Raw genomic sequence first — 72,089 nt, 5'->3', positions numbered from 1 at the left:
GTAAAATATTATTGTTATTTGAATTTGTTTTCACTTTGCACTTGATGAAAGAAATTATGGAAATCACTAATGTTCTTTACCAAGTATTGCAACAACAATGTCAAGATATTCTTAATGCAATGCATATTGTTTCTACATCGAAGTTACTTCTTCAACAATTACGAGGTGATGGATGATGCAATTTTCTTGCAAATATTGTTCTTTACCAAGTCCCTAATATGATTGCACAATATGTTTTTGAAAAAGGTCGATCTCATCAACTAAGTGTGACAATTGAGTATCATTATCGAATAGATGTATTATTGGCAATAATTGACTCTTAGATATAAGAGTTGAATAGTAGATGAGCAAACAATAGAGCTTTTGACTTTGAGTTGTGTTTTGGATTCTAAGGACAATTTCAAATCATTTAACATTGAAAAAATTAGCAAGTTAGCAAAGAAGTTTTATCCTCTTAACTTTCCTTTTAATGAGCTAAATATTTTGAAATTTCAGTTGCAGCATTATCAGCATGATATACCAAATCATTTGAAAGGCGTTGGTACACTTTCTGAATTGTGCAACAAGTTGCAAGAAACAGGAAAATCCAGAACTTATCACATGATTGTAGATTAATACATCTTATTTTGACTCTACCAATGTCTACAGCAATAGATGAAAGAGCCTTTTCAGCAATGAAAATTTTTAAGACAAGACTCCGAAATAAGATGTCTGATGAATTTCTTGCAGACAATTTGGTCATCTATATAAAAAAAATTAGTAGCTATTTTTGACACAAATTTAATAATAAATGATTTCGAAAATAGAAAAAAAATGACGAATAGTCTTTTCATGATACAAAATTGTAAGTGGTAGCTTTTATATATTATTAACTTACTTTGATTGAGATTATATATTTAATTTTTTATGTTTATTATTAGAAATAGTAATATAAAATATTTTTAGTAAATTATTAAACACGGTCCCCTCCTAAATAATTAGTCTTGCTCCGCCCCTGCTTGTCTTAATAATGATTGGAATGGATCTATACAAACTGATTAGATTAGTACCTTCATGGTCACCTGTTGGAGAATTCGGAAGTGAAGAAACATAGAAATTTTCATGCACCCTTCAAGAGACCTCATGTGGCTCACATTATTATCTTAGATTATGTGAAGAATATCTAAATGGCCTTTAGCAAAAATCATCTAGAAATTAATAACCAAAAAAGGATAATAACTTATATCAAGTGGCAACTTTTGTCAAGGGATTGGATCAAGGTCAATACTGATGGGGCAGCTAAGAATAATCCAAGTACGACAGGAGGGGTCATTAGAAATGGTGATAAAAGACAGATAATGGGATTCACTAGAAGATTGGTGGTGTTCTCAGTCTTTCTTACTAAGCTTTGGGGATTTTTCAAGGGGTTAGAAATGGCCTGGACTCTAGAGTAAAAAATTTTTGGACGAAATGTGACTCAAGAGGTGTCGTTGATAGTTTAAAAAATTTAGAAGTGAAAGGGGTCAGGGTTGGTATGTATTACAGAATTAGCGACCTCCTACAGAGAGATTGATAGGTCAGGATAAGCCACGTATATCGAGAAGAAAACAGATGCCCAGACCAACTGAAAAACTGTAGAGTTGTAAAAGAACAAAGTCTAAGAATATGAAAATTTTCTCCTCCAGGGACAGAGGCACACATTGTTTTTGGTAGAAGTGAGAGGCCTAAGGCCCAAACAAAGAAAGTAAAATAAACTAAGTTACAAGTACATTACGGAAAATTGAAACCCCTCTGACATCATTATCTATGAAGGCTTTGAGTTCCTCCAAAAGTTGGTCAACGAAATGAAACCTTTGATCTCGTTCCAAGCTTCTCTTTGCAAGCCAATCGATGCAATAATTAAATTCTCTATAAGTGTGCTAAAACTTAATCTCCCATGCCTTCCTTGTTAAATTCTCAATGCTCCTAATTAAGGTATTGTGGTTATGATTACAGGATCTCACCTTTGTGATGCTTTTAAATCCAGTTTTAGAATCAATTTCTACCATGTACGTCGCAACCCCACTTGCCACGATAAATTTAGCCCATGGAATACCCCCATAGCTCAGCTTTTTCTACTTTGTACTAACCAAGATTCGCCATAAAACCTCCAATCTACTCACCAAGGTAAGTTTTGATTAAGTCACCACAACATGCTTTCTTCTTTTTACTTTGATATGTTCCATCACGGTTTAATTTAACCCATTCTTTTGGTGGGGGTTGCCATTTTATCTATACTTGTTTCATACTTATTTTTAGTCTTGTGAGATTTTTCTTGCCATGTACATCTCTGTATGTTGAAATTTGCTTTTTGATTATTGTGAATCTGATGATACTGTTGGTTCTGAAAAAAGGGGCAAAGAATTTTTTGCATCTCTACTTTCACAACCACCATGTTATTTGTAACACCCTACCATACAGAGTCTTATGCTTAAGTCATAATTCAGAGATGGCAAGGTATTACGACCTCTAAAATAAAAAAAATTAGTACGTATAGTAGTATGAAAGATTGATTATAACTAGGAGCCTTTGTAAAAAAAGGGGGTAACCAAAAACCGCAACTCAAAAGCGCAACACTCCGATCGATAACGTAACGAACAAGGATAACCAACGCGTGATTATATATATACAAAGGATCTACGCAAATCTAGAAGTCTCCAGCATGCCTCAGCGAGAAACCTCACGTCCTGCATCTGAAAACCACAAAATCCGCATGGGTGAGAACCAGAGGTCCCCAGCATGGTAACAGCTTCCACATATATAATACATAATAATGGAGGAAAGCCGAAGGCAATCCTAGAACTTCCTCCAAATAATATCAGAGCTTATAAACAGGCTAAACCAAAAAGGGCATCTGACTAAAGATACTTCAGTCTAACTAATACTTCCCTTTCCAATTCCTTCAGACCTCCCAACCACCAGCAGGAGTATAATATAGCAAACACAGTTATATCAAGCAAGAAATATACAATTAGGAACAAGGCATTTAGACAATTAGCAAGTAATATGCAGTCAAATAGGCAATCTCAAACAATTCATATAGTATGCATATGATGAATGCCTGTCCCTAGTGGCTGATGATATCATCTTGTCGGTTATAAAGCCAACCCGACAAGTCCTGGTCGCTAACCATTGGACTGTCCCTCTGTCATGCATCCCCAACTCGAGTTATACTCGTCATAAACTTGATCATAATCATGATCTATATCCATCACCCTCACTGGTGAATATTTACGGGGGCGAGCTCATCCGGGTCTTTCACAGTGCCCGGCCACACTTACGACATAGGGTCAACAGAGTATAAAGTCTCAACCTGGAGCACGTGGTGGCTAGCCACTGCTACTACCCAGGGAAACTCGTATCTCAGATAGTGGAAGTGCAAATCACAATTATCAATAATTCAGCATAAACATGCATGAATTCTCATCCATGGATCAACATCCATATCAGCCATCCGGCTCACGGTTAAATCCATAACCAGCCAATATTCATAGCATACATAGCTATTCCGGCTCACGGTTCAATCCAGAACCAGCCAATTCATAAACAATTACGGCCCTTCGGCCAATGGCATAACAAGCACTTCCACCACCATCCTCCACATCTCACATAATCATCAATGATCCTCATTGATTATTCATTTTCCCCTTGCTTCACTCGCAAGTTACCACATCCACTAGCTCCTTCTCTCATAGCTAGGCATATCATAATGATTTAAGATATAAGTGGTGAGATCGGAGGCTTAGAAGTATGAAATTTGGCTTTTAAAACTCAAAAATCAACTTTGGGATGAAAACAGGTCCGCGCGTACGCGCACTCTACGCGCACGCGTGGATGGCCTCAAAAACTTCATCGACGCGCAAGCGTCATGCACGCTACCGCGTGGATTAAAACTTTGCCAAATCGGCGCGTACGCGTGGGCGTTCTCATGCCCCAGGCACAACACTGGCACAGTTCTGGCATGACTCTCTGGAAAATGGCTGGGCATTGGGTGCAGCACAATCGGCGCGCCCGCGCACATCACGCTCACGCGTGGATGGCATTTTCGGGAAGAACGGCGTGCACGCGCCAAGTGCGCCCACGTGCAAGGGGTCATTCTGCTAAAAATTTTCTAAGTTAAAAGCTGCAGAATTCACCAATTTAAACCCTAATCTTCCAACGGACATAACTTTCTCATTTTAAATCGTTTTTCACCCGTTCTTCGAACGGCATGGACATCCCGGATCCAATTTCATTTCTAAATAGATTTGGCACAAAACAGAGATTCGTAGTCCAAGTTATGTCCCACCAAAGTATGCCCAAAAACCATATTTTTTCATAAAAACCACAAAGTGCCATTTGCAAACAAGCCATTTCCAACTCTTTTCAAAATCAATCAAAACATGCCATTTTCATCCCTTTTCTTTGAAATCAATCAAAATATATCAATTTCAACATTAAGCCTCCTCAACTTACACATTGACACTTTACCACAATATACAAAATCACTATCTCATCATTCTAACCCACTTCACCCAAGTGGCTCAAACTCAAACATGTTGACATATCATATACTCTTCCTCATGCCAATTCTCAACAACACCAAATCCAATAAATCATCATTGTACGCAATCAATATCATACTCACCATCAACATGGTTCAACCCACAATTCAACCATAACCAATCATCAAGCATATATCACAACATGCATATTTCTCATACATCATACCATCAAGGCATCATTAATCATCATCACATATATGACCACATCATATATCTCAATCATTCAACAACATCAACATTTCAATGCCTATCTTAGGGCCTCTAGCCTAAGTATTTCCTACCACATTATATATTAGATACGGGAAACCGAAACCATACCTTAGCCGATTTTCCCAAGCTCCACCGGAGCACTTCCAAACCACTTATCCACAAGCTCTCAAGGTCTCAATACCTCCAAGAACAGATTTTTCACCACCAAACCCTTCCCAAGCTTTTTAAAATCACCAATCAAGCTCCAATATTCACATATACACAACCTAAGCCACAACCATCATACCCATACACAATATCTCAAAACCCAAACATCATAAAACAACAAAATACACTAGGGTTGAGAATCTTACCACACCCAAGGTCCAAGGAGACAAGATTAACCTTCTCCTTCAAGAGAGTTGGGTCCTATAACATCAAAGAACCCAAAATCTCAACATTTCACCCATGAAACTCGAAAATAAGGGCTGGAATTTCGAACAGAAACTTGTGGCTTACCTCAAGATTGATTGTATGGGTTTTGTAGAGCTCTCCACGGTGAACGCGTGGCCGCAAACGGAGCGGAAATCGGAGCTCTAGATCAAAAGTTATGGTGATTTGAAGATCAACCAAGGGAGAGAACTTGAGAGAGTGTTCTTCCTCCCTTTCTCTCTAATTTCAGCTTGTGTGTGTAACAAATGAGGAGAGAGAGTGCTGAAAACTAGGGTTTTGGTTAAGTTATGTTGGGCCAAGGGCCCACTTTGGGTCCAATTGGCCCGGTTTGGCCCGTTTGGTCCAATCTTGGTCCGAATTCTATAAAATTGGTACCAAAATTCTCGTCTCAATCTCCTCTATCACATTTAGCCATGAAAATCACATTTTAGGCTTTCTAGAATAAATTCTCATTTATGGGTTAATTAGCCGTTAATTAACCGGGTTTTACATTCTACCCACCTAATTGGGAATTTTGCCCACAAAATTCAAATGCAATTACCTGAGAATAAATGCGGATAATCCGTTCGCATCTCTGACTCAAGTTCCCAAGTGTGTTCCTCAACATCGCCTCGACTCCATGCCACTTTGACCAATGAAACCTATTTCCCACGCAACCGTTTGATACTAGTATCATCAATTCTGACTGGAGCCACTGGAAGCGTCAAATCTTCCCTTAACTGAACCGATTCAGGTTCCAACACATGGCTAGCATCAGGAGTGTACTTCCGAAGCTGCGACACGTGAAACACGTCGTGCAGGTTCGAAAGATGAGGTGGTAGAGCCATCCGATACGCCACCGGTCCAATCCTCTCCAGGATTTGAAATGGACCAATGTATCGAGGATTCAACTTCTTTGCCTTAATCGCCCTACCTACTCCCGTGGTCGGAGTAACCTTAAGGAAAACATGATCTCCTTCCTCAAATTCTAAGGGCTTTCGCCTCTGATCGGCATAACTCTTTTGACGACTCTGCGCCGTAAGCATCCTATCACGGATTTTCTTGACTTGTTCAGTAGTCTCAGCTATCATTTCCGGCCCTAACAAGCTTTTCTCTCCAGTTTCATACCAACATAGCGGAGATTGACATTTCCTCCCATACAAGGCCTCATACGGAGCCATTCCGATGCTCGCATGATAACTATTATTGTATGCAAACTCCACCAATGGCATATACCGATCCCAACTCGCCGGTTGGTCCAAAACACAAGCTCTCAACATATCCTCTAGTGTTTGGATTGTCCTCTCAGATTGACCATCTGTTTGAGGATGGTAAGCCGTGCTCAAGCTTAATTGGGTTCCAAAAGCTTTCTGAAATGCACCCCAAAACCTTGAAGTGAAACGAGGATCTCTATCAGAGATTATAGTAGCAGGTACACCATGAAGTCTCACAATCTCCTTTATGTATAACCGTGCTAGCTCCTCAAGGGTGTAAGTCATCCGAATGGGCAAAAAGTGAGCTGACTTCGTCAGTCGGTCCACAATCACCCAAATAGCATCAAAACCAGTCCTAGTCCTTGGCAATCCCGACACAAAGTCCATTGCAATACTTTCCCACTTCCATTGTGGAATCTCTAAAGGTTGCAACATCCCGGAAGGTCTTTGATGTTCAATCTTTACCTTTTGACAAGTTAAGCACTTTGAAACATATTCCGCCACATCATTCTTCATTCCCGGCCACCAGAACATTGCCTTTAAATCATGGTACATCTTAGTACTTCCCGGGTGAATGGAGAATCCGCTTTTGTGTGCCTCCTTTAAAATATCTTGTCTCAAAGTGCCAACATCCGGCACAATGATCCTACCTTTGAATCTCCATAACACATCTTTTTCTTCCGACACTCTCCACCGTTTTCCTTGCTCAATAGCCGGTAACACCTTCCATAACGCTTCATCATTTTGATGAGCCTTTAGGAGTTCGGACTTAAAATCACTTGAGATCTCTAATCGGCTCAAACACAAGGTTCCGGATACTTCTCGAGCACCAATTTTCAGACTCTCGAATCCCTTGAGCAGCTTCTCCTCTTGAAGCATCATCCAAGCCGCATATAACGACTTCCGACTCAACGCATCTGCCACTACATTCGCCTTCCCCGGATGGTAATGCAACTCAAAGTCGTAGTCCTTCAACAATTCCATCCACCTCCCCTGCCTCATATTGAGCTCTTTCTGATCAAAGAGATACTTCAAGCTCTTATGATCAGAGAAAACTTGGAACTTAACCCCATAGAGATAATGCCTCCACACCTTCAAGGCAAACACAACCGCAGCGAGTTCCAAATCGTGCGTAGGGTAACTAACTTCATGAGGTCTCAACTGTCGTGAGGCATACGCCACCACATTACGATGCTGCATCAGCACGCACCCTAGACCCTTCAATGAGGCATCACAATACACCTCAAATGGATCATTCGGCTCGGGTAACACTAACACAGGTGCAGTGGTCAACTTTTTCTTCAATGTCTGAAAGCTCTCCTCGCACTCAGGAGTCCAAACAAACGGAGTATCTTTGCGGGTCAACTTTGTCATTGGCAAAGCTATCTGTGAAAAGCCCTTGATAAACCTTCGGTAATAGCCAGCTAAACCCAGAAAACTCCTTGTCTCTGTCACGGTGGTTGGTTGCTTCCAATCCATCACAGCCTCCACCTTAGTTGGATCTACGGCTATTCCCTTCTTACTCACCACGTGACCCAAAAACTTCACCTCACTCTTCCAAAACTCACACTTAGACAGTTTTGCATAAAGTTTCTTCTCCTTTAGAATCTGCAACACGGTCCTCAAGTGTTCCGCATGCTCTTCTTCAGTCTTGGAATAAATCAGTATGTCATCAATGAAGACAACAACGAATTTATCCAAAAACGGACGGAAAACTCTATTCATGTAATCCATAAACACTGCAGGAGCATTCGTCAACCCGAAAGACATTACAGTGTACTCGTAATGACCATAACGAGTCCTAAAAGCGGTCTTAGGGATATCCTCACCCCTCACCCTTATCTGGTGATAACCGGATCGCAAGTCGATCTTGGAGAAAACTCCAGCTCCTTGTAACTGATCCATGAGATCATCAATTCTCGGCAATGGGTACTTATTCTTTATTGTAACCTTGTTCAGCTGCCTGTAATCCACACAGAGCCGCATACTCCCATCCTTCTTCTTCACCAGTAACACTGGAGCACCCCACGGAGATACACTTGGGCGTATAAAATTCTTTCCCAACAAATCCTCTAACTGAGACTTTAGCTCGTTCATCTCTAACGGTGACATCCTATAAGGAGCACTTGAGATTGGTCCCGTTCCGGGCACCAACTCAATAGCAAACTCAACCTCTCGGTTAGGTGGAAACTCATCAATATCATCGGGAAACACTTCCGAAAACTCACACACAACCGGAATCTGTTCCAACCTTTGATCATCACCCGAAACACCCGCGGTTAACAACATGATACCCTGACATTCGGTTCCGGAACAGTTCACCATCATCGAATTCAAGTAATAATTATTTACCACGACCGGCCCTTCTGTATCTCCCGGCATAAAGTACACCGACTTTGTAGAACAATCAAGCAGGATATGGTTCTTAGATAACCAGTCCAATCCCAAGATAAGATCAAGACCGATCATCGGTAAGCAGACTAAGTTATGAACAAAATCACGCTGCTTGAACCTAAAGGAAACTTCCGGGCATCCTAGCCTAGTTACCATGGCTTCATGGGTAGCATTGTACACTCTTAGATCATAACCTAAAGTTACAATCTTCAATCCTAACTCATAGGCTTTCTCAAATGCAATGAATGAATGTGATGCTCCCGAATCAAATAAAGCATTTAAGGTTTGATCAGCTATTTCACAGTTACCTCGAATCAGTGTCTCAGATCCCTCAGCTCCTACAGCTGAAGTGGTGAACACCCGACCAGTCTGTTGTGCTTTCCCAGCACCTTGTTTCTGCCTCTCTGGACAATTTGCGGCTTTATGCCCCGCCTTTCCACAAGTGTAGCACAAACCCCATCCGGCCTTGCATGGTGCTCCCGGATGGTGACTTCCACACCTAGTACAAGCTTGATCATTCTGAGGCTGCTTCCCATACCTTTTTCCTTGGAAATTGTTGTTGTTGTTGGGCCTCCTAAAAGAGCTTCCTCTCTTGAAAGACGGACCTCTAGGTGCAAAGCTCTTCCCTCGGTTCTGTGGGAATGATCCCCTTTGACTCCCTTTCTCAGCGGTTGCCCTCTTCACACACTCTTCAGCAACCCTACACTTGTTTACCAACTCGGAGAAAGTCCTAATCTCCATTGGTCCCACTGAACTGAAAATATCACTCCGGAGTCCTCCTTCATACTTAACACACTTCCATTCCTCATATTCCACCGGAGTCCCTTGGCACATACGAGAGAACCTGAACAGCTCCTCAAACTTGTCAGTATACTCTGATATGGACATAATACCCTGCTTCAGCTGTAACAATTCAAGTTCCTTAGCCGTCCTAGCAGAAGTCGGAAAGTACTTCTTATAGAACTCTTCTTGAAAAACATTCCAGGTGATATAGTCATCACCCTGCTGCAGAAGACGTCGGATACCTTGCCACCAATGCGACGCTTCACCGACAAGCATATAGGTAGCAAACTCGACACGCTGTCCTTCAAGCACCACTTGCGCTTGCAGCGCTCGCTCTATAGCCTGAAACCATGTATCAGCCTCAGTCGGGCTAGTAGTTCCCTTGAACTTAGGTGGATTAACCTTCAAAAAGTTTGCCAGTGTCATCGGGCCCTGAACTCCACCTCCATCATTACCATGGTTGTTCATCTATTGACCAAGAGCCTCAGCAGTGGCTTGCATAGCAGCAGCCATGTTCTCCAACGCAGTCATGAAGTTCACCGGGTCATTAGGGTTATTCTCCGGCGCACGAGCATTCGTACGACCTCTCGCACTACCTCTACCGCGTCCACGAGGCGCCATCTGGTTCCTATACATACCAAACAATCGATATTAAGTTGATCAGTCTCAATATCGGAAGTCTAGTACTTCAAAGTCCCAAATGCATGCTCATGAACGTTTATGCCAATTATATCAAGCAGATATACTAATAGCACATAACACACACACACAGAGAATGCACAGAAGCATAATCAGTCCATCCCTCAGGCTCTACAGGAACGAACTGCTCTGATACCATAATGCAACACCCTACCATACAGAGTCTTATGCTTAAGTCATAATTCAGAGATGGCAAGGTATTACGACCTCTAAAATAAAAAAAATTAGTACGTATAGTAGTATGAATGATTGATTATAACTAGGAGCCTTTGTAGAAAAAGGGGGTAACCAAAAACCGCAACTCAAAAGCGCAACACTCTGATCGATAACGTAACGAACAAGGATAACCAACGCGTGATTATATATATACAAAGGAGTGTCAAAAACAGGAAATATCAAGACTCAAGATCCGGCTGCGAAGATAACCGGTCCAAGCATAACAATATATACATATGATAAAATAAGGAAACCCCAAAGGAAACCCAAAGGGACACAAATACACAAAGCCTATTCTCCAAAATCTCCCATAAGAGGAGTCATCACAGTTTGAATTATTTAATGGAGATAAAAGTATCTAAGCAAAACATATAAACCAACACATAGCCCCGAGAACAAAGGATCTTCGCAAATCTAGAAGTCTCCAGCATGCCTCAGCGAGAAAACTCACGTCCTGCATCTGAAAACCACAAAATCCGCATGGGTGAGAACCAGAGGTCCCCAGCATGGTAACAGCTTCCACATATATAATACATAATAATGGAGGAAAGCCGAAGGCAATCCTAGAACTTCCTCCAAATAATATCAGAGCTTATAAACAGGGTAAACCAAAAAGGGCATCTGACTAAAGATACTTCAGTCTAACTAATACTTCCCTTTTCAATTCCTTCAGACCTCCCAACCACCAGCAGGAGTATAATATAGCAAACACAGTTATATCAAGCAAGAAATATACAATTAGGAACAAGTAAGGCATTTAGACAATTAGCAAGTAATATGCAGTCAAATAGGCAATCTCAAACAATTCATATAGTATGCATATGATGAATGCCTGTCCCTAGTGGCTGATGATATCATCTTGTCAGTTATAAAGCCAACCCGACAAGTCCTGGTCGCTAACCATTGGACTGTCCCTCTGTCATGCATCCCCAACTTGAGTTATACTCGTCATAAACTTGATCATAATCATGATCTATATCCATCACCCTCACTGGTGAATATTTACGGGGGCGAGCTCATCCGGGTCTTTCACAGTGCCCGGCCACACTTACGACATAGGGTCAACAGAGTATCAAGTCTCAACCTGGAGCACGTGGTGGCTAGCCACTGCTACTACCCAGGGAAACTCGTATCTCAGATAGTGGAAGTGCAAATCACAATTATCAATAATTCAGCATAAACATGCATGAATTCTCGTCCATGGATCAACATCCATATCAGCCATCCAGCTCACGGTTAAATCCATAACCAGCCAATATTCATAGCATACACAGCTATTCCGGCTCACGGTTCAATCCAGAACCAGCCAATTCATAAACAATTACGGCCCTTCGGCCAATGGCATAACAAGCACTTCCACCACCATCCTCCACATCTCACATAATCATCAATGATCCTCATTGATTATTCATTTTCCCCTTGCTTCACTCGCAAGTTACCACATCCACTAGCTCCTTCTCTCATAGCTAGGCATATCATAATGATTTAAGATATAAGTGGTGAGATCGGAGGCTTAGAAGTATGAAATTTGGCTTTTAAAACTCAAAAATCAACTTTGGGATGAAAACAGGTCCGCGCGTACGCGCACTCTACGCGCACGCGTGGATGGCCTCAAAAACTTCATCGACGCGCAAGCGTCATGCACGCTACCGCGTGGATTAAAACTTTGCCAAATCGGCGCGTACGCGTCAACCACGCGTACGCGTGGGCGTTCTCATGCCCCAGGCACAACACTGGCACAGTTTTGGCATGACTCTCTGGAAAATGGCTGGGCATTGGGTGCAGCACAATCGGCGCGCCCGCGCACATCACGCTCACGCGTGGATGACATTTTCGGGAAGAACGGCGCGCACGCGCCAAGTGCGCCCACGCGCAAGGGGTCATTCTGCTAAAAATTTTCTAAGTTAAAAGCTGCAGAATTCACCAATTTAAACCCCAATCTTCCAACGGACATAACTTTCTCATTTTAAATCGTTTTTCACCCGTTCTTCGAACGGCATGGACATCCCGGATCCAATTTCATTTCTAAATATATTTGGCACAAAACAGAGATCCGTAGTCCAAGTTATGTCCCACCAAAGTATGCCCAAAAACCATATATTTTCATAAAAACCACAAAGTGCCATTTGCAAACAAGCCATTTCCAACTCTTTTCAAAATCAATCAAAACATGCCATTTTCATCCCTTTTCTTTGAAATCAATCAAAATATATCAATTTCAACATCAAGCCTCCTTAACTCACACATTGACACTTTACCACAATATACAAAATCACTATCTCATCATTCTAACCCACTTCACCCAAGTGGATCAAACTCAAACATGTTGACATATCATATACTATTCCTCATGCCAATTCTCAACAACACCAAATCCAATAAATCATCGTTGTACGCAATCAATATCATACTCACCATCAACATGGTTCAACCCACAATTCAACCATAACCAATCATCAAGCATATATCACAACATGCATATTTCTCATACATCATACCATCAAGGCATCATTAATCATCATCACATATATGACCACATCATATATCTCAATCATTCAACAATATCAACATTTCAATGCCTATCTTAGGGCCTCTAGCCTAAGTATTTCCTACCACATTACATATTAGATACGGGAAACCGAAACCATACCTTAGCCGATTTTCCCAAGCTCCACCGGAGCACTTCCAAACCACTTATCCACAAGCTCTCAAGGCCTCAATACCTCCAAGAACAGATTTTTCACCACCAAACCCTTCCCAAGCTTTTTAAAATCACCAATCAAGCTCCAATATTCACATATACACAACCTAAGCCACAACCATCATACCCATACACAACATCTCAAAACCCAAACATCATAAAACAACAAAATACACTAGGGTTGAGAATCTTACCACACCCAAGGTCCAAGGAGACAAGATTAACCTTCTCCTTCAAGAGAGTTGGGTCCTATAACATCAAAGAACCCAAAATCTCAACATTTCACCCATGAAACTCGAAAATAAGTGCTGGAATTTCGAACTGAAAATTGTGGCTTACCTCAAGTTTGATTGTATGGGTTTTGTAGAGCTCTCCGCGGTGAACTCGTGGCCGCAAACGGAGCGGCAATCGGAGCTCTAGATCAAAAGTTATGGTGATTTGAAGATCAACCAAGGGAGAGAACTTGAGAGAGTGTTCTTCCTCCCTTTCTCTCTAATTTCAGCTTGTGTGTGTAACAAATGAGGAGAGAGAGTGCTGAAAACTAGGGTTTTGGTTAAGTTATGTTGGGCCAAGGGCCCACTTTGGGTCCAATTGGCCCGGTTTGGCCCGTTTGGTCCAATCTTGGTCCGAATTCTATAAAATTGGTACCAAAATTCTCGTCTCAATCTCCTCTATCACATTTAGCCATGAAAATCACATTTTAGGCTTTCTAGAATAAATTCCCATTTATGGGTTAATTAGCCGTTAATTAACCGGGTTTTACATTATTGTCTAAAATTCATCTAGCCAGTTTGTAGAACTTGTCCTCCTGATGTTGTTGTTGTAGATTAAGATCTATTCAATCTTCAAAATTTGTTTCGAAGATCCTGAGTGTAGTGTACGGATTTAAGAGCTTTATCCAGATGGTGGTTGTCTTTGGGCAATCCCTTAAGGCATAAAGAAAGATTTCAATCTATCTTTGACAATTTCTACAAAACGCTGCTGTCCTCATGATTCTAGCACTTCTTTCAGTTGTGAATAGTTTATTACAAAAAAGTTACCACACAAATACCTTAATCCTTTTTTGTCTTTTTCACCTCCATATTATTCTTCATTTGTCATTATTTTTCTCTTATTATTGGCTTAGAACTTTGTAAGCTGTTGCAATTAAAAATTCTCCATCAAAAGTGTGAATCATTACAAGGTGTTCACTCTTAGGTTTGAATTTAGTGCTAGGAGATTTCTAATTTTTTGAATTATATATTCATCTAGGTATTGATTCAATAGATTCATCTTTCACTTCCCATTCGGTGTTATTAAGGAGTTAACTATATTATAATTTTGAATATCTAGAATAAGCTTGATAGCCTTAGGTAAAATGATGTTTTCTCCTTTTAATCATCTGTCTTTTCATATATTTACCTTTTTTCCATCACTTACCATCCACATGGTATTCTGTTGTAGAGTATACCAGAATTTGTTTAACTTTTTTCAAAAAGGTGAATTATTTCTCCTGCAAAAAGTTTCAGTCGATAAGTGTTGGTTACTTCTGATGAGTTTGGAAAACTCTTATTTAATATTGATGATGAACAAACATTATTAAAATACTTAATTACAAAATTATTAATTAGATCTTAATTTATATTTGCCTAATTAATAATTTTGTTGTGCAGATTTTATATTTGGGCCGAAATGAAAAGAAGAGATCCCAAGCCCAATAAAATCAACATTCAGCCTTGGTGTTAAAATTATTTGGGGATGGTGGCTGAAACAAGTGTTTTATTAAATGGGCTAGCAATTGTGATAACAAGCCCAATTGAAGGTCTTGGTATGAGACCAAAAATGCTTGGTCCGAAATAAAAAGGAATTGGGGCACAATATTATTTTATTCACTTAACAAAAGAAATCTATTCCTTTGATTATGCACTGCATGCTCCAACGGAACCCCTTTACTCATCATGATGGATTTCAAAATTTATTAGAGTAAAGTTAATAAGTGCATAGGAAATATGAGAGAGAGTATCTTTGACATGATTGATGGCATTAACTTTACACGCCACCCAGGGAAGAAAAAGCAAGCTATCTTTAATTAAATTGATTAATCACTTTGAATTGCTTTTTCCTCACATTCTCTCTTCTCTCTCATCTCTTTCTCCTTCTCTCTTCGGTTAATACACAGGAAACAATGGCTTCCTTGAAATCAAAATGGAGCTACCGAAGCAAGGGAAGGACAAGCTACAAGACCATCGAGTTGATGGCACGAAAAAGAAAAAGAAAAGTGAGCTGTGGCTAAGATATTCACCAAATGTGGTTAGATTTGGTGAGGCTATCTTGAGCCTTTCATGCTCAAAAATGGAAGAAGAAGATTCGGCCAAGAGGGAGATTCTTGAAGCATGGCTTGTCTTCGAATCTGACCAACCACCACAGGGAGTAGCTAGAGTGGCGAAGTGATGGTTGGAGGCAGAGTTTGAAGCAGATGAAGTCATCATCATCATGAGGCATCAAGGGCCAGAAATCCATCTTGGAGAGGAAGCCAAGGATGGAGAGCCCGGATTGATGAAGGTTGATGATCAAGAAAGGACTAGAGGTAATTGCATGTTGGTTAATGCATGGTTATCTCCTCTCTCTCTGAATGGCCGAACCGGTTTGTTGAAGGAGGAAGAAAGTTGGTTCGGTTTTGACTTCAAGTGTGGAGGCTTTCCTGTTTCTTTAAAAAGGGGAAACAACCACTGTTTGAAGCAAGGAGTGAAAAGGAGTAAGATTTGAGAGTGCAAGGCACAGAGTTCTCAGAGCTACCTGAGCTAACAGATTTCTCTTCTCCTTCAATGTATTATGTTTTGTAATTTTTCTGTTTAATTTTGTCATGTCTTGAGTCTCATGGAAAAAGGCAAACAGTGAGGTTTGTAATGAAAAAGCCATAGAGCGGAAAAAGGCAGAGAGTGCAAAATTAAAAGAAAAAGCCATAGATGTCTTAGAGGTCCTTTGTTCATCTATGTTGTGTATCATGATTCTGTGGGAATCCCCTTGTAAGTTGGGTTAGCACTTTACAAGTTGTAATCTGATTGATTATAGTGAAATTCCATCATGTTTGTGATGGAGACTGGATGTAGGCTGCACTGCACTTAGCAGCCGAACCAGGATATATCTGGGTGCAATCTTCTTCTCTTTCTACTCCATTTCTGTTTTCTACCACACAGGAGCAAAAGCCAGAATTATCTCGTGCCAAGTGACGAGACAAAACAAAAAGTCTCGTCGCAAGGGACGAGACAAAACAAAGTTGCTCGTGTCAAGTGACGAGCAAAAACATAAAAGCCTCTTCCAAGAATCAGCAAGTGTTAGCTTTTGAAAAAGGGGGCTAAGATTCAACCCCCCCCCCTTCTCTTAGCCACTGAAACCATCAATTGGTATCAGAGCTTGGTCTCAAAGAGATCAAGCTTTGCAGCTTGGAGTAAAGATCCTCATGGCAGAAAACAGTGGCACAAATGTGTTATCATACAATCTGGCTGAAGGTCAATCAAGCAACAGACCTCCCCTCTTCAATGGGAAAAATTATACCTATTGGAAGGAGAGGATGAAGATATTTGTACAAGCCGTGGATTACAGACTTTGGAAGATCATCTTGGAAGGTCCTAAATTTCCAACTACCACAAATGCTCAAGGAGTAGTTTCTCTTAAACCAGAAGCAAGCTGGACCGAGGAAGATAGGAAGACGGTGGAGTTAAATGCCAAGGCAACCAATCTGCTCAACTGTGCTATCAGCTTCGAGGAGTATCGACGAGTATCACGATGCACAACGGCAAAGGAAATTTGGGACAAGTTCAAATCACTCATGAAGGAACTACCATTGTGAAGAAGACTCGGACAGACATGTTAAACAGGAAATATGAGATATTTGCAATGAAGGAAGGAGAGTCCATTGATGAATTGTTCGAACGGTTCAATATCATCACTGTTGGCTTAGATGCTCTTGGAATCACACATTCAGAATCTGTGCTAGTGAGAAGAGTGTTGAGATGTCTCACAAAAGAGTGGGAAACAAAAGCTTTAATTATCTCTGAGAGTAGTAACTTAGATTCCATGACACTTGATGATTTGAGAGGAAATCTTCTTGCTTTTGAAAACTCCTATTTGAAAAAAGATTCAAAAAAGAAAGGAATTGCTTTTTCTTCTGTGACTAACCCTCTGGATGATGAATCCAGTGATAACTCTTCTGAAAATGAGTTTGTGTTGTTTGCAAAAAAATTCAAGAAAATGGCAAAGCTCAAAGGCAAAGGCAGCAGCTCAAGGAGGATGAAGAAAGACCTTAGCAAAGTAACTTGTTACAATTGCAAGGAAATGGGTCATTTCAAATCTGATTGTCCCAAGTTGAAAAGGGAAGAAAAGCCGAAAAGAGTGAAGAAGAAGGGACTGATAGCCACATGGGAAGATTTGGAAAATGACTCAGATGATGATGATGAAGAGTCTGAGACTAAATCACAGCCCTGTCTCATGGCAAATGAGATAGATCAGGTATCATTTCAAAACTCTAACACTGAAGACCTTCATCTTATGATAGACCATCTTTCTGGAAAAATAAGATGCTTTCTAACTGAGAATCAAGATCTTGAACAACAAAACTTCATTCTTAAAGCTGAAAATGATTTTCTCAAAGAAAAACTAAGAGAGGCCGAAACTGCTTGTGATCTCGTAGAAGAGAATAAGCAGTTAAAAGCCCAAGTTAGAAGCTGTGAAAGTGACCATTCTGTTCTTGCGTATGTGAATTGTTTTAAGCAAAATGAAGAGTTGCTTAAAGAGGTTAAAAGACTTAAGGAAGACTTAGCCAAGTTCACCCAAAGTTCTAAAAATTTGAATCAAATCCTGGCTAGTCAAAAACCTCTTTATGATAAAGCTGGGTTGGGTTTTTATAAATCTAAAAAATCACATTTTGAAAACATTGCTTCATCTTCAAATGATGTTAAGTATCAAGACCCAACTCCCTTTAACAAAACAGCAACTCCAAGATTTTGTAGACTATGTAACCGAAGTGGTCATTTTCCAGTTCAATGCTTCTTTGGTGAAAGAATGGTTGGTGACAAAGTTTACAAAGTTGTTTTTGATTATAATGATCTGGGACACAAGAGATGGTTTAACGTGAAAGGATCCAAGAAAATTTGGATACCTAAGGTCACTTGAGTTTATTTTGTAGGCTTGCCTAGCATCCAAGAAAAAGGAAAATGTGTGGTACATGGATAGCGGATGCTCTAGGCATATGACCGGGAAGACAACCTTCTTCATAAAGCTTGATGAATATGATGGAGGACTTGTTACCTTTGGTGATGATGCAAAAGGAAAAATAGTGGCTGTTGGGAAAGTTGGTAAAAACTTTTCTTCTTGTGTAAATGATGTGCTTCTTGTAAATGGTTTGAAACATAACTTACTTAGTGTTAGTCAATTGTGTGATTTAGGTTTTGATGTTATCTTTAAGAAGTTTGTTTGTTTGGTTGTTTGTGAGAAAACTGGGGATGTTTTATTTGAAGCTAAAAGATGCAATAATGTGTATGGATTAACTCTTGAGGATTTAAAGGAACAAAATGTAACATGCTTCACCTCTTTTGAATCTGAAAAATGGCTTTGGCATAGAAAGTTGGAACATGCTAGCATGTACCAAATTTCTAAGCTAGTCAAAAGGAATTTGGTTAGAGGAATTCCAAACATCAAGTTTGATAAGGATCTTACTTGTGATGCTTGCCAATTGGGCAAACAAGTAAAATCCTCTTTTAAATTAAAAGATGGAATCTCAACCAAAAGGCCATTGGAAATGTTACATATTGATCTTTTTGGTCCTACTAGAACTCAAAGTTTGGGAGGTAAACATTATGGCCTTGTTGTGGTTGATGATTACTCTAGATTCGGTTGGGTACTTTTCCTTGCTCATAAGAATGATGCGTTTTATGCTTTTTCCACCCTTTGTAAGAAAATTCAAAATGAAAAGGATTTGAAAATTGCCCATTTAAGAAGTGATCATGGAAGAGAATTTGAAAATCAAGATTTTGAAAAATTCTGTGATGACTTAGGGATTTCTCATAATTTCTCATGCCCTAGAACACCCCAACAAAATGGGGTGGTTGAAAGAAGGAATCGAAGCCTTCAAGAAATGACTAGGGCCATGCTATGTGAGAATGAAATTCCTAAATTTTTATGGGCTGAAGCTGTGAACACAGCATGTTATATTTTGAATAGAACAATCATTAGAAAAGGGTTAAAGAAAACTCCTTATGAGCTATGGAAAGGAACCCCTCCAAATCTTAAGTATTTTCATGTTTTTGGATGTAAATGCTTTGAGCTTAATAATAAAGAAAATCTTGGAAAGTTTGATCCAAAATCCTATGAAGGAATGTTTGTTGGATATTCCACCACAAGCAAGGCTTATAGAATTTATCTCAAGGAACATAGGACAATAGAGGAATCCATACATGTTACTTTTTGTGATTCTAACTTAATTCCCAGTACTGTGATAGATAATGATTCAGATGGAGAAGGAGCTGAAATAAGCAAAGAAAATCCCAAATCTGTCCAGAATGAAGAATCTGCCAATCCAGTTTTGTCTCGTCAGATTGAAGGAGAAACTTCCGATTTATCTCCTGAGCAGGGACGAGAAACTGAAACAGTGAGACCACCAGAAGTTCATCAAAGCTCAACACCTGTCCGAAAGCCTAGAGAATGGAAGTCTATGAAGGGTTATCCTCATGACTTCATCATTGGTGATCCCTCTCAAGGTGTAACAACAAGATCATCCACCAAAAGGCCAACCGAACCTAGCAATCTTGCTCTCTTGTCACAAATAGAGCCCAACAATGTCAAACAAGCCCTTGAAGATCCATCATGGGTCAAAGCAATGCAAGAGGAGCTTGCTCAATTTGACAAGAATAAGGTTTGGACTCTAGTACCTCATCCGGATGGTAAGAAGGTAACGGGTACTAAGTGGGTTTTTAAGAATAAACTTGGTGAGGATGGACAAGTTGTTCGTAACAAGGCTAGATTAGTGGCCCAAGGTTACGATCAAGAAGAGGGTATTGATTTTGATGAGTCTTTTGCTCCGGTAGCTAGAATGGAAGCAATTAGGTTGCTTCTTGCCTATACTGCCCATAAGGGTTTCAAAATGTTTCAAATGGATGTTAAGTGTGCATTCCTTAATGGCTTTATTGATAGGGAAGTGTATGTGGCTCAACCCCCCGGTTTTGAACATAAAGAATTTCCAAATCATGTTTTTAAATTAACTAAGGCTCTTTATGGTCTTAGACAAGCTCCAAGAGCTTGGTATGAGAGGCTTAGTGCCTTTTTGTTGGAAAATCATTTTCATAGGGGAACCACCGACACTACCTTATTCATTAAGACATCTAATGATGATATCCTTCTTGTTCAAGTTTATGTTGATGATATTGTATTTGGTTCGGCCAATATCTCCTTGTGTGAAGAGTTTGGAAAACTCATGACTAGTGAGTTTGAGATGAGTTTAATGGGAGAGCTTACTTTCTTGGCCTCCAAATTAAGCAAACTCCTAGTGGTACTTTTATTCACCAAGGAAAATATGCAAAAGAACTTATCAAAAAGTTTGGCCTAGAAAATTCCAAATCAATGGGCACTCCTATGCATCCCAATACTAAACTTGAAAAGGATGATGATGGCCAAGATGTGGACGAAACAAGGTATAGAGGAATGATAGGTTCACTCATGTACCTTACATCCTCTAGACCAGATATAGTCCAAAGTGTGGGTGTTTGTTCAAGATTTCAATCTCATCCAAAAGAATCCCACCTCACAGCCGTTAAACGCATCATTAGATACATTAAGGGAACTTGCAATTATGGGTTATGGTATCCTAAATCTGATGACTTTTGTGCAGTAGGTTTTTGTGATGCAGATTATGCGGGAGATCGGGTGGATAGGAGGAGCACCTCCGGCATGTGTTGCTTCCTTGGAAGCTCACTCAACATGTGGTCAAGCAAGAAACAAGCCACAGTGGCTCTATCCACTGCTGAAGCCGAATATGTTTCCGCATCTGCTTGTTGCTCACAATTAATTTAGTTAAAAACACAATTGGAAGATTACAAATTAAAAATCAATAGTATACCCTTATTTTGTGATAATATGAGTGCTATAAACATTTCAAAAAACCCTGTTCTGCACTCAAGAACTAAGCACATTGAGATAAAATATCATTTTATTAGGGAACATGTGCAAAAGGGTACTATTGATATTCAATTTGTAAAATCTGAAGACCAAATTGCTGATATTTTTACAAAACCTCTCTGTGAAGACAGATTCTGTACATTGAGAAAAAGTTTGGGAATGTGTGATTTAAGCTTCATTGAAAATCTGTGAATATAGGACTCTGTTCTGTTTTGCTCGTAGGTTTGGACGAGATGAAAATAAATGGCATAATGGATGAGCTGTGGTCAAGGGGGAGGCAACGCAGAATTTAATTCCTATGGGCCCCACTGAATCTCTTTGACCCCACTACTGACCGTTTTGTTAGTTCATCATTTTTTTTGTGGTCTTATCACATCATATCTTAAGAGGGGAGGATAGTAGAAATAGGGAGTGACTGATCTAATGATACTCTGAATTTTTTGATGTTTATTGCCTGCCAATTTTATTTGATCTGATATGTTGGTTGAACTTTATGTTGCTGGATATTTTTGCTTGATTGAATTGTTTGGCAGGAAATATTTTTTGAACATGTTGAGTTTTGGTTACCTGTTGCTGCTGCTGAATGCTTTGTTATTTTGCTCCATGTGTATTTGACTCAAGGAAACTATTTTCATGACTGTACCAAACTTAACTCGATGCTGTTTTGTTTTATGCTTGAATTATTATGGATTGCATTGCTTTGCAGGGTCCCTCCTTGATGACAAAAGGGGGAGGAAAAGAGAAAAAAGGCTGAATTGAAACTGTTATGTTTCATTGATTTGTTGCACTATTTTGCAGACCTGCTTCGCTCTGTTTTATGCTCTGATCTGGCTCTGTTTTGAGCACTTTATGGATTAATTTTGACTTGAGCTTTGATTATCATTGATAAATTTATTTGCTCAAATGCATGTGTGATATGGAATTTTATTAAGGTGTTTGAAAATTTTCATCTTTTAGGAATCATTTAGAGTTTGTACACAGTTTTTGCTGTCTTGTTTTAGGTATTGTACTTGGATACTCTGGACCATTGTGTTTTGGTGAAAAACAAATATTCTGCTGTTTGGTATGTTGATTTCATTTATTTTGCAGTGCCCCTTGATGCCAAAAGGGGGAGAAAATAGCTGAAAATTGAAAATGGAAAATAGGGGATGAAACTCTTTTGAGAATTCATGATCACTCTTGTTTATGCTTGCTTGATAATGCACTTGTTTTATCATTATTGCTGCTGATTGTGTAATGTTTATCTTGGTAAAATGCTTGGTTGATTGTTGATTGTAATTATGAAGCATTTGTTGTACCTTGATATAATGATTACTGTTTTGACTTTATTTTTGGCAGTTCCTTTAAATTGTGTAACGTATAAAAACTGCCTTGTTTTGGTCTTCAAATATTTTTCATCATGTTGATTTGCTCTGATATCCTAAACAGGAAAATGTTTGAAAAATATTTTGGAAACTTTTTGTTGTTTGAGCAGTAAATCAGTTATGATATCAAATGAGTTTTGATTATCAATTAAAACTGCTCATAAATCAAGCAATTTAGCATTGTAAAATCGGCTAAATAACATTGTTACTTGAAGCTTGATTTTAAATGTTACAAGTTAGTGCTTCCCTTGGTAAAATAGCATATATTAAGGGGGAGCCATGTGACATTTTGAAAGGTGGAGAAATTAAAAATCAAAGGGAGTATTCCTTACTCAATCTTTAAATTTCTTTCCATTTCAATTTTAATAATGTTTGTCATCAAGGGGGAGATTGATGAGTTTGGAAAACTCTTATTTAATATTGATGATGAACAAACATTATTAAAATACTTAATTACAAAATTATTAATTAGATCTTAATTTATATTTGCCTAATTAATAATTTTGTTGTGCAGATTTTATATTTGGGCCGAAATGAAAAGAAGAGATCCCAAGCCCAATAAAATCAACATTCAGCCTTGGTGTTAAAATTATTTGGGGATGGTGGCTGAAACAAGTGTTTTATTAAATGGGCTAGCAATTGTGATAACAAGCCCAATTGAAGGTCTTGGTATGAGACCAAAAATGCTTGGTCCGAAATAAAAAGGAATTGGGGCACAATATTATTTTATTCACTTAACAAAAGAAATCTATTCCTTTGATTATGCACTGCATGCTCCAACGGAACCCCTTTACTCATCATGATGGATTTCAAAATTTATTAGAGTAAAGTTAATAAGTGCATAGGAAATATGAGAGAGAGTATCTTTGACATGATTGATGGCATTAACTTTACACGCCACCCAGGGAAGAAAAAGCAAGCTATCTTTAATTAAATTGATTAATCACTTTGAATTGCTTTTTCCTCACATTCTCTCTTCTCTCTCATCTCTTTCTTCTTCTCTCTTCGGTTAATACACAGGAAACAATGGCTTCCTTGAAATCAAAATGGAGCTACCGAAGCAAGGGAAGGACAAGCTACAAGACCATCGAGTTGATGGCACGAAAAAGAAAAAGAAAAGTGAGCTGTGGCTAAGATATTCACCAAATGTGGTTAGATTTGGTGAGGCTATCTTGAGCCTTTCATGCTCAAAAATGGAAGAAGAAGATTCGGCCAAGAGGGAGATTCTTGAAGCATGGCTTGTCTTCGAATCTGACCAACCACCACAGGGAGTAGCTAGAGTGGCGAAGTGATGGTTGGAGGCAGAGTTTGAAGCAGATGAAGTCATCATCATCATGAGGCATCAAGGGCCAGAAATCCATCTTGGAGAGGAAACCAAGGATGGAGAGCCCGGATTGATGAAGGTTGATGATCAAGAAAGGACTAGAGGTAATTGCATGTTGGTTAATGCATGGTTATCTCCTCTCTCTCTGAATGGCCGAACCGGTTTGTTGAAGGAGGAAGAAAGTTGGTTCGGTTTTGACTTCAAGTGTGGAGGCTTTCCTGTTTCTTTAAAAAGGGGAAACAACCACTGTTTGAAGCAAGGAGTGAAAAGGAGTAAGATTTGAGAGTGCAAGGCACAGAGTTCTCAGAGCTACCTGAGCTAACAGATTTCTCTTCTCCTTCAATGTATTATGTTTTGTAATTTTTCTGTTTAATTTTGTCATGTCTTGAGTCTCATGGAAAAAGGCAAACAGTGAGGTTTGTAATGAAAAAGCCATAGAGCGGAAAAAGGCAGAGAGTGCAAAATTAAAAGAAAAAGCCATAGATGTCTTAGAGGTCCTTTGTTCATCTATGTTGTGTATCATGATTCTGTGGGAATCCCCTTGTAAGTTGGGTTAGCACTTTACAAGTTGTAATCTGATTGATTATAGTGAAATTCCATCATGTTTGTGATGGAGACTGGATGTAGGCTGCACTGCACTTAGCAGCCGAACCAGGATATATCTGGGTGCAATCTTCTTCTCTTTCTACTCCATTTCTGTTTTCTACCACACAGGAGCAAAAGCCAGAATTATCTCGTGCCAAGTGACGAGACAAAACAAAAAGTCTCGTCGCAAGGGACGAGACAAAACAAAGTTGCTCGTGTCAAGTGACGAGCAAAAACATAAAAGCCTCTTCCAAGAATCAGCAAGTGTTAGCTTTCGAAAAAGGGGGCTAAGATTCAACCCCCCCTTCTCTTAGCCACTGAAACCATCAACTTCCAAAAAGACGCTGAAAAACTTAGGAAGCTAGTGACTTCTCTTCTGAAATTAGCCTCCATAAATCTTTCATAAGAAAGGCATCATTTATTAACTGCATATTTTTTAAATCTAGTCCCCTATACTTTTTTGGAAGGCATATCGTCTCCCAATTGACATAGTGTACCCTTCTTTGATTTTTCTTATCCCCAAATAAAGTTTTGCTGTGCTTTCTCTATTTTCTTGCATACCCCATTTGGAATACGAATGCGTTGCATCTCATAGCATGCCATGGGTGAGATAGAGGCTTTGGCCAATGTCATTCTTCCAGCGAGAGTTAGGCATTGTGATTTTCACCCATTCAGTTTCGTCTTCACCCTCTATAATATATTGCTGAATCTCTTTTTCTTTTGTTTAGTTTGTAATTATTTCTCCAAGATATCTGCCAACATATTTTTGTTATTTTTATCTGCAAAAGTCAATGATGGCTTTTCTAGTTGTCTTCTTCACAATTCTGGACGACGACTGCAATTTTAGCCTCATTGATTTTTATTCTTGAATCTTAGCAAAAGTTCTCTATAATTTTTTTTCACAATCTCGATCTGGTCTCTGCTAGCCTCAGTACAGATGATGAGGTCATCAGCAAAGAGCAGGTGAAGTATCTCTAGCCTATTATGTCTTATCTTCATAATTTTTTATTAGTTATCTCTTATATTTTTCTCTATTATTTGGGATAGCTTCTCCATGGCTATGACATATAAATAGGGAGAAATGGGGTCGCCTTGACTTATGCCATGAGTAGTATTAAAGTCTTCAGTTTTTTTCTATTCCATAGAAGATTATATGAGACTGAACTGACACATTCCATAATGAAATTTACTATGTGATAGAGAAGATCATAGTCTTGTAGATAATTCTTGAAATTGTTCCATCTTAAGTGATCATAGACCTTCTCAAAGCCAGATTTAATCGCCACGAATTCCCTTCTTCCTTTGATTCTCTTCATTATATGCATCATCTCCTTTGCTATCAAGATATTATCCTGAATTTTTCTTTCTGAAATAAAACTTGATTGGCAAGGAGAAATTTTGTTCACAAGGGTATGCTTTAATCTTTTCACTATAATTTTAGTAAAGGATTTGTAGCTTATGTTACAGAAGGATATAATTATAAATTGGGCAATAAATTTGGGGCCTTGAATTCACATTATTAGGGTTAGGAGTGTCTAATTATATATCTTAATGTTGTTGAGATCTTCCTAAATTTGTTGCATAATTTTGACACAACTTTTTTGTAAAATCTCCCATTTCTTCTTGTAAAATGATGTTGGAAATCCATCATATCCAGGTGCTTTAAGTGAAATAATTAAGAAAAAAACTTCTTTAATTTCCTCTCTGCAGGGTCTTTTAATAATCTTCTTCTTTAAGTTCTCTTTCAGCTCAAGATAAAAACTTTTAGATTAAGGATAGTGGTGTTCCATCAACTCTTCTTTATATAGGTTTTTAAGAAAGCTCACTGCCATTTTTACTAGCTCCTCTAGCTTTTCTTCCCACACACCATCAGTCTTTCTTAGCTTCACAACTCTATTTTTCCTTTTTCTAATTATAGTTTTAGTATGGTAATAGCGGGTATTACAATCTCCATCCACAATCCACTTATTTCGGAATTTTTGCAGTCACATAATTCTTTGTTGAATTTTTGTTGAGAATATCTCATAATTCTTTGTTGAATTGTCTCTCAAGATCTTCCAAAAATATGTTTCTTCCATAGCTTTAGCTCCTCTGAATTCCTCTAATTCTCATCATGAGCTCCCCTTTTCTTTATTGATGTTGCCAAAAGTCTCTGTATTCCATCTTATAAGACCACTTGTCAGTGATTTTAAGGAAGCATTCAAATATGTTGTGGTGTTTCAATTTTTTTAATGCAATCTTAAAACTCCATATGGTAGTTCCATATGGCCTCGTATCTAAAAGGTATTTTCTTATCTCTTTTCATTATGAAATTATTAGTGTTAATTAAGATTATATGGTGTTTCAAATTGGTATTTGTTAACACCTCAACATTTGTCTCATAAATCTGATTCTCCACGCAACATTATATAGAACTTAATTATACCTTTTGAATATGGTCGTTAAGCCCTCCCATTAAGGCTCCTTCCAAGTATATTTAGATCCGACAAACTTCTCATCAATAAGCCAACATTCTGATATCACTCCTTAAACCTTCAGCAAGCATTTAAATTAACACTAGCCCCTGTAACACCCTACCACACAGAGTCTTATGCTTAAGTCATAAAACTAAAGTGGTAAGGTATTACATCCTCTAAAAGTAAAAATGTATAAATATATAATAATAATAGTTGACAGGAATTTATATTGAGGAGCCTGTGAAGAAAAGTTTAAAACAAAAGTCATAACTCTCACGTGAACGGAGAACTTGCGTACGAAAAAAACTAAGATTCATAAACCTAAATATATAGAAAGTAAGAGCAGGGAGTCAAAGATACAAAATAATAAGCTCCTAACTCAGCCTGCGAAGCTAAGGCTGGCTGGAGAGATATTCACAAACAAATATATAACCTTAAGCCCAAAGGAACATGTTTAAAAGCCCTAGTTCTCTATAAAACCTCTAGGAGGTACAATAGCAAAGTAGTAATATACACATGAGGAGAGTCTAATACATATATATACATATCAAAATATCAAAAGAACAAGGAAAACCCAAATGGAAACCACTTCGTTGCAAAAACTCCAGACGCCTACCGAGGTGCCTGTCGACCTGCATCTGAAAAACAAGAAACACAGTATGGAATGAGAACCGAAGGTTCTCGGCATAGTAAAGGTGCCACGCATATAAGATATAAGGTCCTTGGAATGCTAGAGGCAATCCTAGAACGCCGAAACTCAGAGTTAAAGCTTAAATAGCTAAAAACAGAAGTCATAAATAGGTGGTCGTCTAAAGATTCTCAACTTAACCTATACACTAAAATTTCCCACTTTCCCCTCATTCCTCTATCTCCTATGAGTTGAACAGACAAACAAGCAAAACAAGGCAAACACAAGTAGTTTACATGTAGTACAGATAACAATCATAACAAATAACAGATTATAAACACGTAGGCAATCCCATATAGTTCACAAGCAAGCAAAACAAATAATATGCACATGATATATGCCTGTCCTATGGCTGTTGATATCAACTGTCGGTTACGTAGTCAGCCCGACATGTCCTGGTAGATAACGGTATGAAATTAACCATGAAAAGAATTTCAAGCTGACATAGGGGAGTCAACACCCTAAGCTCAATAATAACCATGGGTAGGATCCCAAGCTTGACAAGGGGAGACAACACCCCAAGCTAAAAATTATTCATGAGATGAATCCCAAGCTGACATGGGAAAGACAATATCCCACGCTCAATATTATTCATGGGACGAATCCTAGGCTGACATGGGGGAATAACACCCCAAGCTGACATAGGGGAAACAATGCCCCAAGCTGAGATGGGGGAGACAACACCCCAAGCTCAATAATGTTCAATCTTTAGCTCACATATGCATCTTTGGCATACACACAACACTACCGCACTTCCTCAATAAATCATAGCCACTTAATCATTTATCATATGTTCCATTATTCCCAATTAATTAACTTCATCATTTCTCTCAGACCTCACTCTCAATTACATATTCCTCTCTTAATTGCCTCACACACCACTTTCGTCATCTTTATCAATCAAATAACATATTCTCTAACCACTTATTACCTTTTAAAAATCTTTTTTCATCTCAAAATTACCACAATTTCTTAACTTCATTCTATTACTAGGCTTAAAAATAATATCTAGGGCTAAAGGAATGAAAATAGAAGTTTAGAAGTTTAAAATACAAAATCCCATTTTGTTGAAACAGGGGCAACACATACGTGTGGGCCACGCGTACGCGTGCGAGTGCATTACTAAAAGGTCACGCGTACGAGTGGGCCACGCGTACGCGTGGGCGTACTTTTTCCTTCCTCGCATGCACAAGTACCTTGCTCGCGTACGCGAGATGCCCAACCCGAAAAGGTTGGTCGCTCACATGTAGATGGTCGCGTACGCAAGCTTATGCAGAACAGCAAAAATGCTGAATGCTGTAGAATTTTCAGTTTGCACTCCGAACTTTCGACGCCCATAACTTTTTTGTTTTAAATCATTTTTCTTCCGCTCTTCGAATGGCGTAAACTTCACGGACCCAACTTTTATATAAAACAAATTTGAAACCTTTTATGGATCTAGAAGCCAAGTTATGGCTCGCCGAAGTTTGACTAAAAATCAGTTTTACACAAAAACCTTCAAACCTCCATTTTCCTTAAAACCAAACTCAAGTCATACTTCCATTACATATATTTAATATAGCCATATACCATTTATATTGCCAAAACCATCCACAACCTACTTCAATCAGTTATTCCTCAATATATACATAATCTCATACCTAAAATTCATTACTTTAGTCACAATATTCACCAACATATAACCACAAATTCATATTCATTCCTTTACCTTAGCCAGCATCAATAATTCATCGCTTAGTAATCCAACACCAATATCAGCAATAAGCCAAACTCAACATTTATCACTAAGCACTAAACAATTTACATGCTCATCCATTCATTCCTACCTTATAGTCAACTAGCCTAAGTTTTCACATAACATTATATATTAAATACGCGAAACCTAAACCATACCCTGGCCGAGTTCCACGTATTACCCGAGACACCACAAAGGCACCAAACACAGCCCCCAAAGGATCAAAATCTCTAAGGCGAAGTCTCCCAAACTCCACCAAGCCTCCAATGTATACAACCAAGCTCCAATTTACAAATATACATACCTAATTCATATTACCACATATATATATACATATATATATGTATATATCCAAAACTTAATACCCAACACACAAAATTAAAGAATTAACTAGGGTTCTAAGATTTTCACCTTACCAACAGAAAATTGGGACAAGACTTGGCAAGTCCACCAAGTTAATTTGATCCTAAACACCGAAATTACACAAAATCTCAATACCAAAACCCAAGCATTTTCAAAAATGAAATGGGAAAATTGAGGAAGAAAATGTGACTTCCTTACCTAACCAATAACTGGGATTTGTAGAGCTCGCCGCCGCGAACGCGTGGCCGTAAATGGTGCGATGATCGGAGCTTCAAATCAAAAGTTATAAAAATTTGATTATGGAAGTGAGGGTTTGTGTTTTGGAACTCTCTTCTTCCCTCTCTTGAAGCTTCCAGCATGAATTGTATTTGAGGTAGAGAGAAGATCACTGAAGGCATCTTTATTAAGTGTTAAGATTGGACCTTGGGCCCGGTTTGCCTAGTTCGGTCTGTTCGGCCCAATCTTGGGCCGATTTATTTAAAAATGGTGTCAAAATTTATATTTTAATTAATTCTACCACATTAAACTCTAAAATTTTATTTTCTAATTTTTAAATTAATAATTAATTTATAAACTAATTATTTACTAATCTCTCGGGTTTTATATCCTACCCCCTAACATAAATTTTTGCCCTCAAAAATTTGCTCTCAAATCTGCTACGCTTCCTCATATTTAACCGACCTCTTATTATTCATTTTGTCATTCTCCAGCATCAATTTAACACCCTATTACCATTTCAAGCCTAAGCTACACCCGTCAATTTCATTCTTAGTTTCGTCTAACTCTTTCTCAATGACTGCAACTTCCTTAACCTTCAAGAGTTCCATCTAAGTCAAATTAATCTCAAATCCTTCTCAACTATCTCAAACACTAATCAATTTTCTAATTTCTTAGTCTAATTCAATCTGTTATAGCCTAAATCACACACACTTTTCACTCCTCGATCCTACACTGATTCCTCAAGACACTTCATATCCTAAAACTCCTTTCTCACGTCGATACAATTATAGAGCCACCAAAATCGTCGCGCTTCCGCATCGCGACTCTGATTATAAGCCACTAAGATTCTAAATTATTCACTTACTCTGCCTGAACACTCCTTGAATCTCTCCATCTTTCTAACTAAATGTTATCGACCTTCGCCATAGCTGCACGAGTTCGAATCTCTTGGTTTCATTCATCGCTAGGTCCATTATTGCCTCCATTCCGCAGCAAAATCTTGCACAGCAGCAGTGAGAAAATCAACTGTATTACCTCACTCACGTCCACGAGATGCCATTTGGGTCTTGTCCACACTGAAAATTTGATATTAAGGTGATCAGTCTTAATATCCAAAGTCTAGTGCTTCGTGTCTCCAAAGGTAATGCTCATGAACATTAATGCTATATATGTCAAGTAGACATCTAAAATAGCACATGTTCACACACCCAGAGTATGCTCAGAAGTATAATCAGTCCATTCTCCAGGCTCTACGGGAACGAACTACTCTGATACCATAATGTAACACCCTACCACACAGAGTCTTATGCTTAAGTCATAAAGTTGAGGTGGCAAGGTATTACATCCTCTAAAAGTAAAAATGTATAAATATATAATAATAATAATAATAATAATAATAGTTGAAAGGAATTTATATCGAAGAGCCTGTGAAGAAAAGTTTAAAACAAAAGTCGTAACTCTCACGTAAACGAAGAACTTGCGTACGAAAAAAAAAACTAAGGTTCATAAACCTAAATATATAGAAAGTAACAGCAGGGAGTCAAGGATACAAAATAACAAGCTCCTAACTCAGTCTGCGAAGCTAAGGCTGGCCAGAGAGATATTTACAAACAAATATATAACCTTAAGCCCAAAGGAACATGTTTAAAAGCCCTAGTTCTCCATAAAACCTCTAGAAGGTACAACAGTAAAGTAGTAATATACACATAAAGGAGAGTCTAATACATATATATACATATCAAAATATCAAAAGAACAACGAAACCCCAAATGGAAACAACTTCGCTGCAAAAGCTCCAGACAGCTACCGAGTTGCCTCTGGACCTGTATCTGAAAAACAACAACAGAGTATGGATTGAGAACCAGAGGTTCTCAACATGGTGAATGTCAGAGGCAATCTTAGAACGTCGACACTCAGAGTTAAAGCATAAGGAACTAAAAACATAAGCCATGAATAGGTGGTCGTCTAAAGATTCTCAACCTAACTAAACTTAACCTATACACTAAACTTTCCCAGCTTTCCTCTGTTCCTCCATCTCCTATGAGTTGCACAGACAAACAAGCAAAATAAGGCAAACACAAGTAGTTTACAAGTAGTACAGATAACAATTATAACAAATAACATATTATAAACATGTAGGCAATCCCATATAGTTCACAAGCAAGCAAAACAAACAATATGCACATGATGTATGCTTGTCTTATGGCTGTTGATATCAACTGTCAGTTACGTAGCCAGCCCGACATGTCCTTGTAGATAACCGTATGAAATTAACCATGCAAAGAATTCCAAGCTGACATGAGAGGGTCAACACCCAAAGCTCAATATTATTCATGGGACGAATCCTAAACTGACATGGAGAAGACAACATCCCAAGCTCAATATTATCCGTGGGATGAATCCCAGGCCGACATGGGAGAACAACACCCTAAGCTAACATGGAGGAGACAACACCCCAAGCTCAATAATGTTCAATCTTTAGCTCACATATGCATCTCCGGCATACTCACAACACTACCACACTTCCTCAATAAATCATAGCCAGTTAATCATTTATCATATGTTCCATTATTCCCAATTAATTAACTTCATCATTTCTCTTATACATCGCTCTCAATTACATATTCCTCTCTTAATTGCCTCATACACCACTTTCGTCATCTTTATCAATCAAATACCATCTTCTTTAACCACTTATTACCTTTTAAAAATCTTTCTTCATCTTTAAGTTACCACAATTTTCTAACTTCATTCTATTACTAGGCTTACTAACAATATCTAGGGTTAAAAGAATGAAAATAGAAGTTTAGAGGTTTGAATTTGAGCTTTAAAATACATAATCTCATTTTGTTGAAACAGGGCCCACGCATATGCATGGGAGTGCATTACGGAAAGGCCACGCGTACAAGTGGGCCACGCGTACGCGTGGGCGTACTTTTTCCTTCCTCGCATACGCAAGCACCTTGCTCGAGTACACGAGATGCCCAACCCGAAAAGGTTGGTCGCTCGCGTGTAGATGGTCGTGTACGCAAGCTTATGCAGAACAGCAAAAATGCTAAATGCAGCAGAATTTTCAGTTTGCACTCCGAACTTCTAACGCACATAACTTTTTCACTATAAATTATTTTTTTTCCATTCTTCGAACAACGTAAACTTCACAGACCCAATTTTTATATAAATCATATTTGAAACCATTTGAGGGCCTAGAAACCAAGTTTTGGCTCGCCGAAGTTTGTCCAAACTCAGTTTTACATAAAAACCTTCAAACCTCCATTTTCCTTAAAACCAAACTCAAGTCATACTTCCATTACATATATTTAACACAGCCATATACCATTTATATTGCCAAAACCATCCACAACCTACTTCAATCAGTTATTCCTCAATATATACATAATCTCATACCTAAAATTTATTACTTTAGTCTCAATATTCGCCAACATACCACCACAAACTCATATTCATTCCTTTACCTTAGCAAGCATCAATAATTCATCATTTAGTAATCCAACACTAATATCAACAATAAGACAAACTCAACATTTATCATTAAGCACTAAACAATTTACATGCTCATACATTCATTCTTATCATATAGTCAATTAGCCTAAGTTTTCACAGAACATTATATATTAAGTACGCAAAACTTAAACCATACCTTGGCCAATTTTCATGTATTACCCGAGACACCACCAAGCCACCAAACACAGCCCCCAAAGGTTCAAAATCTCCAAGGCAAAGTCTCCCAAACTCCACCAACCCTCCAATGTATACAAACAAGCTCCAATTTACAAATATACATACCTGATTCATATTACCACATATATATATATATATCCAAAACTTAATACGCAGCACAAAATTTAAAAATTAATTAGGGTTCTAAGATTCTCACCTTTTTAATAGAAAATTGGGACAAGACTCGACAAGTCCACCAAGTTAATTTGATCTTAAACACCGAAATTACATAAAATTTCAATACCGAAACCCAAGAATTTTGAAACTTGAAATGGGAAAATTGAGGAAGAAATCATGACTTCCTTACCTAACCAATAACTGGGCTTTGTAGAGCTCGCCGCCGTGGACATGTGGTCGCAAACGGTACGACGATTGGAGCTTTGGATCAAAAGTTACACGGATTTGATTATGGAAGCGAGGGTTTGTGTTTTGGAACTCTCTTCCCTCTCTTGAAGCTTCCAGCGTGAATTGTATTTAAGGGAGAGAGAAGATGGTGAAAGCCATTTTTATTAAGTGTTAACATTCGGCCTTAGGCCCGTTTTGGGTCCGGTTCGCCTAATTCGACCCGTTCGGCTCAATCTTAGGTCGCTTTCTTTAAAATTGGTGTTAAAATTTATATTTTAATTAATTCTACCACATTAAACTCTAAATTTTAATTTTCTAATTTTTTTATTAATAATTAATTTATTTGCTAATTATTTACTAATCTCTTGGATTTTACAACCCTTTTTTTCAAGGATTTGCTATATTATTAAAGTCTTTCATTAGTAGCTATTCGTCTGTATTATTATCAGCTCTAATTTTTATTTTCTCCCACATTCTCTTTCTACTTGCCTCTAGTGGGATTGCATAAATTACAGCTAGTTTCCAACTATTTTGGCTATTCTCCTTGACTTTTATATGTACATAATGGAGTTTCAATTTGAGAATGGATATATTAAGAGTTGGATAGTTTCTAGAGCATCCAAATAGCTCCACTAAATTCCACTACCTCCTCTATATGTTTAAAGTGCAATCCAAAACTTCTTATAGATATTCATGTACTACGACCACTACATCTAGTTTTTAGAAGTATCACTATATCAGACGAGTGTAGGGATTAAGGTAGGGGTAGCAAGAGTACCCGACTCGCCCCTATCTAGTCGGGACGGATAATAATCCGACTCGAGGTGGGATGGGTTTTCTTTGGGGCAGGTGTTTGAGCAAGGTGGGGCAGAGTCGAGATTAGGGTGTATCAGTCCCTACTTGTCCCAGAATATATATTATATAATATAAATATATAAAATTGAATAAATTTAAAAATTTATAAGCATGCTTTAGGATTCGTCACTGCCTCTAAAGTCCAGAAGTCCAATCCTAAATCACTACCTCTAGCCTCCCCAGACTTTGAGCCCTCAGGGTCTTCTTCTCCACTGCTCTTTCTGAGAAAACCCATCGTCCGAGAAACTTACCACTATCTGTAATGCGTCTTTGCATTGGACCAACCATGGTGAGCCCATCGTCTTTGAAACTTCCTTTTTTGCCCGTCATCGTTGCTCCTTTCCTCTAACCATGGCCTAGTCTTCCTTTGAGCCTGCCACCATGCCTTCATATGTAGGTAAGTTCCTCTCTCTCATTGTGAATCTGCACTTTGTCACTGTAAGTTCTTCTCTATTTGTTCCACAGACTCGTTGCTACAACATTGTTTACTTTGTAACTAAAACTTATGTTAGGAAGCTAATGTTAGAAAGCAGGACCTTTAATGAATTCAAAATGTTGATTAATATACTTGTTTGTCTATTTTAAAATTTACTCTGTACTTTTACTTTTGTATTTGATTGTATATGTGCACTTAGTACGTTTTAGCATCAGGCTCTTTGTTGAAAAGTTTATATATGGTTTTGCTACTGATATTTTTTTAATTTTTTCGATGTAAGTGCGTTAAGATTATTTAATCTACATTTGATTTTTAGGTTTAAATATTGACTTTCAAATTTTTAATGGTGATGAAAAGTTAAAAATTGATCTTGAAGACTTATTTATATCTAATGTTGTAATTTTTTATTATAGTGTTAAATTTGTTTAGTGATCAAACATTAGTTTATATTTTAAATTTCATGTTATTTGACATTTTATGAATAAATGAACCTTTTTATTTTAATTTATGTATGAATATATAAAATTTAATACGTTATTTAATTGTTATAAGGACGGGTAAGGGCGAATACCCGTGGGGGCGGATTTGGGTAGAATATTTTACTACCTATGGGTAGTGGTGGTCGGATAGTGTCTAAGTCAAAGAAGGACAAACAAAGTTAGAAAGGGCGAAAATTTGCCCCTAGCCGCCCTATTGCCACCCCTAAATTGAGGTACTCATTTTACGGAGACCCATAAAATTCTCACACAAAAAAAATTACTAAACATTCTTATGTACGTATATGTTTAGTGGCTTTTTTTTTAAGTTTTATCAAGAAATAAATTAATAATGTGTATAATATTTATATTTGTAATAACCAATTATTCAAATATGTGTCATTATAAGAAGGGAGTATTATTACCAACTATGATCGACCACCAAGAATTGTTATATCATTTTGTTGGAAGCTTTTCTATTTCATTTTATTTTAATTTGTATGTTGGAGATTTTGTGTGTATATTGATTATGTTTAATTTGTATTTGAATTGTATTTTAATTTGATATATTTAGTTGAATTGTATTAAATTTTATTATGATTCTGTTAGTTTTTTAATTTTTTAATGTTTAATATTCATGGATATCCGTGGGTATCCACATTCCCCATGGAAAAAAATAAATGGAGACCCGTAACGAAAATGAAAGGAGATAGAATGCATTTTACTAAACGGAAATGGAGGAGGGGGGAGAGATTCCCACCCCCATAAAGTCCTATTGTCATCCTTAGGTTTAGCTTGTCTAATTATCTCCTTTAAGGTGCGGCTAAATCTCTACTAGCTACCTCTCAATAATTTCATGTATGAACTATATGATAAATACAAGGGAAGAAAGAGAGAATTACCTATCTAGTTTGTTCTGTGTTGCCCCCTAAAGAGGTGCCTTATTTATCACGGTCTCCTCATTTTCTGACATATATTGGGTCTTTATGCCTTGCATTCTATTAATGATATCTCCAATGCAGAGATTTATATCCCTTGTGTGATTCTACTTCTTCTTAGAGTTCTCTGTATCCTCTATCATAATTTGTGATTCAATAGAGTGCAGGTCAAGGAGTTCAGGGTCAGGTGGGTTGAACCTCTCCTCCTCTACAAGCACTGACTCTGTCATCAAAGTTTCTTGAATAATAGTCTCTTGGGTGGATAGGGTATTATTTCGGTAATTAATCCAATTTTCAATATGGTTTAAGGGATTTTTTTCTCATACAGACTCACACGGTTTAAGGGTTGATGGACTTATTTATTCAATTGGGTCTAGTTGTTTTCATTGATAAGAGTAAGGTTATGGCTTGGAGTGTGTTCCTGGTTATGGGCTGGGGTATGTTCAAGGTTTTCACCATTGGTAAGGACATGATTTTGGGCTAGTATAGATTCATTTATGATATGAGTAGTGGGTTGAACTATTGTTGGACTACGAGTTGTGATTTGCTGTGTATTGGCCTCGGTATTATCAGATTTGTTCTACTTTGGGACTTGGTGGTTGAACTTTTTTTTAGGTTTCTTATTTTCTCTCTCAATAATTTTTTTATTAGGTCAGGATTCTGATTTCTCTTAGTGGGGATATTTTGGGAACCGTTATTTCTTTCTATTTCCACCCCAGCATTCTAGGTACTGAGTGCTACAAGTCTCATATTACACCCCATTTTTTTGAGAATGGGTCCTCTCAATTTTTTTTAACAATTGAAGGGGTAAAGTGCGATCTTTCACCATTAATTTTATAAGTGGAACTAAGAAAAAATATGAGAGAGAAAGAGAATAATAAAGGGTGAGAAATCACACTTTACTCCCTCAATTTTTTTTAACAATTGAGAGGATCCATTCCCCATTCTTTTACAATCCATACACTTTCTATTTCTCTACTAACTCTTGTGCCAGTATCACCTTTTCCTCTTTTTTTTTCATGTGTAGACCTTTAGACCATCCAAGGTCCATACTCTTTATTTTTTTCACAATGACTTGTTTGTCCTTGTCTTTTTTTGTTATTCCTAAAATATTTTTTCCTATTCCTCCCTGTGTTGTTCCTTCTTTCCCTTTTGTCATGGTTTCTTTCATGGTTACTTTTGTTGGGTTGTGGTTGTTCCACTCAGCCTTTTTAAAAAATTTTTATTTTTCATGTCCAACCATGCCACACCCAAAATAGATGTTATTAATTTTATCATATTTAACCTTATATTTGACACCATTGATGGCATACTGGGATATCAAAGAGGCTGTTAGGTCTAGCTCAATGCAAAGTCTAGCAAATTTACCCCTACTTTTATCTGTTGTATTAGTGTCAACTTTCATTGTTCTTCCGATTACATTACCTATTTTCTTCAGCATATTTTTTCATAATATTCAATTGCTAATCCTGGGAGTCTTATCCAGCAGCAATCTTGTCTATGGAAGCTTCAATAGGATTGAAATCAGTTGCCAAAAATGAATAGATAGGTAATGATCTAGTATTTCTCATGGAGCTTCAATAAGAGGAAAGTCTAAATCATCTTGAGAATAAAATTTCACAATAAAAAAGTCGTTGTCTAGATTAATCATCTCAATGCTTCCCATCTTTACCCACATAGCTTCCAGCCTTATGGTTAGTGCTGCTAGTGAAATGCGTCTATGAATGTGCCCCACCATGGGTTTCTTAGTTTCTTAATAACAACTATTGATGTTAAAATTGTAGATTCCACCTTTCTTTTTTACTGTAATTTCTGAAATTTGACTTACTTTATTATTTTTTATATTCTTTTCTCCCTCTTGCAGGCTGGCTTCTTGATGGTGTTCCTCCATTTTTTCATTGTTATCTACAGAGATGAGTTCTTGCTACTCAATTTCAACAGGAGCTCTGCCTTTCTTGACAGTGTCGCTGAAGGATCTCTTAGAATTAAGTATTTGGTAACTCACACCTTCATTTGCAAGTATCTATTTTTCTTCTCTGGAAACTAGAATTGAGTTAATTTCTCTTTTGAACACATGATCATTCTTGTTAGTTCTGTCCTTCTTTCCTAGATTGTGTGACCAAGCATGTCCCTCCTCGGACATAACCGCCTCTCGTGAGGTCGATGATGTTGATGAGCTAGGTTGTGCTAAAAGTCTAAAATGGCAAGAGAAAATGATAAAGTTAAGAAATAGATCCTCTCAATTGTTTTTAATAATTGAGGGAATAAAGTGTGATCTTTCACTATTAATTTTTTTTTTGATAAGTGACGGGGCCCAAGGCCCAAAGGAAAAGAAAACTATTGCACTACAATTCTACTAAATTTCATCCCGCTTGCATCTGCAAGCAAATGATGGAACAGACATGGAGGTGGCTGTTCCCAAAATTTAATTCCCAGTTCATGTTCCTGTCCGAGTTTAGCAAGAGCATCAGCACAGAAATTTGCTTCTCTGTAGATGTGTCTAACTTCAACATCTTCCATCTTCACCAACAACTCTTTGATAGAACGAATGAGGGAGGAGTTACCATGGATCTCCGGTGACATTTTCTGAGTCAGCGTTATAGCACACTTTGAGTCTGATTCCACCACCAGCTTCCTAATCCCCAGCTCAGATGCTAGTTTAACCCCAACATACATGCCCCAAATCTCAGCCATGGTAATAGTACAAACTCCAATGTTCATCGAGAATCCGGCAATAGTGCGACCCATCCAATCCCTAATGAGACCTCCACAAGTGCCTTTACTGCCAGGTTGGTTAACCGATCCATCCACATTCAATTTGGTCCAATTCCAATTTGGCGCCTCCCAACCAATAAGCTCCTCTCTGGTAAGGCTTAGTAAACTATTGCTTTTTTCCATAATTTTTATTGTGTCATTGTAATTCTCTGTCAATCTTTTTATCATTTGGAGAAGCTGATTGTTTGGCAGAGTCTCGTTCCTGAAGATGAGGTCATTCCTGCACTTCTAGGTTATGTTGCAAGCTGTGACAAAAGTTATGGGCCACGGGGTCCCATAGTGCTTTTGAGAGACTAAGGAAAGGTTAGTACTGAGCCAATCTTGGAAAGATTGAGAGAAAAAAATGTCATGTTCGTCTCTGTTTACTATGCTAATCTATGCCGTACGGATGTAGGGGCAATCACGTAGGACATGGAGCAAAGTCTCCTCCTCTCCACAGCATCTTGGACAGTCGCCATCTTCCGTGAGGTTTCTGAGCTTTCTCTTACTGTTGGTTAATAGCGCTTCATGTGTGAGGAGCCAACTGAAGGTTTTTAAACGCTGAGGTAATTTGATTTTCCAAAGTAATTTGTGTAAGCTGCTGTTATTGTCTTTTCCAGTGAAATATACTTCATAAGCTGATTTAATAGAAAAATTGCCATCTGCTGCTGGTAGCCATCCCACTGTATCTGCACCAATGTCTGGGTTGGGAGATTTTAAAATTTTTATATGTTCTAAGATGTCCTCAGATAGTACCTGGCTAAGTTTTGCCCAATTCCAATTGCCCTGAGAGTTAACATAGTCACTCACTTTTTCTCTGAGCTTTGCCTCGTCAAGGCTACACGTGGCTACATCTCTAAGCTTCTGAACTCCTGGGATCCAGTGATCGTCCCAAAAGGATATGCTCTTCCCATCGCCTATCCTCCAAATAAGGTTTTTTTGGAATTCCTCCCAGACCTTAGTTATTCCAATCCAGGCATTTGAGTTGCTAGCTTTCTTGTGGACTTTCAGAATGGTGTTGTCTCCTCCCCCATATTTTGCTCTCATCACCTGAACCCATAGGGCATCCCTTTTATGGATTAAACCCCAGGCTAACTTCATAAGAAATAATTGATTTGTCTCCTGCGCCCTTCGTATTCCTAGACCACCCTCCTCTTTCGGTTTGCAGATTTTCTCCCAATTTAGGAGGTGAACTTTTCTTTCTTCATCGCTGCTTCTCCAAAGGAAATCCCTATAGATTTTGTCCATTTTTGCACAGACTGCCGTAGGAATCTTCATAGTTTGCATGCAGTAGCTAGGTATAGTTGATAGCACCGATTGGATAAGGGTGCATCTCCCAGCAAAGGATAGAGATTTCTTATTCCAACTAGAAAGTTTGGCTTGCATACGGTCAATGATGAACTGAAAATGTTGTTGTTTGCACTTCTCATGTATTAGGTGCACTCCTAAATACTTTCCCAAATTTGCCGTGAGGGTCACCCCAAGCTCCTGGCTTAAATGTTGCCTGACATTGTGATTTACATTTTTTGAGAAGAAAACACAAGACTTGTTGAAACTTATTCTTTGTCCTGAGCTTTCACAAAAAGTATGTAAGATATTTTTTATCATTTGCACTTGTTTACTAGTAGCTCTAGCAAAAAGAACTAGATCATCTGCAAAACAAAGATGAGATATTTTAGGCCCATTTCTAGAAATAGTTATTGGTTCCCATTTCTTATCAGCAACAAGTTTATTAATAAGGTGAGATAAACGCTCGATACAAAGGACGAAGAGATAAGGTGAGAGGGGATCTCCCTGTCTTATTCCCCTTGTAGGAGAGAAGGCCTCAGACGATGAACCATTCCAAAGGAGATTCATAGTAGGAGTGGATATGCAGTAGGTAATAACATTAATGATCTCTTCTGGAATTCCAACATCTTTCAAGGTCTCCACCACGAAATTCCAATTTAATCTGTCGTAGGCTTTCTCTAGGTCAATCTTTATGGCCATGATCCCTTTCCCTTGACTCCTATTACGCATGGTGTGAACAATCTCCTGCACAACTAGGATATTATCCGTGCTAACTCTGCCAGAGACAAAACTAGCTTGAGTGTTAGAAATAAGCACAGGTATATATTTTTTTAGTCTAGAGGCAATAATTTTAGTAATCACTTTGTAGCAAACATTACAGAGACTGATTGGTCTAAAGTGGCTAAAATTCTCTGGGATAGAAATTTTGGGGATGATCGCAATGAGCGTTTTGTTCACTTTAATAATGTTTGTGGGTTGTTGAAAAATGGACTTCACCCATGTCGTGAGGGAATCAGCAATAATATTCCAGGATTGCTAGAAGAATTTTTCTGGAATGCCATCACTGCCCGGGGCCTTCCAACTTTCCATATCAAAGATGGCAGCTCTAATTTCTTCCTGAGAAATCTCTCTAGAAATATCCATGTAATCCCCTCTAAGGAGCTTCGGAAAACAGCCAGACAATGGGAAAGTACTGTAATTCGAGTCCATGGAATATAGGGTCTTGAAATAGCTCACGCCCCAACTCTTTAAACACTCGACATCATCAATCCATTCTCCCGCTTCATTTTTAAGGGCTGTTATTTTATTCCTTTTTCTCCTGCCATTGGCTCTCTGATGGAAATATCTGGTATTTCTATCCCCAAATTTGAGGTTGTTACTCCTTGCCATCTACTGCCAGTACACTTCCTCCTGCACCGCAATGCCTTCATACTCTAGCCAAAGCTCCTTTTGGAGTTTGTCTAGGAAGGGATTTGGGTTGAAAGTTAGATTTTTGGTAATTCCCTCTAGCCTTGATAAAATTCGCTGCTTTTTTCTGAAGATATGACCAAAAACTTCTCTGTTCCAAATTTTTACTTCTTGTGTAAAATTGGCAATGTTCTGAGTGAAGTTATTTCTGTTATCCCAACTTCGTTTAACAAGGTTGTTGTAGTCCTCATGAAGAACCCAGGGAGCAAGAAAACGAAAAGGTTTGTTAACCTCCTCAAGGTGTGCCATCTGAAAGTCAAGTAAAATAGGGAGATGATCAGACTTAAGTTTAGTCAAATGCTTTACCCCTACTTCTTTAAAGCGGTCAGTAAAATCAAGGTTGCTAAGATAACGATCTAGCCTTCTTTTAACATTATTTCTTTGCCAAGTAAAGGGAGGTCCCGAAAAATTTAAATCGTTTAAACCACAAGTATTTATACAATTTAAAAATCTAGTAGTATCTATAGAAAGGTTAGAAGAACCCCCTGAATCCTCAAGAGAAAGAATAGAGTTGAAATCTCCTCCTAAGCACCAAGGTCCATTTGTATTTGCTGCAATATCTTCAATCATCTCCCAAAGCACTCTCCTATTTGCTGTTTGTAGACTTCCATAAACAGCAGTGAAAAACCAAGGATCTTCATTTTCCCACTGTACTTCTAGGTGGACCAATTGCTTATGGGTCAGGATTGGTTTAACTTTCCAGAACGCCGATTTCCATAGGCACCAAATTCCTCCTGAGAAGCCTTCAGCTTCACTAATGCACCAAGTGTCAAAGCCAAGATTTTTAATAACATTTTTAGCCTTTTTGCCTGATATGTGGGTCTCCAGAAGAATGCAGAAGTTAGATTTATATCTAGAATTTAAATCCAAAAAAGTAGTGTGAAACCCCTTTGCAGAGGCCCCTCTACAATTCCAACTAATTATATTCATCATAAAAGAGATTATATAAAGAAGTTGCAGAAAGCAAGAATTCATCATGAGAGAAGAAAAACTCCCTGTTCCAAGATAAAGAGGAGGCTATCAAACTTCCATATCTTGTGCAGAGTTAACCTCTGTATCAGCTCCATTAGGAGGGTTGTCAGTTTGCATCGGCATCTCTGTGGTCATATCGATTGGCATATTGGTAGTTCCTTCTTGTTCAGGTGGTTTGTCCTTGTAGTAGCTGACTTGATCCCCTTCTGTTGCCCCGCCCATAGTCCTTGATATGAGGTAGGAAATTGCCACTAGTGAAGGTAACCTGTCCTTCTAGATGTCTGTTGTAATTCTCTTTGCCGGGCCTTTTGAACTGCTGCCAATGGTCTTGATGATTATCATCCTTTCTTGCAATAACAATTTGATTTTGTTGATTTGCTTCTTGGCTGATTGGTTGAAAGTGTTGCTTTTCTTTATTATTGCTGCCTGTGGCGTGGCTTGTCTGGTTTTTTTTGCCTTGTTCATTGCTTTTGCTTTGCTCATTTTTTCTAATTTTGTGTGTATTATTTTCGGCACCTAGTTTAGGCCTTGATCTGGCACTTATTTGATTGGGTTCCTCCCTGCTATAGGGATGCATTTCCTTTTTAGTGGCTGCTATTTCATTGTTTTTACTGGGTTGATTCTTTCCTTGTATAGAGATAATCTTTCCTTTCTTGGATTCCTCACCTTCCTTCCTAGTTACTTCCTCATTTAGGATTTCAAATCTGGATCCATGTCCCTTCTTTTCTTTGGCAGTATTAATCTCATTAATTTTTAGATTCCTTCTTCTTTGAGCTTTCCTGACTACCATCCATGGGCCAAAGGGGCTAGCCTCACTAGTATGCGCGCTGTCTAGTTGGAGGGGTCTACTTTGTTGAGGATTACCAACGGTAGTATTAGGATTTGCATTAATTATACCATTATTTTCTCCCCCAATTTTTTCTTTTCCTTTTTGTGAATTCTGAATATTCTGGTCTTGCTCCTGGTGGCTGCAGGTGTTGCTGTTCTCCTTGTGGTGGTTCCGATCACTATTGCCACCTTGATCGAGATTTGTCCCCGTGACATGCTTCCTCATTTCTGGACAGTCATCCATTTTATGCCCATATCTTCCGCAGTGGAAATAGATCTGATGCAAACCTTCATAGACCAAATAGAATTCCTTGCTTAAGGCTGTAAAGGATGGCACCAGTTGCTTTCTTAAATCGATTTTTACGCAAATACGAGCGAATTTACCCCTCGAGTGAATAGAAGTGTTTTCATCTATTCGCAACATGGTTCCCAATATTTTTCCAACCTTCCATAAGAAATATCTATTATAAAGTTCTGCTGGAAGATTTGGAATTCTGACCCAAACCGCTACTTTCTGGACTTCCGTTTCTTGAGGCATGAACAAAGGTCTCCATCTTTGAATTAGCAGATAGTGGTCTGCTATCATCCAAGGCCCCTCAAATAAGGCGTGTGCGTAGTCATCTTGATTCGAGAACCTAACCAGAAAAAATCCTCCTTCTAGATCCATGACTTGTTTCTTTGACAGCCCACCGCTTGTTGATCCATCTTTCCATTGCCTGAAGGTTGATCCTTTTTCCTAGAGGTTTGACAATTAGGGTCTGTTTCCATGGTTTGCACTAGTCTTCGTATTCTTCAAGAGTAACGTCAATGTTGGGTTTTGAATTGAAGGGAACTTGATCGCAGAGATCCAAATCCAAGGATTCACTATCCGAGATATACTCTTCTGCCACCATTTCCGCTATTTCCTTTGGGTTAAGCTTTCCCAGGCCATCACCAACCAAACTGTCTCTATAGGAAACTCTCGGTGGTTGACTCGGGATGGTTTTTGGTACTACTTCAGCATCTGATCCTTCAGCGTTTATGAGACTCCATCTTCTCAGAATTCTTAGGTTGGTGGAATGTTTCCTCCATACAATCATCTGGTTGTTCAGTACCTTGCATCTTGACCTTTTTCGTGCTTTTTGCCACCAAGTCTTCTCCTCCGGAGATCTCTTTTCCGTTTCTAGGGAGGGAGTATCCGTGTCCATCAGCAAGATGCGTTTATTGCAAAAGTTATCTTTCACTATTAATTTTATAAGTAGAACCAACAAAACACATGAGAGAGAGAGAACAATAAAGGATTAGATATCACACTTTATTCTCTCAATTTTTTTAACAATTGAGAGGATCCGTTCTTATAAAATTGTACGAAAAGATTTTACTTACAATTCCACTTTGGATTTTTATGTTTTTGGTAGAAGTACACATTTTGGGTGATGTAATTGGGACCACTTGGCCCAGAACTGTGAATATTGTGTAGTCTGTTCGTTCCTTGGGCCTCTGGCCCCTTACTGTACCAAAAAAAATCCACTGAGAAGCTTTCTCCTCAATCCTAATGTTAAAGGTAATGATAAAAAATTAAAAATTAATAATGTAACATAAAAGTAGAGCCATAGAGATAGATGGTCGATGTTACAATACTCCCTTCATGTTTGGAGTTTTGAAACTCCTTTACATTATTAATAATATAATTAATAATTATTTTAAGTTTAACCTATTTTTTTTTACAAAGGCAAAGCCCAAGAAAAAAATTCAAACCCACCCGACCCAGACACAATAAGAAATCTGCACCGTGGATCTTCTTCTTCTTCAACCAATATGTTGATGCCTCCCAAATAACCTCAAGGTTCAAAATTCCTGCCACTCTGTCAGGAGAGTTCCAAGCGGTCGCCAGTTTCTGACCACTGCTGTGCCACTACAATACTTGACGCGCTTTCTTCTCCGGTCGTGATACTTCCATGGTCGTCTAGAGCTTCGACAAAACACTGCTGATTGTCTTCTTGCCGTCATAGAGGTTCAAAATTGGGTTCTATATCTGCCATTTTGCATCTCGAAGGCCTGGTGAATCGACGCCTGTTCTTCTTCTGAACTTCATTGTTGTCCCGTCACCAGTGGCTTTGTCTGCGTGCTATTATTACTACAGGTAAACACTATCCTCCATGATTTTTCCTTGCTTTTGATTCACTGCAAAAATTCGAATTTTACCTTCTTTTATTTAAAAAAAGTGTAATAATTTTTCAATGGTATGCTTTTTTATTTTTAAATATTGTTAAATCAATTTTTTTGTATTATAATACCCATTTACTCGTTTTATACTTGCTTTTTTTTGGAATTTGACAATTTGTCTTGGTTGATACTAGTTCATAATATTTTGATAGTAATGCATGTTAAGATTTTTTTTGCTTGCAAATTGATGCTACTTTAAATGTGATATTGCTATTGATTTGTGGTTATTATATGGTGATATATGTTATGTTGAATTTTGTTCTCCTAGTATGTAAATAAAAATTAAAACTTAAAATAATTTTTAACCGGCACATAACCATTGTTGTTGTAAGCTATTGTGATGATATGATATTTATTTATGATCGCTAAATTTGCAAATTTGTTAATTGAATAGATTCAAAATTGTTTAAACTATGCATTTTTTGTAATGGAAATTTTGTACTCATTTTTTTGTTTGATTGCTTTTCTTTGAGTTTGAGACATGTGACTTTTTCTATAATGAATTTTAGTCATTTAATAAATAATTTTTTTCTGTAAAGATAATGTTATGTAGACTGATACGAACTTATTATTAAGACTTGTTAATAATTTATGCCTAATTATTATTGTGTAGTATTTAATTTACTAGGAAAAAATAAATAACATACATATTTTGGTGTTGTCTGATTTCTTTATTTGTAAGTCTAATTTTTGGAGCTTTATTCTAAGCATTTTGTCTTGGAGTACTTAGTACTCAGTTCTAAATTTTTATGATAGTATTATTTATGTTCAGATTATTTCCTTGCAAATGTCATTGATGGGAGAGGAAGAGATCATGGATGAATGTGAGTATGAGCATGAGGATAGTATTTTTTACGATGAGAAGTATCCTGATGATGAGTCATACTTAGATGAGTTGCAGCAGGAAGAAGAGTTGGGTGATGAGTTAGACGGTGAGGAGATTTTTGCAGAATTGACAGATTATGATTATAATGATGCATATGGATTGGATTCAATTGAGGATTTATTGAAACTTGACTTTTTAAGCATTGGTGAGGTTGAAGTTGACAAGTTTCACTTTGGAACCCTAGCCATTGCTTTTGAATTTTACAACAGATTTGCAAAGAGCCAAGGTTTCAGTGCAAGAAAAGACAAAAATTGGAAGAACTCAACCGACGAGACCTACATGCAGAGATTTGTATGTTTTCGGCAAGGATATCAATTAGAGAAGTGGTACACTTTGCCAAACAGAAAAAGGGAACCAAAGACCGAGACAAGAACTGGGTACGAAGCTCAATTCCTAGTCAAGTTTGTAGGGGTAACTGGAAGATGGCATGTGACCCGATTTTCAAATCTTCATAATCACGAACTATTGGAAGGCCGGTTGAGCAGGTTATTGCCAGCTCATAGGAGTATGTCCAAAGCCGAAATTGCACTCATGAACAACATGCGCAAGTCGGGGATTAGCACATCCCAGGTTTATGCTTTGCTAGCAAGTCAAAGTGGTGGTTTTGACAAGTTGAACTATGGCCCCAGAGACATGTACAATCAAATAGCTAAGGCGATGCGTGAGATTCCAGAGGACGTGGGTAGAGCATTAAATTATTTGGAGGGGATGGCTGCAAACGATAAATCTTTATACTACAAAGAGTTTCGGGCAACGGTTGGAAGGTTGCTAAATCTCTTTTGGTGTGATGGTTTATATAGAGAGGACTATAAATTGTTTGGAGATGTTGTTGCGTTTGATGCTACGTACAACAAGAATAAATATAGGTGTCCTTTTGTTGTGTTCACAGGTGTCAACCATCACAACCAAACTATTGTCTTTGCTGCATGCATTGTAACAGATGAGACGGATGAGACTTATATATGGGTGTTGCAACAGTTTTTGGAGGCAATGGATGGTAGAGTCCCATCCTCTGTGATAACTGATGGGGCAAGGGCAATGAAGAATGCGATTGAGAAAGTATTCCCTGGTACTCACCACAGATTGTGTGCTTGGCATCTCCTGCGTAATGCAACTACAAATATGTGTAGTCCTCGTTTCACATCTAAGTTTAGGGATTGTATGTTAGGAGATTACGAGATTCCAGTGTTCCGTAACAAGTGGCATATATTGGTAGAGGAATTTGGGGTTGAGGAAAAAGAATGGCTAAATGAAATTTATGAGAAACGTCGATCATGGGCAACATGTTACATCCGAGGGAAGTTCTTTGCTGGATTTAGGACTACATCACGTTGCGAGGGTTTGCATTCATTGATTGGGAAGTACACTAAGCCTCATTATGACTTATCCGAGTTTATTGAGCACTTCCAACGAATGTTGGGCCATATGCGTTTTAGGGAATTTTATGCTGAATATGAATCTGCTCGTGGAGTTCCAGTTATGCAAACTTGTATTGAACCCCTTGAGATGTGTGCTGCTGATACTTACACAAGGGAGGTATTCTTTTTATTCAGGCCTATTCTTGTTCGGTCGGGTGCAATGAGAGTCGTGGATTACCAAACAAGAGACAATAGTATAATTTATTATGTTTGTAGGTATGCCAAACCAACAAAGGTGTGGGAGGTTGAGTGGGTGGATAATGGTAACGCAATCACTTGTTCATGCATGCGTATGGAATCATTCGGTATTCCCTGTGAACACATTATCTCTGTATTGGTCCGTAGGGATGTGCGCGAAATTCCTAAATGTCTAGTGTTGCATAGATGGACTAAGAAAGCAAAAGAATCTATGTCTGAGTCAAGTAGTTTTACAAGCGAATTACAAGTTAGCAATCGACTTTGTATCCTCAATGAGTGTGCTAGGATGATGTCAGAGGTTGCATGTGCTACTACAGAGAGGTTCCATGAAGCAAGGGATCTTATGCTTGATCTTTATAGCTCATACAAAGCACTAGATGAAGGGAACACGCCTTCGAAACCTAGATTGGGAGGTGGTACCAATCCTAAAGGGCATAGTGGTCGGAAAAAGCCCCAACGTTGCAGTAATTGCAAGAAACCTGGTCATAATAAAACTTCTTGTTCAAAGCGCAATGAAAATGCTTTCAGTACACAAGGTAGCTCTACCCGTCAAACTGATGTAAGTAGACAAAAATGATATATAATTTGATTTTTTATTCACTCACTTGATATTGGAACTGCTCCATGGTGCTAATTTAAAGTGTTATTAATATAAAATTTCGGTGTGGTTGTAGGCAATTTATGATGGTGAATGCATGGATGATGTGGAATACGAAACTCAAGAATGGTGGTGAACTTTGGGATTAGATGTTGTTTTATTTGTGATTAATTTTGATAGTTGATTAGGGGAATATGTAGTTACTAACTAAACTATAAATTATTATTGTTTCTTTCGTTTATTCTTAATAGTCGATTTTAATTTAGGACAATCAATTAAGTTGTTATGGGAAGACTTATTATTATTATTATTATTATTATTATTATTATTATTATTATTATTATATGGAAATAGAGATCATATATTTCCTTTTTTTTTGCTTTGTTTTGCTATTCGAGAATGTGACTTAGTGTAGGAGTATGAAATTTTTAATAATGAAAAGTGTTTGGAATATACAAGACAATTTGTCACTATCATGTATGATGTGGCAAATTTTGCTAAATATGTATATAAATAGGTAGATGATAAAAAATTATTATAAAATCTGATATAATGTTGCATAAACTTATTGTAGGAAGGTGATTTAACTATCATGAAATCAGCATAAGAAATAAAATAAATAAACATATGAAAAATAAATGATAGAGAATTCAAAGAAGTATAAAATAAGAGCTCTATGATTTTATTTATACATTCATAGTTGGTAACATCAACTGATTATATTAAGAAGAGAGATGCACACCGTTGTTGCAAGGAGAAGAATGGGAAGCCAAGTTTTTTTTTGTATTTTTTTTTCCTGACCTATTTTCTTTATCCCTTCGTCTGGACACTCAGTTTAAAATGATTTGTCCAACTAACCAAAAATAAAAAAGAAAGATTGAATAGAAAAATTTTAATGAAAGAAAAAAAAAGAAAATTTCATGTAATAGTTTTTTAATATACAAGATCGATTTTATTAAAAAATAGTGCTAACTAATATTTCATATGAATAAAAAACAATTGATATTCTCATGTTATATGACGTAATGTGAGAGAATACCGCAAAAACATGTTAAATTGTTATATTATTTATAAAACATGAATAAAACAATATAAGTAGTCAATGAATGGAATAAAAAAAATTTCATTCATGTACTCCACGATTATAATTATTCTTAAATTGTCAAAAAAATGCATTATCAAATAGTTTAAAATTAAATATTTTAGTATTTTATTACAATTTAGAAATATATTTATAAAAAGTTTAATTCTTAATTCATGTACTCACCAGTTATAACTATTCTTAAGTCGTCATAATGTGCATTATCAAATAATTTAAAATTAAATATTTTAGTATTTTATTGCAGTTTAGAAATATATTTATAAAAAATTTAATTATATGTTTTTTGTTAACATAAAACTCCAATTATAAAATTTGTAAACTGTATTGAATGTATTAAAAATGTAATAAAATTACAAGAATTAATAAGTTAACTAAATATTTATCTTAAATAATTTACTAGCATATATAAATAAGTTATTTGAATTGCAAACCTAAAGATAGCAATTTAATAATCATATCAATATAAAGATGTTGAAATTTGTTATGGAACATAGCCATAAACAATACACTACCGAATAAACTATTTAAAGCATTAGTGTCATGAATTCACAATCCTAATTGACAACACAGCTCCAAAAAACAAAAACAAGAAAGAAATTATAAGTGTCATTCCATGTAGTTAACAAAGCAAAGACATAATTGTGATGCACACGGCATTTCAATAATCATCGTCCTCTGCATGCATGTTCCAAAACTCTTGAACAAGTGGAGCTATTTCAGCCTTGAGTTCATTGAATCGCCCATGAAATAATTGCATTGCAGTGTACATCCGTGTGCCATTTTCATCTAACTGCAAAAAAAAATCACTTATAGCCAACTCTATGACAACATTGGTAATACGTATTCACAAATGCAGTTTTTAAGTGACCAGATCGTACCACATGAACTTCAGAGCATTGGGCATCAAATGCATGTTCCAAATTCATCCATTGAAGAACCCATGATGGAGAATCACGGCTGCACAACAATAATAACAGAAAAAGGAATTGAAACGAGAAAAATAATTTGTAGAAATGACATGATACATTTTATGTTAACAACAACATACAATCCATTTTGTATTTTGTAAAAGTGATGATACATTTAATGTCGATTAGGGATTCCTCTTGGAGCATGAATTCTCCATCTCCACATGTTTCTTTCATCTCAAGTTTACATTCGTTGTAGATGTCACTTTTTAAAATGTGCTCTACTGTCGCAGCCTATATTAAAGAAATATAAAACAACTTCAGATTTTGAGTCACTTAACATGTGCTCATGAGCAACTAAATTGATTGAGGGTATTAGTTACAATGTCACTAACCACTGTTGTCATCTTGGTTCTACGACGCTGAATATCATCATCTTCTAAATAAGAATCCAGTTGCCAAATTATGCTATCGTGTATGCTGATAACCATTAGGTACCGGTGCTCATTTTCTCTCATTGGGATGTATATCTGCATCAAGCAGGAGATATGATGCATCAAAGATTAATGTCTTTGTTCTGTTAAAATTTTTTTATTTGAAAATATTTGATGACATGGCGTATTTATGAAGAGTAAATAACACTTACAAACTGAAGATCCTTAGTTGGCTGCATGAACTGTTTGACCATGGGAACTAATATCTCATCCAAATTATTTCCATCCAATATGGTGTCCTAGGTATTTATTTTTATTTCAGTAGACATTAATATGTATATAATCAAATTATAAATAGCAAACTAATGCACTTACTGCAAAAGTTGGAGGAAGCTGCCAGACGTTTTTCCATGTCAATAAAGTCTGATTATGGACACATTTCAAGGCAGTCAAGTACAATATCTTCTCACTTATTTGTTGTGTTGGACAGAGTGACTCAAAATCCTTCCTAGTTGCAGTCACGTCTCCTATCTTAAGAAGCTCTTCTCTAGAATAAACAAATAAAAAAAATAAGAAACCAAATTGTGATTAAAAAAAAAGAATATAGACTAAATAATCAATAATTATACTGTAGCAACTAAAGCATAAGTGTTACCCTGGATCCAGCTCTGCAGAAAATATGAATGCAGCGGCCTGAATTTCTTCAGATTTGAGACCCATCTTTGGGTTTGGCTTGAATTTGCATTTCATGCCCTGGCAAATATTAAAACAATTTGGCTACATACTGTTATAAGTTTACTTTAATTTATGTATACGTTATTAAGTTATTAAAAGGAATTATATAACACGTCAGTGAAAAGAATGATAACCCAAATTTCACCTGGTTGTTTAACATTAGATAAATTTTAAAATTTCCAACATAATGAAAACTAAAGTGAAGTGAGAACTTATTGCATCTTGACAGGAGAGCATGATATAAAAATAATTATTTAAAAAAATATTAATCTAAATATCTTACGTCCATGATAATAATTGTTTAATATAAAACTCTTACCCTTGTAACATCGAAACAGTATATTTCTTTTTCTTTGTTTTCTTTGTTCCCTTCAGCAATATGATCTTCAGTGTTCCTTGCCTCCCCACCCGCAGCTATTTTGTTAACTTTTGGAATCTTCGGAGGTTTAGCATTTGATGGCAAAAAAGCTAATTTTCTGCCGGCTTCAACTGTGGCTGTTGGCCGAGACTTTTTCTGCAACAAATTAACTAAAGTTTATGGCTGAACAAATAATTTCAATTAAGGACCATATCCAAAGCCAATGAAAATATTTTTGCCATGTGTCTAACATATGAGCTGAAAATCGGTATATTGCATTTAATTCGAATTAAAAAAAAGAGTCCGATATATCTTGGAAAAAAGAACATAGCAACCAATGAAAATGGACCCCAAATGTCATGTTGCAATAAATATCGATTGTGGGGAAATTTGCTTTCGGAGGTTGCTTCCAATGTTTCCAGTTGAGTTGTTCGAATTCACACTATTCAAGTTGATGTTGAGGTTGTTCTTGTTATTTTCTGCTCTCAGTTGTTCCCTTTTCCTATTGCTTGGAGTAGTCTTGGTGTTAGATTTGCTAGACATCAGATTTGTCACGTCTATAACACCCTCGTCATTGTCAACCACGTCAGTAAGAACGTTCATTGCGGGTGTGCCAGCTCCGAAAGGCCTAAGCTTGCTTACAAATGGTCTTAAAGACAGAGACGGTTTCACAATGGGCTTAACATCTTGCCCCTCGGGTATGATCAACGGCGGCGAGATTGATCTTGTTTTTTGGACGTCGTCTTCCTTTTCTTTTTTGGACTGAGCAACAAGAATGTCAATCTTGCGTTCCATTGACAACAAGTTGGCTCGAGTGTTCAGGCATTCTATTTTAAAGTATTCCTTCACATCCTAGTGTAAAATATTAAATTTTAATATTCGTATCATTTGATAACGTATAAACTTAAATAATCTCACAGCAGTAAAAGGACTTGTCCCACTGTGTTCTATTGAAAAATACCTTCATAAAAGAGAGGACTTGACCCACTGTGCAATCCGGCAGCTTGCCACTCTCGTCTTGAATTCGAGAAGAACCGGGAAATAAAATTGGTTTGACAAAGTCCTCCTACATGGGATTCAAAAAAAAGTAGTTCGACGACACCACAAAATATTTCAGGAAATGTGAGTTTTTTAAGTAAGACCTGAAGTCTGAATAATATATATATCCTTCCGATATCATTTATACCTCAACAGTTTTGTTTCGAGAGACTTCGTCAGCCTTGTCTTGTATCCTTTCCCCTTTCTTCAGCAAATAATCATCTCCATTGTTACTATAAAATACATAAATTGGGACATTAATTCGTGTAACTGAAATAATAATGCAACAGAGAGGGCAGAGCCATTAGGCAAGTATCACCTTCCGAATTTTGGTTGGCTCGAACTAGAATTATTGCAATTGTCCTCCACTTCTATGTGGTGCACCTTGTCAGCTGTTTTCAAGTTTGAAAGTGGTTCATTTTCTTCATGAGTCATTTTTGACAATGAAATTTCTTGGAAGAGAAAAATGTACTCTCTCTTAAGGTACTCAGATATTCTTATATATTGGTACCATCATCCACCAATAATCAACCTATATTGAGAAGCGGAATCTCCTCGTAACACGATAAGCATATTAATTATAGTTTTAATGAATTATTTGTAATAAATAACAATGAAGATCATTAAAAGGGATTTAAACTGCCCTATCCAAAGGCGCAAAATAAACAAACACGTGATGAATAATATTCAGTTATATAAATAATTTATCAGAAAAAATGGGAAAATAACTTTTGTTGAAAAACTACGAGTACATTTATTGTAGCGTAAATGATTTATTTTCAACAAATAATAATTAATTGTAACCTATATGAAATTACTAACATATAACAAACTATTTACATAATTTACAAACAAAAAATGAATATGTTTTCTTTAATGTCGTAAACCCATTAGCTTATTAATTATAGTCGTTATGACCTATTTCCAACAACTAACCATCACGATTACCATATGAAATTAAAACCGCTATAGTCAACTAACATCATGTGACCAAAACAAAACGTGAAATTTACCTGAAGTAGTTTAAAAGCAACAACCCAGACGAGTTCAATCTACACCGCCCAAAAGAGAACAACAGAAAGAGGATCGATCCAGACGAAGCGGCGGACGGTGACCGTAAAAGCCGCGGAACATGTACAAATGTGAAGACAAAAACCATGACTGAGAGAGAAAAACAAGACGAACACAACGAGAGAGGGAGACAAAGAGATGTCCATAAGAAGTGGAGCTCTAGTATGGAGTGATAAAAAGACCACGTGCGAATGAGATGAGAGAAGTGAGGATTTTCAATTTTTATTCAATTTATTTTTACCAGTAACAGAGAGTGAGAGGCTGTGGTATGCGGTTGCTGAAGACGAATTCATTCATTAGGGTTTCTTAGCTGAGGTTAATAACTTATGCTTTTTTCGATTTAAAGTTTAAGCTCCATAAATTTTCTTCAATTTTTTAGATTTTTTTAATGTCTATACAAAATTATTATGTCTATTGTACGTATACTTCTTTATCTAAAAAAAATCCTTACTATGTCTTTTTTTTTTTTTTACAAAACATAAAACTTCAGTTTTTTATTTTTTTTAATTACTTATATTAATATACAAAATATATTGTTATCAAAATTCATATACCGTAATATTTATTACGAAATAACTATATATCTTTTTAACTTCGAATATATATTTTTAAAATAATCTAACAAGTCTAATTTTCGAAAGTCATTTTTTTTTTAAAAATTAACAAAAAAATTTGTTTTACTCTCTTAAAATAAACCGCATGAGACTTAATAGCAATATTACTTTTTAAAATATAATAAAAATTCAAAAAAAATTTGAAATTCACAAAGACTCTTGATGTGCATTGATGCAGTATGCTAGGAGTCTTCCATTAATTGCGGAAGAAATCACGCTGTTTTCATTAAGTTGTAGTTAATATTTAAACTAATACTAAGTAATATATTTGATCTATTAATTAAATGGCAAATTCACATCCCAAATTTCCAATGTTGTTTCTTTTACTTACTAATAAAAAAAAACTTCAAATTTGTTGTGAAATAAATAAAAGATATAAAATAGAGATGTATAAATAGAAGACTCTATTATTAATATAATTAGCTCAATAATAATTTATATATATATAATAATATTATATGTTGTAATGTGTATATATATACAAAGATGGAAAGAAGTATTAAAAATAAAGAGAGAGAGAATTGTATATGATTATTGTTACTATCTCAATATAATAAAGATAATTAATATTGCTATTAATATTATATGTAAAGAGTAATAGAAAAGAGAATTTAAAATACTAATAAAATAAAAGAAGAGAAGGAATTGTAGTAGAAATATAAAGAGAAGAGTATTTGATTGCAACATAAAGAGAGAATAATATTAAGTTGTTGTAAAGAGATAGAGAAAGGGAAGTATTTGTAACCGTATCAAATCCATTTGCCTCGTTCATGCTTTTATAGGCAAATAAATTCAACTATTCAAACTTTATTAATTGTACTTTTTCATGTGAATTTGCTCCTTACATAGGAAATCAGATCCACCCTTAAATGAGCATTCATCCTTATCTATCCATGCTGTAACACTCCCCCTTGAATGCTCATTTAGGAATATGCCTCATTAAAACCTTACTAAAGAAAACCCTGTGGGAAAAATCTTAGTGAAGGAAAAAGAGTACCATATCCTTGGGGACTGCCTCATTAAAAACCTTGTCAAGAAAAACCCAATGGGAAAAAAACCTGACCAAGGGAAAAAGAGTACAGTCTCCCCCTCTTGCTGACATTATTTAATGTCTCGAAATCGGCACATCCCAATATCATGTACCAATCTTTCAAATGAGGATTTTGGGAGTGACTTTGTAAATAAATCTGCCAGATTGTCACTTGAACTAATCTGTTGGACATCAATAGTCCCTTGATTTTGAAGATCATGAGTGAAGAAGAATTTGGGAGAGATATGCTTTGTTCTATCACCTTTGATGTATCCGCCCTTAAGTTGAGCAATGCACGCTGTATTATCTTCAAATAGGACAGTTGGAGCTATCTTATAATCAATCAGTCCACATGATGACAGGATATATTGGATCAAACTCCTGAGCCAAAAACACTCGCGACTAGCTTCATGAATCGCCGGTATTTCAGCATGATTAGAGGAGGTTGCTGCAATCCTCTGTTTTGTGGACCTCCATGATATAGCTGTACCACCATATGTGAATAAGTATCCTGTTTGAGATCTCCCTTTATGTGGATCAGACAGGTATCCGGCATCTGCATAGCCAACTAATTGTGACTTGGATCCATAGGGATAAAACAATCCCATATCAACCGTTCCATGAAGATATCGAAAAATTTGTTTGATTCCACTCCAATGTCTTCTGGTTGGAGAGGAACTATATCTTGCTAGTAAATTCACCGCGAATGATATGTCAGGTCGCGTATTATTAGCAAGATACATTAGCGCTCCAATGGCACTAAGATATGGTACTTCAGGACCAATGATATCTTCATTCTCTTCTTTAGGACGGAATTGATCCTTTTTCACATTTAAAGATCTTACAATCATTGGGGTACTTAATGGATGTGACTTATCCATATAAAATCTCTTCAAGATCTTTTTTGTGTATGTTGTTTGGTGAATAAAGATCCCATTTTTTATATGCTCGATTTGTAGGCCGAGACAAAACTTAGTCTTTCCAAGATCTTTCATCTCAAACTCTTCTTTTAGAGTTTTTATAATTGTTGGAATCTCTTTAGGAGTCCCAATGATATTTAAATCATCAACGTACACAGCAATTATAATGAACCCAGATGTAGTTTTCTTTATGAAAACACATGGGCAGATATCATCATTCTTGAATCCGTTTTTGGCCAGATACTCAGTAAGACGATTATACCACATTCGTCCAGATTGCTTTAGACCATATAAAGATCTTTGCAATTTGACTGAGTATAACCCTTGCGAATATTCACTAGATGGTTTAGATATCTTTAGTCCTTCAGGGACTTTTATATAGATATCCCGATCTAATGAGCCGTACAAATAGGCTGTTACCACATCCATTAAATGCATATGCAGTTTATGATATGCAGATAAACTGACCAAATAACGCAATGTTATCACATCCACTACAGGGGAATATGTTTCTTCATAATCTATACCGGGCCTTTGTGAAAAACCTTGTGCCACAAGTCGGGCTTTGTAGCGCACAACTTCATTTTTCTCATTTCGTTTTCTCACAAATACCCACTTATATCCAACAGGTTTTACATCTTCAGGTGTACGGACTACAGGTCCAAAGACTTCACGTTTTGCAAGTGAGTCTAATTCAGCCTTCATGGCTTCTTTCCATTTTGGCCAATCATTCCTTTGTTGACATTCTTCGACTGATCTTGGCTCAAGATCCTTACTTTCATGCATGATATCTAATGCCACATTATATGCAAATATTTCATTGACAATTGTCTTATTTCGGTCTCATTTCTCTCCTGTAAAGACATAATTTATTGAGATCTCATCATTTTCACAATTTTCAGGTACCTGAACGTCTTCTGGCGTTATATCAGAATTTTGGACAACTGCATGTATCTCTACTATGTCTTTTTCAACAGGAATATTATTTACCTCTTTTCTCTTTCGAGGATTTTTGTCTTTGGAACCGACAGGCCTGCCACGCTTCTGGCGTGAATTTGCTTCAGTGGCTACTTGTCCTACTGGGACATCAATTCGAATGGGAGCATTTTCCGCTGGTATATAAGATTTGGTTATCCTCTTTGTATCGGAAAATGCATCAGGCAATTCATTTGCTATTCTTTGCAAATGTATAATCTTTTGAACTTCTAGTTCACATTGCCCTGATCGAGGATCTAAATGCATCAACGATGATGCATTCCAATTAAGTTCCTTTTCAGGAAGCTTATTCTCTCCCCCTAATGTTGGAAATTTTGATTCATCAAAATGACAATCCGCAAACCTGGCTTTAAATACATCTCCAGTTTGTATCTCAAGATACCTCACTATAGAGGGAGAATCATATCCAACATATATTCCCAATTTTCTTTGGGGTCCCATTTTGGTGCGATTAGGTGGTGCAATGGGAACATATATCGCACACCCAAATATTCTTAAATGGGAAACATTTGGCTGCTGGCCAAAAGCTAATTGCATAGGAGAGAATTGATGATGACTCGTTGGCCTCAAACGAATAAGTGTTGCGGCATGTAAAATAGCATGCCCCCAAACCGAGGTTGGGAGATTTGTTCTCATAAGCAAGGGTCTAGCAATTAATTGGAGATGCTTAATAAGTGATTCTGCTAACCCATTTTGTGTGTGAACATAAGCTACTGGATGTTCAACACTTATTCCATTAGCCATACAATAAGCATCAAAAGCTTGGGAAGTAAATTCACCAGCATTATCAAGACGAATTGCTTTAATTGGATTTTCTGGAAATTGTGCTTTTAATTGAATAATTTGAGCCAATAATCTCGCAAACGCCAGGTTGCGAGAAGATAATAAGCACACATGTGACCATCTCGAAGATGCGTCTATTAGGACCATAAAATATCTAAAAGATCCACATGGTGGATGAATAGGTCCACATATATCACCTTGAATCCTTTCTAGGAATTCAGGAGACTCAAATCCAATCTTTACTGGTGATGGCCTTAAAATTAACTTTCCCTGAGAACATGCAGCACAACAAAATTCACTAGTTTTAAGAATCTTCTGGTTCTTTAGTGAATGTCCATGAGAGTTTTCAATAATTCTCCTCATCATGGTTGTTCCCGGATGACCCAATCGGTCGTGCCAAGTTATGAACTCATTTGAGCTAGTAAACTTCTGGTTTACAATGGCATGTGATTCAATTGCACTAATCTTGATATAATACAACCCAGATGAAAGTGAGGGTAATTTTTCTAATATAACTTTCTTATTTGAATCATGAGTTGTGATACATAAATACTCATGATTTCCCTCATTCATAGTCTCAATATGATATCCATTTCGGCGAATATCTTTAAAACTCAACAAGTTTCTTCGAGACTTGGTAGATAACAGTGCATTATTTATTATAAATTTTGTTCCTCCAGGAAACAAAATTATAGCTCTTCCGGAGCCTTCTATCACATTGCCTGAGCCAATAATAGTGTTAACATATTCCTCTTTTGGCACAAGATGGGTAAAATATATATCACTTTTGAGAATAGTGTGCGAACTTGCACTATCCGCAAGGCATACATCTTCATTACATATCCTTGCCATTCTCTTCAAAAACAAATAATAATAAAATGAGTAGTATGCACAGTTAAATTGAATACTTGATCAGAATTATTTGTCTAAGAAACACTGTACATAAAATAATGTCATATACTAAAATTTTATTTTAAAATTTGACACATTTAATAATTTCAAAATTCATAAACATTAATATTTCATTATTTATGTACATCACATTTGAAACTTAAATACATAGAAAATAAAACTTAACAATAAGTCTTTTACATTATTTATTTACATAGATACTTCACAATCCCACGTATTAAACTATTCCATCATTGATCAAATGACCAATATTTCCTTCAGGATCCTCAAAGAAATCAGATACATCATAATGAGTGGTGGAGTTCTCAGCATCATTTGAAACAAAATTTGTTTCCTTTCCTTTGTCGTTCTTTTTCAAAGATGCCTGGTAAAGATCGACTAGGTGCCTTGGGGTACGACAGGTACGTGACCAATGGCCCTTTCCACCACAGCGGAAACACTTCTCCTCGGTTGATTTATTCTGCCCGATATTCCTTTCTTTATCCCACTTCTGGTGAGATCCTTTCTTTTGAACATAATTCTTTTTCCTTCCATAATTTTTCATGTTATTAAAAGCTTGCCATTTACCTCTTCTGGGGTAATGATTTGCCGCATTTACTTCAGGAAATGGGGCGGCGCCAGCTGGGCGCGCTTCATGATTTTTCAATAACAACTCATTGTTGCGTTCGGCAACAAGAAGGCAAGAAATTAACTCAGAAAATTTTTTAAACCCTTTCTCTCGATACTGCTGCTGCAGGAGCACATTCGAGGCATGGAAGGTTGAGAAAGTTTTCTCCAACATATCATGATCAGTTATTTTTTCTCCACACAATTTCATTCGTGAGGTGATTCGAAACATTGTAGAATTATATTCATTTATAGATTTAAAATCTTGTAAACGCAAATGCGTCCATTCATATCGGGCTTGAGGAAGTATCACCGTTTTCTGATGATTATACCTTTCTTCAAGGTCTTTCCAAAGATCTGCAGGATCTTTTAATGTGAGATATTCATTTTTTAATCCCTCGTCAAGATGACGACGAAGAAAAATCATGGCTTTTGCTTTATCCTTCTGGGATGCATTATTTTCAGCCTTAATAGTATCTCCAAGATCCATTGAATCAAGATGGATTTCAGCATCTAATATCCATGATAAATAATTATTTTCAGATATATCAAGAGCATTGAATTCGAGATGAGAGAGTTTCGACATAATAAAAATATTACCTGAGTCTTCCTAAAGATTTTATCAGAGTCTCGTGCTGATAACGTGTTGTGAAATAAATAAAAGATATAAAATAGAGATGTATAAATAGAATACTCTATTATTAATATAATTAGCTCAATAATAATTTATATATATATAATAATATTATATGTTGTAATGTGTATATATATACAAAGATGGAAAGAAGTATTAAAAATAAAGAGAGAGAGAATTGCATATGATTATTGTTACTATCTCAATATAATAAAGATAATTAATATTGCTATTAATATTATATGTAAAGAGTAATAGAAAAGAGAATTTAAAATACTAATAAAATAAAAGAAGAGAAGGAATTGTAGTAGAAATATAAAGAGAAGAGTATTTGATTGCAACATAAAGAGAGAATAATATTAAGTTGTTGTAAAGAGATAGAGAAAGGGAAGTATTTGTAACTGTATCAAATCCATTTGCCTCGTTCATGCTTTTATAGGCAAATAAATTCAACTATTCAAACTTTATTAATTGTACTTTTTCATGTGAATTTGCTCCTTACATAGGAAATCAGATCCACCCTTAAATGAGCATTCATCCTTATCTATCCATGCTGTAACAAAATTCAATTTTTTAATTTTTTAATTCAATGTTGTTTTTTCTCCCCATATTTTTTGTTTAATTAAATATTTATACCATATCAAAATTTGAAACTAGGTCCGAGTCATCACAAAAACAATAAAATCGGCTGAATATTCTATTAAATAAAATAGAATATTTAATCAACTGTTAGGCATATTCGTTTTGTATGACATAATATTCTGTTAATTCCAATGTTCTTATCACTCTATGAACTTAATTATAAAATTTAATATCTTATAGGGACCTAATTGAAAAGAAAAAAGTATAGAGACTCAATTAAAACTTCGGTAAAACAATAGGGACAAACAGAATAATTAAACTATTTTTTATTTTAAAATTAAGGTTTTAAACAAAGTATATTTTAAAAAACAGAATAAATATAATTACACATATGAGTACAATAATATGACTATGTTTATTTTTATCAAATTAAATTAAATTGTTAATTTAAACTATATCCATTTAATTTTAAAATTAACAATTTTAAATTAAGTGAATAAAATTATATTATTTGAAAAAAATAAAAATATACCAATACGATCAAAATTGTACTGTAGTGAGAATCCGATCCAGTGATTTGTAAAAAATAAAATCTAATCAAATCCGAACTAATGCGGTTTTAATCGGTTTTTAGTTTGGATTGGATTGGATGGGCGGTTTAATTTGGATCGATTTGGATTTGAACACTCCTAGTGCCATTGTTATTTTATTGCTTAAATAACTTGTAATGATATTCTTTGCTGAGTGACGAGATAATGAAGCTTAAAGTTGTGGTCTTCCCTTATACTTTACGATTTTGCAATTGTACATTCATGGATCTTTGAGGGAGCAGGTTAAATAGGTCTTATGGGTATTACATAAGGGGATTAAAGTGTGTCTGGAGGATCCTTGGTGAAACGGCATCGTTTTCGTGTCAAAGGACTAATATGTCATGTTTTTAAAAGCTATATGTAGCGTGGGTTCCTGTAACAGCCTGGTCAACGCCACGAGAGCCACGTCAGACTTTTCGTCGAGTCTAGCAAAGTCACTTCAGCGGAGGGGCAAATTTGTTCACGTTTTAGAGGGGGTCAGGGACATGAATGTATTTTCCACTCCTTGGGATAAAAATATAGCCGTAGAAAAAATGGTCAAGGACCTATTTGTCCTTTTTCTTAATATATTATTAAAGAAGCAGTCTCTGTCTCTAAAAATTTCAATCTCCTATGTCCCTACTTTTTGGAGATACTGAAATACTGAAATTTTAGAAAAAGAGACTAAAATTTTAGAACTAATTTCTGGGTCAACAAACATAATACTGACTCTCAATTAGGGGTGTTCATGGTTTGGATAATCCAAAAACTAAACTAGTTTTTTGGTTAACCAAAATTATAGTATTGATTAATTAACCAAATTGATTTTACATGATGCAACCGGTTAGTGAAATTCAAAACAAGTTTTTAACCGATTATTAAAGCAAAAACCAATTTTTTAAAAAAACCGGTTTTTCTATATAAAACCGGTTTTATATAAAAAAATGGGTTTTTACACTAAAAATCAGTTTTTACACCAAAAAATCGGTTTTTATACTAAAAAATTGGTTTTTATATCATAAAATTAGTTTTTACATGTAAAAATAAAATTTTACACTAAAATTAATAGTTTTACATACAAAAACCAAATTTTTTAACCTTCTCTCTCTCTCTTCTCTCTTCTTTCTCTCTCTCTCTTTCTCCCCTCCCCTCTCTTTCTCTTCCTCTCTCTCCCCTCTCTCCCATTTTTCTCTCTTTTCCCCTCCTCTCTCTCTCCTCTTCTCTTCCTTTTCTCTCTCTCTTTATCTATCTATCTTTCTCTTTCCTCTCTTTCTTTCTCTCTATCCTTCTCTCCCTCTCTCTCCACATGCTCTCTCTCTCCCCCCTTCCCTCTTTCTCTCTCCCCTCCTCTCCCTCTCTCATTCTCTCTCCCATCCCCTCTTTTCTCTCTCTCTTTCTCTTTTTTGTCTCTCTCCCCTTCTCTCTCCCCATCCCCTCCCTCTCTCCCCTCTCTCTTTCTATCTCTTTGTCCTTTTTCTCTTTCTCTTTTTCTCTCTTCTTCTCTCTTCTTATCTCTCTCCTTTTTTTTCTTTCTCATCCTCCTCTCTCTCTTCTCTCTCGCTTTAGAAAAAAGAGAGAAAAAGAGATAGAAGAGGGATAGAGATTCATAGAAGGTTGAGAGAGAAATAGAAAAGAGAGAGTAAGAAAACAAAGACGAGAAGGAGAGAAAAGGAAGAGAGAAAGAGGAGGAGAGAGAGAAAATGAGAGAGAAAGAGAAAGAAGAAAATGAAAGAGAGGGGAGCGACAGAGAGAAAGAGAGAAAAGATAGAGAAAAATAGAGGGGAGGGAAAGGGGAGAGAGAGAGAGAGAAAGGATGGAGAAGAGAGAGAGAGAAAGAGAGAGAAGGAAAAAGAAAAGAGAAAGGAGGGAGATATGGGAGAGAGATAAGGAGAGGAGAGAACAGAGAGATATGAGGGAAGAGAGAGAGGAAGAGAGATAGAAAAAGAGGACAGATGATTAGAGAGAGAAAGGAGAGGATAGAGAGGAAGAGAGAGAAGGGAGTGGGAGAAAGAGAGAGAGGGGGAGAAGAGACAGAGAGAGAAAGAGAGGAAGAGAGAGGGGGAGAAGGAGAGAGAGAAAGAGGGAAGGGGAGAGAAGGATAGAGAGACAAGGGAGAGAAGGAGAGACGAGAGAGACGAGAGATAGAGAGAGAGAGAGAGAGAGAATGAGAGGAAGAGAGAAGGGGAGAGGAGAGAGAGAGAGAGAAAGAGACGACGAAAGGGAAAGAGAGAGATAGGGGAGAGAGCGGGAAAGGAGAGAGAGAATGGGGAGAGGAGATAAAGAGAAAAATGAGTGAGACAAAGAAGGGAGAGAGAGGGGGGAAGGAAGGGGGAGAAAGAGGGATAGGGGAGAGAAATAGGGGAAAAAGAAGAGAGAGAAGGGGAGAGACAATAGAGAGAGATGAGGGAGGGAGAGAGAGAGAGAGAGATAAGAGTGGGAGAGAGAAAAGGAAAAGACAAAGAGGAGGAGGAAAAAGAGAAAAATGAGAGAGAGAGAGAGAGAGAGGAGAAGGGAAAGAAGGGAGGGAAAGAGAAAGAGAGAGGAAGGGGGAGAGGGAGGGAGAGAGAGAAAGAGTATGTAATTTGGTTCGAAATTAGGTTTTGATTTTAATTTGGTTTAAGTTTTTGTTAACCGGTTATAAACCGTTATTTTTTTTATTTGGTTTTGGTTAACCAATTCTAAAAAATATGGATATAGTTTTTAAATTGTTTTATTAAACTGGTTAATCAAAATGTGGTTATGATTTTTTAACCGGTTAACCACATTTTGATTTTTTTATGAACACCCCTAGTCTCAGTCTTTTCAATACCTCAAAACAAATATTACCTCAAAACAAACGTTACCTAGGCAAACTTTATAAAGTTCAAAAAATGTGGATCCTAAATAATTTGTTATAAATAATAATTTTTTATTTTATTTAAAAAAAGCATGTTGGTTTTTAAATAACTAAATGTAGTTTGTTTGCTCTATCTTTTTTTTTCAATTTTTTAAAATTATTATTCTCGATTAATTTTTTTAATAACATGAAGTAAACAAGCACTAAAATAACATTCTATCATTCACTAAGTAGCCATGAGAAAGAATGATACAAATCAAAGTAAAATAGATAAAATGAGAATCAATACAATATAAAAAAAGGTATAATATAGATTACATAAAAATTTCACAACATCATCGCAAAATGATTCCAAATAATTAAAAATAGTATTGAATTCAAGTAAAAAATATATAGATAATTGTAAGCCAGCATAAATTGTTGCTCAATTTTAATTTTTCATAATTAAAGAAGAATAGGAGATAATGAAATAACAAGCTTTATGTAATTTAAAGCAAAAAAATTTAAAGCTCTAAATTTACAGGATGATTTCAAATAAAAAATATATAGATAATTGTAAGTAAGCATGAATTATGGTTCAATTTTAATTTTTCAAAATTAAAGAAGAATAGGAGATAATAGAATAACAAGCTTTATGTAATTTAAAAAAAAAAGTTTAAAGCTCTTGATTTACAGGTTAATTTAAAAAAAAAATCTGTTTTAAAAGTATATTAAAATGTGAAAACAATTATCTTTAGAATTTTAGCATACTAATTAAAAAATAATAACATAATATATGCTCTAGTATGTATAATAAGAATGAATTTTAATATAATAGATTAAATTATATATAAATAATTAAAGTTAAACCTCAAAATACTTAAGCTAATTAATTTTTAAAATTTAAAAAATATTATAATCAAATTTACTACGAATCGCTAATGTTTAATTAAAATAATCAGAAACAGATGACGCTCTTAAGTCACCATGAGTGACGTATTGGATATGGAAGAAATTTTGTTCATATTGAAAATTCAATATTCTAACTTTAAAAGATATTTTAAAATTTAAAATTAACTCTACAATAGTAAAATTGTCATTTTAAAATTTACTAAATATATATCTTTAGTTTTATAGTTTACTCTTTTTTTAAATTATATCATATTTCCAATTTAATATAAATTATTTTAATTTTAAAAGATATTTTAATTTTTAAAATTAACTCTAAAAGGGTGTAATTATAATTTCAGGTCTTCCAATTTTGTTATTTTTATTTTGTTGTTACTAGTATAATAGTTCAAGAAAAAATAAAAAGCTATTAGCCCAAATAGTTTTTTTTGTTCACTATAATATCAAATACTAACAAAAATGGGCATCGAACTTAAAATGGGTCAACCAGTTCTAGCCCAAAAAAAATAAAAAATTTCTCTTCTTTTTCATTTATGGAGCTTTGAAACTCCAAACATATACTTTTACAATGTAATTTGTTTTTGGAGCATTGAAACTCCATTGAAGTTGGGAATATCCAATCGGGTGCCGAGACAGAGTGCAGCACGCTAATAGAAAATTGCTACCCCGGAAAAATTATTGCATCACAGCCGTCTAGTCGTCTACTTTGTCTGCCATTGCATTTTAATTTGTTTTTTATTTTATGGTAAAGAATTTTTTAAGAATTTATGGGCAATTCTTTCGACTAATAAATTTCTTTTCTTCTCCATCGATATTAAGATATACAAACAAAATGCATAAATTTAAATATGTATTATCTCAGTCCAGAAGTTTAGCTTATGGCAATCGACTTTTCAATTACTAGTTATTTAGTAGAAAGTCAGTCAATTACATATACCAATTATTATTATTATTATTATTATTATTATTATTATTATTATTATTATTATTATTATTATTATTATTATTATTATATTCTTTTATAAAATTATTAAATATAAAATTTAAAAGAATGAAATAAGAAAAACAATTGTGTCATAAAAATGATTGATTATTTATTTTTAATTTTAAACGTAATATATATTTTTAATTAACTATGTTAATAATACACTAAAATTAGTTACTAGTATAAAATATATGTTAGAGTACAAAATATATATTTAAAATGAGTATAACAGCATATATATTTATAGATAAATACGTAATGATTGATTTTAGTAGATAATTTTAGTGTATAAAAATAATATTTTTTATCTTCAATATAAAAGAGTTATATATTAATATAACATATTAAAGATTTAAGTTTGATTTTAGATTTTAAAAATAATTTATAAAAATTATTTTTTAAAATATAATTTTTTTAAAGTTATAGCTAGCATCTATATTTAATAAATCAAATTAAAACGATGTTCAATAAGCAAAAATAATAACAAGTGTATTTAATGAAATAATTTTAAAACTTAAAAATATTATGATAGACAAAAATATAAAAATTAAATTTAAAAATTATGTGATGTATGAATTTATATTAGACTTTTTAATTTTAACAAGTATAAATTATTTTTAAATTCTTATTTTTAAAAATTATAAATTAAAGCATATAATTTTTTAATTTATCAAAATACTAAATACAAAATAAAAAATTTATTCCTTGAAAAAAAAAAAACACTAACACCATTTTAACAAGTTTTTCCAAAAAAAGCCTTAGAAATAATTAAACAACTCCATTATCTTAAACACCTTACCATCACATTGTATATAGGTGTCATTATCTACTTCTCATAGCATTCACTCCTAATTGTCTCAGATAAGCAAAAATTGACCGTGCAGAAGAATTTAGAAAATACAGAATTTGCGTTTACATTACTCATGTATATTACTATATCTAAACTAGGTTTATGTAGCTGTAAATTAAATTCTTTAGATGACAGTGACACACATAAAGTACTGAAATTATGACGGCCATCATCATTCATCTCATCATCTGTACGTTCTCATTACTTAAACAGTAATTCATTGTGTTTTCTCGATTTTAGCAAATCGATGGTGGTTCGATTCTAATGGTTTGAAAGAGAAATTTATTTTTTTTGTGAGTATTAGTTCTTCTAAAAATACATCAAAATATTTTTTATTAGATGAATTTTAGAAATAAAAATAAATTAAACTCTATGAATTGAAAAAAAATAAAGAAAAGACAAAGTTTTCAAAAGAGAAATCGTTCACAAATAAAAATAATTGCATTGAAATTAAAAGAAAGCTACGAAGAACAGACATTTCGCTGAGTTGTCATGTTCACGTGTCGGACACATTTTGGACACAACACTCACCAACACTCGTCTGAGTGTCTGACACGCGTGTCTGTGTCCAACCATGTCTTAATAAAAAATAAAAAATTCTTTTTCGGACACGCCTGAACACACCTAAATACCATCACGTATCAGCATGTTCAGTCTTATTCTTAACATATATTCTTAAAATAAATTTAGATATAGTATATATTATTATTTATTAAAATAAAAAATATTTTAAATACGTGATATAATTAAAATAAGGCATTAAAAATAATTAAAATTTTAATTTATATTTTAATATTAATAAAATATCAAAATATTATTACAATTTATTTAAAAAACACTTTTTATTTTATATGTATGTATGTCCCGTGTCATGTAAGATTTTAAAATTCGTGTGTCGACGTGTCCCGTGTCATGTTGTGTCCTGTGTCTATGTCAGTGTCCGTGCATCATGGAAAGAAAGCAATAAAAAGCCTTCGATTGAATCAAAGAACTTCAGCGTAAAAGATTAAAGTGCAAAAATGATAAACTGAACAAAGAAAGTAAAGAACAATTGAGAAATAAAATTACTTGAAAGGTTAAATTTACAGAAAAGTAAATTGAGAAGATTAAAAGATGGAAGTAACCCTACAAAAAAGTTACTCGATTGCAAACTCAGGAATTTGCTGGGGATGTGAATGTGCTCGAGTGTTTTCTGAGTAAAAGTTCCAACCCCTATTCCCTAATGCTTCCTAGTATTCATAATCTATCTAAATGTAACTGCCAATCAATTACAATCAATTACGAGATTACAGCTTTGAATAAAATTACTCTTGGTAACCGTTCCCGCCGCTTGATTATAGACGTTTCCCATCATTTCCTCGTGTGATGAAAGTCACTAACTGTTCCACTATCATGACTCTTCGACTCACCTATTGAATGTCTTATTCGATTACTTATCTCGAATCTCTTACTCGATTAGCCTTATCCGATTACAAAGTCAATCGAAATCCAAACTGCACCAATCACTTCCAACCTCATGCTTACGCGTACACCTTCTTGAGAAATTGTCTCTGACTTGCTCCGAATCAATTTACTCTTATCGAATATATTTGTGATCAAAAAATTATCTCCTTGGATTAATGTGTTTGCCTTCGATAATATTATCGGAAGATAAAACACTTAATCCAAAATTGAAAACGTCAGTTTTTAAATCAGTAATAATTATTATTAGAACTCTCCATTAATACTGACCTACTCGACACGTCTCCCGAAACTAGCGCTCTCTCTCTCTACCACTTCATCTTCCTCTTGAAGTTACTTCTATTCGTATCCATTTCACATAACAGCTACAGTAATACTTTAAATTCATCATTCTCACTTTTGTCTAAATCTTCTGAAACTCATTTTTTGTTGAATCTTCTTTACACCAAGAATTTCCTCACAAAAATCTCCAATCTTTAATTTCCTTTTTCTCCAACCGACAATGGCTAGTTCCTCCTCTCATGCTACCACTCAGGATAAGGGTAAGGGTCCAGCAACTGTGCCATTATCTCCAGCAGCTCTTCGCATTCTCAATCAAGTCGATGATGAAGTTATTAACGATCCCCATTTGCCAACCAATGATCCCAGAATCTTAATCCCCTTTACTATCGGTGCAGATACACACTGCTTCGTCGGCCCGATTAAATCTCTTGAAAGAGCAAACAAAAAAATTTCTTTCTTTCCAAGCGCTGAAGGGAAAGATTTACTGATAAACCAAGCTTTTAACATCTCTCACTTTATCAATAAAAAATACTTCAGGAATAATCCAAAAATTAACCCTCGGGAACACTATTTTATAGCTTGGTATCGACGCCTTGAACCCACAAAAAGTGCTGACTGGAGAGCTTTAGGAATATATGAACTACTAAAGTTCTCTCATTTCTCACATACAACATACCCTTGGATGATTGGGGCTGTGACTTGTTTCTAGTATAGAACAACCAACAACTTCCACCTTCCTTGTGGAATGATCGAAATGTCTCTCCTCGACGTGGTTGCTATTACAGGGCTTCCCATAAATTCTCCAGACTGCACCCCTGATATGCAAACTAAGCGTCAATATAATATTGTTTTAATCAACTCTTATAGTGACTTCATCGCCCATAGCATGGGTGCAAAAGGTACAAAAATCACAGATGATGAACATGTATCCTTCTTGTTTTATTAGTTAAACGCAATCTGTTCTGTTTTCGAAGCAAACAAATGTCAAAACTCTTCCTTCCCTTAGCTACACTTCTTCATGAAGGGAAAGTCCTTAACTTGGTCAAACTTCTTCTAGGGCATATTTTTAAAGAACTTGGTCAATTTGTTTGCGACCTTCGAGACAATAAAATAATCAGTGCAGGGGCCCTCTATGGCTTCTTCAATTATGGCTCAATGTCATTTTTCAAAATTTTATGACAAAACCAGGAGGTGGTAATACTGACAAACAATACATTGAGGGTTTTCGATTATCTAAGTACAAACCCAATTTTCTGAATACCCAATCAGATGAAGACAGATTCTAGGCTGTCTTTTCTCTTTTTCATTCCTGTAAAAATTTTGAAAATGACCAACTCAATTTCACTCCTTTTCTGCGTCGCAATCGTAGCCTTGCCTGGCTGGATCGTTTGCTCTTTCCCAACACTAATAAGGAAAGTGAACTTGCAAATTGAAGTTGGGCAAACCAGCTGGCTATTCAAGTAATTCCGATAGGGCTACCTTTACATAAAAAGGAAAGATTCAAGATAACCCTATATGCTCCTCGTTTGACAGCTAGACAATTGGAATTTTTTCAAGCCATCCCAACACCACAACCTCGAAATGATGGTCCTTTTTGTCACATTGCTTTGACAACTCAAGAAGATTTTAATACCTGCCTCCTAAAAAATCAACAACGCAGGGATCGATTCAATTTCTTGACCTATGAACGTAGTTTCTACATTACCAAATCTTGTTTCGAATGGTGGGCTGCTTACTATTCAAGGTACACACGTACCTTGGAAGAAATTCAACAAACTGTTGTTCGAACCATCCCTGTTGCTAAGAGTTCTCCAAAAAGGACTCACAAAAGAAAAGCTGACATTGCTCGACCACCACCACACAAAAGTAGAAGAACTCTTACCAGAACTTCTCGAAAGGTAACTATTTTTACTCATAATTTTTCCTTTTAAATTGGAATGTTCTTCAAATTGTATTTTCTTAACCATACTCAACTCTGAATTTCTTACCAGTTAGTGCTGCCATCATCAAAAGAGAATT

At 36.1% G+C, this 72,089-nt stretch overlaps 2 protein-coding genes across 8 annotated transcripts; one reads left to right on the top strand and one right to left on the bottom strand.

Annotated features, from left to right (window-relative positions):
- Positions 1-47,172: 47,172 nt before the first annotated feature.
- On the top strand, positions 47,173-49,612 carry LOC112779419 (protein FAR1-RELATED SEQUENCE 5-like). Its single transcript, XM_025823684.1, has 2 exons — positions 47,173-49,437; positions 49,553-49,612. Exons 1-2 carry the CDS (start codon positions 47,173-47,175, stop codon positions 49,610-49,612), a joined length of 2,325 nt encoding a protein of 774 aa, XP_025679469.1.
- Positions 49,613-51,014: 1,402 nt separating this feature from the next.
- Positions 51,015-55,434, bottom strand: LOC112790840 (uncharacterized). Of its 7 annotated transcripts, none has more exons than XM_029297092.2 (12): positions 55,065-55,434; positions 54,371-54,602; positions 54,200-54,284; positions 53,975-54,079; positions 52,975-53,169; positions 52,576-52,673; positions 52,296-52,467; positions 52,133-52,219; positions 51,882-52,016; positions 51,627-51,780; positions 51,457-51,535; positions 51,015-51,368 (listed from the first exon to the last, which is right to left on the bottom strand). In XM_029297092.2, the coding sequence occupies exons 2-11, from the start codon at positions 54,484-54,486 to the stop codon at positions 51,501-51,503; spliced, it is 1,182 nt and encodes a 393-aa protein (XP_029152925.1). In that variant the 5' UTR covers positions 54,487-54,602; positions 55,065-55,434; the 3' UTR covers positions 51,015-51,368; positions 51,457-51,500. The 7 variants fall into 7 exon arrangements, 5 of the variants coding, with proteins under 5 accessions (XP_029152925.1, XP_072089346.1, XP_072089347.1 ...); XM_072233245.1 differs by having other exon boundaries at positions 51,015-51,364; XM_072233246.1 differs by having other exon boundaries at positions 51,660-51,780.
- Positions 55,435-72,089: the final 16,655 nt, after the last annotated feature.

Source organism: Arachis hypogaea, chromosome 3 (genome assembly GCF_003086295.3).
Source record: "Arachis hypogaea cultivar Tifrunner chromosome 3, arahy.Tifrunner.gnm2.J5K5, whole genome shotgun sequence".
NCBI lineage: Eukaryota > Viridiplantae > Streptophyta > Magnoliopsida > Fabales > Fabaceae > Arachis > Arachis hypogaea.
This window is presented reverse-complemented; position numbering and strand designations above follow the sequence as displayed.

What these genes read in the sequence shown, in the direction of transcription:
- LOC112779419 (XM_025823684.1), top strand. Translation starts at nt 47,173, where the DNA reads ATGGGAGAGGAAGAGATCATGGATGAATGTGAGTATGAGCATGAGGAT. An exon ending in GCTCTACCCGTCAAACTGAT is followed by an intron (nt 49,438 to 49,552) that starts GTAAGTAGACAA and finishes GTGTGGTTGTAG; the next exon opens with GCAATTTATGATGGTGAATG.
- LOC112790840 (XM_029297092.2), bottom strand. Translation starts at nt 54,486, where the DNA reads ATGACTCATGAAGAAAATGAACCACTTTCAAACTTGAAAACAGCTGAC. An exon ending in AGCCAACCAAAATTCGGAAG is followed by an intron (nt 54,285 to 54,370) that starts GTGATACTTGCC and finishes TGTATTTTATAG; the next exon opens with TAACAATGGAGATGATTATT. An exon ending in TCTGCAGAGCTGGATCCAGG is followed by an intron (nt 52,468 to 52,575) that starts GTAACACTTATG and finishes TGTTTATTCTAG; the next exon opens with AGAAGAGCTTCTTAAGATAG.